The 61,096-nt window shown below is 50.3% G+C and overlaps 3 protein-coding genes across 3 annotated transcripts; 1 reads left to right on the forward strand and 2 right to left on the reverse strand.

Annotated features, from left to right (window-relative positions):
* Positions 1–7,814: 7,814 nt before the first annotated feature.
* On the reverse strand, positions 7,815–22,519 carry LOC127396173 (butyrophilin subfamily 2 member A1-like). The gene is made up of 16 exons (XM_051643779.1): positions 22,489–22,519; positions 21,675–22,016; positions 20,988–21,251; positions 19,371–19,631; positions 18,453–18,506; positions 18,284–18,304; positions 17,922–17,942; positions 16,602–16,622; positions 16,089–16,133; positions 14,416–14,433; positions 13,172–13,192; positions 12,684–12,728; positions 11,344–11,361; positions 9,961–9,981; positions 9,318–9,344; positions 7,815–8,341 (listed from the first exon to the last, which is right to left on the reverse strand). Exons 1-16 carry the CDS (start codon positions 22,517–22,519, stop codon positions 7,815–7,817), a joined length of 1,737 nt encoding a protein of 578 aa, XP_051499739.1.
* Positions 22,520–26,576: 4,057 nt separating this feature from the next.
* LOC127396174 (butyrophilin subfamily 2 member A1-like) lies at positions 26,577–39,063 on the reverse strand. The gene is made up of 12 exons (XM_051643780.1): positions 39,048–39,063; positions 37,135–37,485; positions 35,452–35,736; positions 34,437–34,535; positions 34,075–34,101; positions 32,946–32,972; positions 31,157–31,183; positions 29,388–29,414; positions 29,157–29,183; positions 28,718–28,738; positions 28,340–28,366; positions 26,577–27,115 (listed from the first exon to the last, which is right to left on the reverse strand). The coding sequence occupies exons 1-12, from the start codon at positions 39,061–39,063 to the stop codon at positions 26,577–26,579; spliced, it is 1,473 nt and encodes a 490-aa protein (XP_051499740.1).
* Positions 39,064–44,340: 5,277 nt separating this feature from the next.
* On the forward strand, positions 44,341–54,807 carry LOC127396175 (butyrophilin-like protein 8). The gene is made up of 8 exons (XM_051643781.1): positions 44,341–44,413; positions 45,092–45,448; positions 46,577–46,861; positions 48,535–48,633; positions 49,021–49,047; positions 52,594–52,614; positions 52,783–52,809; positions 54,110–54,807. The coding sequence occupies exons 1-8, from the start codon at positions 44,341–44,343 to the stop codon at positions 54,805–54,807; spliced, it is 1,587 nt and encodes a 528-aa protein (XP_051499741.1).
* The last annotated feature ends 6,289 nt before the right edge of the window (positions 54,808–61,096 follow it).

A 61,096-nucleotide genomic window follows, 5' to 3' on the forward strand; every position in this document is an offset into this window, starting at 1 on the left:
GGGATTTTCCTCCCGTTTCTGGCAGGAAAAGAGGAGCTGGAGACCAGGATGGGTAAGGACCTTGGGTCCTCCGAGGGGTTCCAAGGGTGGGTCCTCCAAGGGTGGGTCCTCCAAGGGGTTCCAAGGGTGGGTCCTCCAAGGGGTTCCAAGGGTGGGTTCTCCAAGGGTGGGTCCTCCAAGGGGTGGGTCCTCCAAGGGGTTCCAGGGGTTGGTCCTCCAAGGGGTTCCAGGGGTGGGTCCTCCAAGGGGTTCCAGGGGTGGGTCCTCCAGGGGTGGGTCCTCCAAGGGGTTCCAGGGGTTGGTCCTCCAAGGGGTTCCAAGGGTGGGTCCTCCAAGGGGTTCCAGGGGTGGGTGTTCCAGGGGTGGGTCCTCCAAGGGGTTCTCCAAGGGTGGGTCCTCCAAGGGTGGGTCCTCCAAGGGGTTCCAAGGGTGGGTCCTCCAAGAGTGGGTCCTCCAAGGGGTTCCAGGGGTTGGTCCTCCAAGCGGTTCCAAGGGTGGGTCCTCCAAGGGGTTCCAGGGGTGGGTCCTCCAGGGGTTGGTCCTCCAAGGGGTTCCAGGGGCTGGTCCTCCAAGGGGTTCCAAGGGTGGGTCCTCCAAGGGGTTCCAGTGGTGGGTCCTCCAAGGGTGGGTCCTCCAAGGGTTGGTCCTCCAAGGGGTTTCAAGGGTGGGTCCTCCAAGGGGTTCCAGGGGTTGGTCCTCCAAGCGGTTCCAAGGGTGGGTCCTCCAAGGGGTTCCAGTGGTGGGTCCTCCAAGGGTGGGTCCTCCAAGGGTTGGTCCTCCAAGGGGTTTCAAGGGTGGGTCCTCCAAGGGGTTCCAGGGGCTGGTCCTCCAAGGGGTTCCAGGGGTTGGTCCTCCAAGCGGTTCCAAGGGTGGGTCCTCCAAGGGTGGGTCCTCCAAGGGGTTCCAGGGGTTGGTCCTCCAAGGGTGGGTCCTCCAAGGGTTGGTCCTCCAAGGGGTTTCAAGGGTGGGTCCTCCAAGGGGTTCCAGGGGTGGGTGTTCCAGGGGTGGGTGTTCCAAGGGGTTCCAAGGGTGGGTCCTCCAAGGGTTGGTCCTCCAAGGGGTTCCAGGGGTGGGTCCTCCAAGGGGTTCCAGGGGTGGGTCCTCAGGAACCTCAGGAGATGCCAACGTCTTCTCACCCGTTTCTCTCCTTTGCAGCCAAAGTCAAGGAGGAGCTGGGTGAGTGGAAACCTGAGGAGGAAGAGAAAATATAAGTATAATCTAGAAAATGAGTATAATAATCTGTCATGAATAATAAAGATAATACATATAATAAATAATAAATATAATAAATAATAAATATAAGTATATAGAATAAATATAATTGAAATAATAACTATAATAAGTAAGATATAATAACATAGATAATTGATATAATAAAAACAATAACTATAATAACAAATAATAAATAATATACTAAATAATAAATAATAAATTTATAAATATAACTATAATAGAAGTAAAAATAATGAAAATAATAAATATAATAAATCTAAAAATAAATAATAGATGCACTAATATAATTGTAATAAGTAATAAAAGTAATACAAAACAATGACTATAATAAAATTATTAATAAATAACTATAATTATATATACTGAATATAATGATAAATAATAAACATAATAATATATAATAAGCAAGATGATAAATAGTAAATACAATAATATGTAATATAAATATTGCACTTCCCACCCTCTCACTCCCCGGGTTGGACTCGAAATTCTTTCATCTCTTGATTTTAATTAATCATTAGGGGTTTTTTTCTTTTCTCAAAGACTTCTGGAGAGCTCGGAGCAAAGCAGGTAAATCCTGTCAGGGATGTAGTTTGGTTTATTTTATTTCACTTTATTTTATTTTGCTTTATTCTATTTTATGTTGGTTTATTTTATTTTTACTTTAATTTGTTTTATTTTATTTTATTATTTTGCATAGTTTTATTTATAATTTTATTTTATATTATTTTGCTTTATTTTATTTTAATTTTCTATTTAACTTTGCTTTGCTTGATTTTATTTTAATTTTTAATTTAATTTTATTTTATTCTATTATTTAATCTTATTTAATTTAATTTAATTTATTTTTATTATTTCATTTTCCTTCTCTTTCTTTTGTTTTATTTATTTTATATTTTTTCATTTTCCATTATTTTATATTATTTTGCTTTCGTTTGCTTTATTTTATTTTCCTTCACTTTATATTGTTTGCTTTATTTTTCTTTCTTTTATTTTATTTCATTTTGCTTTGTTTTATTTTATATTTTCCCTTATTATCTTTTGTTTTCTTTTCTATTATTTTGCTTTATTTGTCTTTATTTCGCTATTTAATTTGTCTTTATTTTGCTATTTATTTTTTTTAATTATTATTTATTTTATTTTTTCTATTATTATTGTTACTGTTGTCATTGTTATTATTATTATTAATATTATAATTATTACTATGATGATGGTGATGGTGATGATGATGATGATATAAATATATGATATTAAATATATATTATATATTTTATATTATACATATTATATTATATATTCTATAATATATATTATATATTATATTATATATATTGTATATAATAATAACTGTATATTATACATTATATATTCTATAATAATGTATATATATAATTATGTATAATATATCATTTAATATATAAATAATAATTATATAATATATAATATATAATATATAGTTATTATTATATACACTATATATAACATATTATATAATATATTATATAATATATGATATATAATTTTTATATATAAAATATATTATTTATATTATATAATATTAGATGTTATGTATTTTATTATATATTATTATGTATATTAAATATATATATTCATTATGTATTATATATTATATATTATATATTATATAATTATACTATATGTATAATTACATAATATTATACATTTAATTATATAATTATATATTTTATATATATATTTATAATTTATAATAATATATATTTCTATATATAATATATATGCTTATATTTATAATAATATATATTTATATATATTATGATATATAATATATTATATAATATATATTATATATAATATATAATTGTTATATATATAATATATTTTTATATATAATATATCTTAATAACAATGAATAATTATATATAAATTATATATAATTTATATATAATATAATATATATTATATATATAAAATATATATAATATATATTATATATTATATATTATATAATGTATATTTTATATTTAATTATTATATGTATTAATAACAACATTTTTATTATTATTATTGTTGTTATTGTTGTTGTTGTTGTTATTATTATTATTATTATTATTATTATTATTATTATTACTATTATTATTATTATTATTATTATTATTATTATTATTATTATTATTATTATTATTATTATTATTATTATTATTATTATTATTTCCACTTCATTTCACATCATTTCCCTTTCCCCTCCTGTTCCCAAGTTCCCGTCCTCCTGGACAAGTGCTGCAAAGATCCCGACCTGACCCCCCAGAACCAGATCCAGATCCAGATCCAGAACCAGAACCTGAACCAGATCCAGAACCTGAACCAGATCCAGAACCAGATCCAGAACCTGAACCAGACCCAGACCCAGATCCCGGTCGAGGCTCCCGAGGGCTCCGTGTCCTCAGGGGTCGTGGTGGCCGCGACAGGATTTTCCAAGGACAAACACTATTGGGAAGTGGAAGTCGGGGATAAATCCCAGTGGGAACTGGGAGTGGTGGGAGAGGAGACCAAGACCACCTGGATGAGCAACACCAACATTTCTCCAGAGGGAAATTCCTTCAGCCTGAAGTTTTCCCAAGGGGAATTCACCATCACTGGTGGGAAGGGGGTAGAAATTCCGGGTCTTTGCAAGGTGGTGGGAGTTCTCCTGGATCAGGAGCTTCCACGTCAGACTCTATCATTTTTTGATGTTGAAAGGAAGTGTCTTCTCCAATCCCTCTCTTTTGAGCTTCCAGGGAATCTCTTTCCATTCTTCAACCCAGGCTCTGATGGGAAATCTTTGGGAATTCGCCCGTTACTTCAACCCAGACTCTGATGGAAAATCTTTGGGAATGGAGCCTTCAACCCAGGCTCTGATGGAAAATGTTTGGGAATTGGACCTTCAACCCAAGGTCTGATGGAAAATGTTTGGGAATTGGACCTTCAACCCAGGCTCTGATGGAAAATCTTTGGGAATTCACCCTTTTCTTACTTAAAAAACATTTCCCTCCCTGGGAGGTTCTTCCACAGGGTCCAGGAGGAGCTGAAGTAATTAATAATCCTCTGGGATTAGTAATCCAGAGGATTATTCTGTTATTATGAATAAATTAATAATCCTGGTGGATAAGAAAGGGAAAAAAAAGGGGGGGGAGGTGGGGGGGGAATATTAAAATCAGCTTTTAAAACCACAAAGAGGGAAGAAAGATCCTCTGAGCTGCTACTTGGGGGTCTGCCTTGAGCTGATGCCAGGGGGGTACCGGCTGTCAGGTGCTTTTGTCACTTCCCTCCCCAATTTGGAGGGGTTTTTGAATAAAAACCGAGGGTCACACGTGGCGTTTGCCTCTCCCAGAGGAGCAGCCACTCTGGGGCTGTATTTTAGGGTGCTAGTTAGAACGGACCCCCCCACCACCCCCAGAAATTGCTGCTGAGCCCCATGTTTAGTTTACGAGTTAACCTGTCTATGAAGGGTTAACACGAACTGTGGGATGAGCTTTAGGGAAAACGTCCAAATGGCAAATGGCCACCAGGGGTGTATCAGGGAATAACGTGTCCTTTAGGGAGGGGATGCAAAAAGTGCTGTGTCCTTAAGGTGTTGTGTCCGAGAGAGGGTTGTGGAGCAGAGGAGAGGGAGGGGGGAGTTGAGCCTGGCAGGACAGGTAGAAAGTGTGTGTGTGTCTGTGTGTCTGTTTGTGTCTGTGTGTGTTTGTGTCTGTGTGTGTCTGTGTGTGTTTGTGTCTGTGTGTGTGTGTGTCTGTGTGTGTTTGTGTGTCTCTGTGTCTGTGTGTGTTTGTGTGTGTGTCTGTGTGTGTTTGTGTCTGTGTGTGTCTGTGTGTGTTTGTGTCTGTGTGTGTTTGTGTCTGTGTGTGTGTGTGTCTGTGTCTGTGTGTGTTTGTGTGTCTCTGTGTCTGTGTGTGTTTGTGTGTGTGTCTGTGTGTGTTTGTGTCTCTGTGTGTGTGTGTGTCTGTCTGTGTGTCTTTGTGTGTCTCTGTGTCTGTGTGTGTTCGTGTCTGTGTGTGTGTGTGTTTGTGTCTGTGTCTGTGTTTGTGTGTGTTTGTGTGTGTGTTTGTGTCTGTCTGTGTTTGTGTGTGTTTGTGTGTGTGTTTGTGTCTGTGTGTCTGTGTGTCTGTCTGTGTGTGTTTGTGTCTGTGTGTGTTTGTGTGTGTTTGTGTCTGTCTGTCTGTGTCTGTGTCTGTCTGTGTGTGTTTGTGTCTGTGTGTTTGTGTGTGTTTGTGTCTGTGTGTCTGTCTGTGTGTCTGTGTGTGTCTGTGTGTGTTTGTGTCTGTGTGTCTGTGTGTGTTTGTGTCTGTGTGCCTGTCTGTGTCTGTCTGTGTGTGTTTGTGTCTGTGTGTCTGTGTGTGTTTGTGTCTGTGTGCCTGTCTGTGTCTGTCTGTCTGTGTTTGTGTCTGTGTGTGTTTGTGTCTGTGTGTGTCTGTGTCTGTGTGTGTGTCTGTCTGTGTGTGTTTGTGTCTGTGTTTGTGTCTGTGTCTGTCTGTGTCTGTTCCCCCTTCCGTAGCGTGTGGTTCCTGGGATGCGGCTCCTTTTCCAGCGGGCAGGTCACTAGGGGGGCAGCTCCCCAGGAGCAGGGGTGACCCCCAGCAGCAGGCAGATCTCAAAATCTGTGGGTTTGGGGGGGCAGCCCCTCATGGCTCAGCAGCAGCAGCAGCAAAATGGGGGTGAGGGGCTCTGGCCCTGACCCCAATGGCTGCAGGAAGGGCCCGTTGCTCCAGGGGTCAGAATCCCAGCATGTAGGGGTCAGAATCCTGGTGCTCCAGGGGTCAGAATCAGGGCAAATAGGAGTCAGAATCCTGGTGCTCCAGGGTTCATATTCCTGGTTCTCTAGGGGTCTTTTGGAGCTCTTCTGATAAGAGGGGTCGTGCAATAAGGGTGAAATCCACAGATCACACCTTGGGAGTGATAAAATGCAGGAGAAATCCCTTGGTTAAGTTGCTCCATCCCCTCAGCATCTTGGTGGCCTTTGCTGTCCCCTCTCCAGCAGCTCCTTGTCCTCCCTGCCCTGGGGAGCCCAGAACTGCTCCCAGTTCTCCAGACGTGTCCCCACCAGAGGGGCAGGAGAACCTCCCTGACCTCCTGCCCACACTCTTCCTGCTGCCATTGGCCTTCTTGGCCACCAGGCCCCCCTGCTGGCTCATGCTCACCCTGTTGGCCACCAGGACCTTGAGGTCCTTGTCCCCAGAGCTGCTCCCCAGCAGGTCCCCCCACCCTGTGCTGCTCCCTGGGCTCGTTCCTCCCCAGATGCAGAACTTCACCAGCTGCTCAGGTTGAACCCCAGGAGGTTCCTCCCTGTCTAACTCCCCAGCCTGGGCAGCTCATGGTGGCTTCAGCCACCTGACTTTGGGCAAGAAGATGCTCCTTGATGGACACAACCCCTCCAACCTCCTCCTTTGGGCTGGGGAAGGAGGAGGAGTCAGGACAGGAGGTGGAACAAGCCCTGTTGCCCACCAGGACCTTGACATCCTTGTCCCTAGAGCTGCTCTCCACCCTGTGCTGCTCCAGGGGCTTGTTCCTCCCCTGATGCAGAACTTCACCAGCTGCTCAGGTTGAACCCCATGAGGTTCCTCCCTGCCCAACTCTCCAGCCTGTCCAGGTCACGCTGGGTGGCAGCACAGCCTTCTGGGTGTTCAGCCAGTCCTCCCAAACTTGTGGAGAGGACACTCTGTCCCCTCATCTGGGTCGTTGATTAAGATGTTGAACATGGCTGGATGCAGCACCAGCCCCTGGAGACTCTACTAGACCCAACTGGACCCTGCTCCACTCCCCACAACTCTCTGACCTCTGCTGCATGACCATGGAGATATGTTGGATGTCCTGAAGAACCTCTAAGACTTACTTTTGGGCAACAAAATTACACTTTACCTGGCAAAAAGTTTGAGGTTCAGATCTTGTGGAGCAGACACCTCCACAAGAGGGATCTGATGCACCAGAAGAGTTCATGTCCAGGTTGGATGGGGCTTGGAGCCACCTGGGCTGGTGGGAGGTGTCCCTGCCCGTGGCAGGGGGTGGGACTGGATGGTCTTTAAATCATGGAAATGTTTGGTTTGGAAGGGACCTTAAAGCCCACCTGGATGATTCACTAAATGATCTTCAAGGTGGCTGCTCCATCCCTGGAAATGTCCAAGGGCAGGTTGGATGGGGCTTGAAGCCACCTGGTCTGGTGGGAGATGTCCCTGCCCGTGGCAGGATCTAGATGATCTTGAAGGTCTCTTCCAACTGAAACCATTCCAAGATTCCAGGAGGACGTTCCTCCACCACCAGGGTTCAAAGCATGACAGCCATGAAGCAGTCCATGAAGTTGCTTAACGTTGACCCTCAGAGTCTTCTTCAAGCCCAGGTGGCACTTTCTCCACTCAATCAGTCAATCATAGACATGTTCCTCTGGTTTAAATTACTCTTTTTATTTTTAAAACGCCCTTTTCCCCCCCTTTTCCACCAAAATTTTGAGAATTCCATTCCATAAGTCTCAGCTGGACAAGGTGCTGAGCCACCTCACATCAACCACCTAGAAAGGTTGGACCAGAAGATCCCTGAGGTCCCTTCCAATCTGGCATCCCACGATCCTACAATTACTCCTCTTTAACGGAACAAATCCGCAGGGTCGATTCTTTGTGTGAATTCTTGAAGAAAGGGTAAATTTCCCCAAAGAAGTCACAGTCTTTAAAGGTGAACATGATGGACGTGTCGGTCACGTTGTAAAAAGTCAGGATTTTCTCCTCCAAATTCAGGAAAACTCCAATTTTCTTGGGATTTTTCTGCACCACCAACCGTGTCCATGGCTCGGTTCTTGCCCAATAATCGTTAAAACTTAATCCCAGGACCCAAAATCCTTCTTTAGGTGACAGGGACATGATTCCTTTCCTTGGAGCAGATCTTCTGGCTACTCCCAAATCCCAGTTGTTGCTTTTTTCAACCTCCACCTCCCAATAGTGTTTCCCAGAGGAAAAACCTTGAGAGCCCAGGACACAGACGGTGGAGTCGAAACTCTCCTCATTTGGGGTCGTTTTTTGGGCTTGTGTTTGATGGGTGAAACTCTTCTTGTCCCCAGAAATAGACAAGTTTGGGTGGGCTGAGTCCTCATCCACCTGGATTTCATCTACCAAAAAATAAAATAAAATTGATATTTTGGGGCAAAGTGGGCAATTTGGGGGGTCCAAGTGGGAAAATTAAGGGTCAAAATGGACGATCTTGGGGTAAAATTGGCAATTTAGGGGGTCAAAGTGGGCAAATTTAGGGTCAAAATTAGCTGTTTCAGGGTCACAATGGACTATCTGGGTGTCCAGAAGGGCCAATTTGGGACTCAAATGGACTATTTTGGCATAAAATGTGTGATTTGGGAGCATCTAGATTGAGATTTAAGGACAACGTCGGCTATTTTGGGGTCAAAATGGATTATCTGCGTGTCCAAAAGGGAAAATTTGGGGTAAAATGGGCAATTTGGGGGGGCAAAACTAGAAATTTAGATTAAAATGGGCTATTTTAGAGTTCAAATGGAAGATTTGGGGGTTCAAATGGGCAATCTTGGGGTAAAATGGGCAACTTGGTGGGTCAAAGTGGGCAAATTTAGGGTCAAAATGGACTATTTCAGGGTCAAAATGGATGATCTTGGGGTCCAAAAGGCCCAATTTAGGGTAAAATGGACAATCTTGGGGTAAAGTGGGCAATATGGGGGGGCAAAACTGGAAATTTAGATTAAAATGGGCTATTTTAGGGTTCAAATGGAAGATTTGTGGGCTCAAAAGGCTGAATTTGGGACTCAAATGGATGATCTGGAGGTAAAATGGGAAATTTGGGGGCATCTAAATGGAAATTCAGGGTCAAAACGGGCTGTTTGAGAGTGAAAATGGATGATCTGGGTGTTCAAGAGGGCCAATTTGGGGTAAAATGGGCAATCTTGGGGTAAAATGGGGAGTTTTGGGGGTAAAATCTCCCTAGAACTGGAACAAAAGGCACTTCCAGGCTCAAAATCCAGCCCCTGCTCAGCTACTGGGGTAGTGAAAGATTTGAAGCCGTTAAATAAATCCATTAAATAAATATCTTAAATATTTACATCCAATACATCAATTATTTACCTGCGTTGTTACGAGCCTTCCTGAATTCTGAAAGGAAATCAAGGTGAAAAAGATTAAAGATGGTAAGAAAAAGACAAACTCTAAATATTAACTTTAAAAAAATTCCAACTCCAAGTTGGGAAATCTCAGATTGAGTTAAAAATTTAACAATTCAGGTCAATTAATCCTCAAATTTTGCTCTTGTTTTCTCAAGGCCTCTAGTGACCTGCAAGTTCTGAAGAAGGATCTGAAGCTGGGATGAGTTTTAGGACCAACTTCCTCCCTCAGGTCCCAATTTCCAGAAGGATCAGAAGCTGGGATGAGTTTTTGGGACCTCATGCCTCCCTCAGGTCCCAAGTTCCTGCCTTGATGGCATTTTAGGCAGGTGTCCCACCAGCCACACTCCACAACTGGAGTCAATCATGGAATGGATTGTGTTGGAAGGGACCTTCAAGACCATCTAGATCCAACCCCTGCATGGGCAGGGACACCTCCCACCAGCCCAGGTTGCTCCAAGCCCCATCCAACCTGCCCTTGGACACTGCCAGGGATGGGGCAGCCACAGCTGCTCTGGCCAGTGTCTCTCTTGGGCCATCACTTCTCCCCTTGGCTCAGCAGCAAGGACACAGAACCTTCACACCCAACCCCAAGCACCAGCACTTACCAATCTGCTTCTCAAGATGGGCTGAAAGACAAGGACACCAGAAATGGTGACTCCACAGCAGCTTTGGGAAGAGCCCCCCCAGAAAGGAAGACTCCAAAGCCACCCCACCAATGGCCACGGGGCAGTAAAAGCCAAGGCAATGAGCTGCCATGTGGAGCTTTGGGCACTGGCAGGAGGTCTCCATGGGACACTTGGGGGAGCAGGTGGCATTGGTGGGGTGTCCCTCCTCCCCCAGCCCAAGGTTCCTGGCCCAGGGGGGCATCAGAAGGACTCACCATTCCTTGCATGAAGTTCCTCTGGGCAGTCATCATGGTCCCAGGAGAAGAAGACATCAAGTCAGGGCAAGACCCACAAGGTCTACTCTGGGACTGGCCACCCCAGGGAAGGATGGCAAAGTCCTCTGGAGTGCTGGATGGTCCACCCTCATGGAGCTTCTCACCACCCTCCTTGGAGCTTCTCACCACCCTTCCTGGAGCTTCTCACCACCATCCTTGGAGCTTCTCACCACCCTTCCTGGAGCTTCTCACCACCCTCCTTGGAGCTTCTCATCATGTGGCTCTGACTGGGGTTCTTGCCACCAACCACAACCACCCACACCCGTGCCAGGACCTAGGGCTGGTCAGGGACCCAGGTTCTCCAAACCAGCAGCCACACTGTGGCCTTCCCCCAGCATCTTCCCTCAAATTCTCCTTCCTTCAACATCTCCTTCCTTCAACATCTCCTGCCCTCAACATCTGCCCTCACCATTTCCTGCCCTCACCATCTCCTTCCTTCACCATCTCCTGCCCCTCACCATCTCCTGCCCCTCACCATCTCCTGCCCTCACCACCCCCTTCCCTCACCATCTCCTTCCCTCACCATCTCCTTGCTTCATCATCTCCTGCCCCTCAACATCTCCTCCCCTCACCACCTCCTTCCCTCACCATCTCCTCCCCTCACCATCACCTTCCCTCACCACCTCCTTCCTTCAACATCTCCTTCCCTCACCATCTCCTTCCCTCACCATCTCCTTCCTTCACCATCTCCTTCCTTCACCATCTCCTTCCCTCACTATCTCCTTCCCTCATGCTCTTGCCTCCATCTCAGCCCCCACCAGCCTGGCCACCACCAGCCACCACCATGGCCACCCCAAATGTCACCAGTGACAAGGGCTGTGGCTGCCACTGGAGATCCTTTCCCCAGGAACCTTGGATGGAAGAAAGCAGGGGGAGATGGCCTCCAACCCAGTTGTCCCTCAGCCCTCCTGACACCTATCACACTCCCCCTGCATCTCTCCAGGCTGTCCCAGGGGTTGGAGGGAACTTCTCCTGTCCTGTCCCACCCTGGCACTGTCCCCCATGATCTTCTTCCACGCAGGGTCCCCAAGGACACAGCAACACTCACCCATCTCCTTCTGCTTTCCTGGAAGAAAAGAGGGGGAAGAATGAGCCAGAAGTTCTCACCCAAGACCCCAGGCAGAGAGGAGACAAAATCACCCCCTGAAGACCATGGGAGGGACAGGAGCAGCCAGGCCCTCATGTCACCATTGCCACCAGGGTCTGCAAGGAAGCCTTGCCCCAGAAGTCCTCAAACCAACTCCCAGGTTGTCCCTTTAGACCCTCAAATTGCCCGTTTTATCCCCAGATTGGCCATTTCAGTCCCAAATCCACCCTCTGGAACCCCCAGGCTGGCCATCTTGACCCTAAATTTCCAGTTCGACCCCCAGAATTGCCCATTTTACCCCCAAATCAGCCATTTGAGTCCCAAATGGGCCCTTTTGAACTCCCTAATCATCCATTTTGACCCCCAAAAAGCCCATTTAGACCCTCCATTTACATCTTCCCCTCCAAATTGCCCATTTTAGCCCCAAATTGCCCATTTTCCACCTAAATCGATCCTATTGACCCTCCAGACGGTCCATTTAGACCCTAAATAGCTCATTGTGACCCTCAAAATTGCCTCTTTTACCCCAAACTGGCCACTTGAGTCCCAAATTGGATCTTTTGACCCACACATTGTCTATTTGGACCTTGAAATAGCCCATTTTGACCCTCAAACTCAGACCCTCCGAATGTCCATTTAGACCCTAAATTTCCATTGCGACCTTCCAAACTGCCCATTTTACCCCCAAACTCTCCATTTCAGCCCCAAATCGGCCCTTTTGAACCCCCAGACTGGCCATCTTGACTCTGAAATAGCCCATTTTCACCCCCAGAATTGCCCATTTTACCCCCAAATCAGCCATTTGAGTCCCAAATTGGCCCTTTCCACTTCCAGATTGTCCACTTTGATCCTGAAGTAGCCTGTTTTGACTCTAAAATGACATTTTACCCCTCCAAATTCCCCTTTTGGCCACCCAATTGGCCATTTTACCACCAAATTGCCCATTTTGCCCCCACGCTGACCCTGTTGAACCCACAGACTGTCCATTTGGACACTGAAATCGCCCGTTTTGACCCTCAAATCGCCATTTTTGACCCCTCCCACCTTGCCCTTTTCACCCCTGACTTGCCCCGTCTCAGCCCCACAGTGGCCCTTTGGAGGGAGGGGGGACAGGGACACAGCACATCCCTCCTCCAGACCACGGGACCAGCTGCTGGAGACCCTCCAGAACCTGACCCAGCACCAGCCCCACCGTGTCCTTCTGGGCACAGCATGGGGGGCTTCGCAAGGCAGAGTTGACCTGACACCCCCACATCCCACCCAGCCAGGACCTCCCCAGGCTCTGCAGACCTTCTACTCACCTTCCTCTGCATCCTGGGATGTCCTGAGTTGGGTCTGGAGCTCCTCTGGAAAGGAGAGGCAGAGAGAAAGAGGACAGTCCTCATGGAATGGTTTGGGTTGGATTGAAGTAAAAGACCATCCAGTTCCAACCCCCCTGCATGGGCAGGGACACCTCCCACCAGCCCAGGCTGCTCCAAGCCCCATCCAACCTGCCCTTCAACACTGCCAGGGATGGGGCAGCCACAGCTTCTCTGGCCAGTATCTCTCTTGGGCCACCACTTCTCCCCTTGGCTCAGCAGCAAGGACACAGAACCTTGAGCACAGAGCCCAGTTATCAAGAGGGCTCCTCAGACACAAGAACATCCCACCAGCCCCTGGTGAACACCCCCTGGGCTAGAAGACCAGCCAAGCACCCCAGGACAGGACCACCCTGGACCTATCAGTTCTCCACGGATGAGGTTCCACCATGGGCAGGCAAGGACACCCAACCCCAAGCACCAGCACTTACCAATCTGCTTCTCAAGATGGGCTGAAAGACAAGGACACCAGAAATGGTGACTCCACAGCAGCTTTGGGAAGAGCCCCCCCAGAAAGGAAGACTCCAAAGCCACCCCACCAATGGCCACGGGGCAGTAAAAGCCAAGGCAATGAGCTGCCATGTGGAGCTTTGGGCACTGGCAGGAGGTCTCCCTGGGACACTTGGGGGAGCAGGTGGCATTGGTGGGGTGTCCCTCCTCCCCCAGCCCAAGGTTCCTGGCCCAGGGGGGCATCACAAGGACTCACCATTCCTTGCATGAAGTTCCTCTGGGCAGTCATCATGGTCCCAGGAGAAGAAGACATCAAGTCAGGGCAAGACCCACAAGGTCTACTCTGGGACTGGCCACCCCAGGGAAGGATGGCAAAGTCCTCTGGGCTGCTGGATGGTCCACCCTCATGGAGCTTCTCACCACCCTCCTTGGAGCTTCTCACCACCCTTCCTGGAGCTTCTCACCACCCTCCTTGGAGCTTCTCACCACCCTCCTTGGAGCTTCTCACCACCCTTCCTGGAGCTTCTCACCACCCTCATGGAGCTTCTCACCACCCTTCCTGGAGCTTCTCACCACCCTCATGGAGCTTCTCACCACCCTCCTTGGAGCTTCTCATCATGTGGCTCTGACTGGGGTTCTTGCCACCAACCACAACCACCCACACCCGTGCCAGGTCCCAGGGCTGGTCAGGGACCCAGGTTCTTCAAACCAGCAGCCACACTGTGGCCTTCCCTCAGCATCTTCCCTGACCATCTCCTTCCTTCAACACCTCTTTCCTTCAACATCTCCTGCCCTCAACATCTGCCCTCACCAATTCCTGCCCTCACCATCTCCTGCCCTCAACATCTCCTGCCCTCAACATCTCCTGCCCCTCAACATCTCCTGCCCCTCACCATCTCCTGCCCTCACACTCTTGCCTCCATCTCAGCCCCCACCAGCCTGGCCACCACCAGCCACCACCATGGCCACCCCAAATGTCACCAGTGACAAGGGCTGTGGCTGCCACTGGAGATCCTTTCCCCAGGAACCTTGGATGGAAGAAAGCAGGGGGAGATGGCCTCCAACCCAGTTGTCCCTCAGCCCTCCTGACACCTATCACACTCCCCCTGCATCTCTCCAGGCTGTCCCAGGGGTTGGAGGGAACTTCTCCTGTCCTGTCCCACCCTGGCACTGTCCCCCATGATCTTCTTCCACGCAGGGTCCCCAAGGACACAGCAACACTCACCCATCTCCTTCTGCTTTCCTGGAAGAAAAGAGGGGGAAGAATGAGCCAGAAGTTCTCACCCAAGACCCCAGGAAGAGAGGAGACAAAATCACCCCCTGAAGACCATGGGAGGGACAGGAGCAGCCAAGCCCTCATGTCGCCATTGCCACCAGGGTCTGCAAGGAAGCCTTGCCCCAGAAGTCCTCAAACCAACTCCCAGGTTGTCCCTTTAGACCCTCAAATTGCCCGTTTTATCCCCAGATGGGCCATTTCAGTCCCAAATCCACCCTTTGGAACCCCCAGGCTGGCCATCTTGACCCTAAATTTCCAGTTCGACCCCCAGAATTGCCCATTCTACCCCCAAATCAGCCATTTGAGTCCCAAATGGGCCCTTTTGAACTCCCTAATCATCCATTTTGACCCCCAAAAAGCCCATTTAGACCCTCCATTTACATCTTCCCCTCCAAATTGCCCATTTTAGCCCCAAATTGCCCATTTTCCACTTAAATCGATCCTATTGCCCCTCCAGACGGTCCATTTAGACCCTAAATAGCCCATTGTGACCCTCAAAATTGCCTCTTTTACCCCAAACTGGCCACTTGAGTCCCAAATTGGATCTTTTGACCCACACATTGTCTATTTGGACCTTGAAATAGCCCATTTTGACCCTCAAACTCAGACCCTCCGAATGTCCATTTAGACCCTAAAATTTCCATTGTGACCCTCCAAACTGCCCATTTTACCCCCAAACTCTCCGTTTCAGCCCCAAATCGGCCCTTTTGAACCCCCAGACTGGCCATCTTGACTCTGAAATAGCCCATTTTCACCCCCAGAATTGCCCATTCTACCCCCAAATCAGCCATTTGAGTCCCAAATTGGCCCTTTTGAACTCCCTAATCATCCATTTTGACCCCCAAAAATCCCATCTGGACCCTCCATTTACATCTTCCCCTCCAAATTGCCCATTTTAGCCCCAAATTGCCCATTTTCCCCCCAAATCAACCCTTTTGACCCTCCAGACGGTCCATTTAGACCCTAAAGAGCCTATTGTGATCCCCAGAACTGCCCATTTTACCCCCAAACTCTCCGTTTCAGCCCCAAATCAGCCCTTTTGAACCCCCAGACTGGCCATCTTGACTCTGAAATAGCCCATTTTCACCCCCAGAATTGCCCATTTTACCCCCAAATCAGCCATTTGAGTCCCAAATTGGCCCTTTCCACTTCCAGATTGTCCACTTTGATCCTGAAGTAGCCTGTTTTGACTCTAAAATGACATTTTACCCCTCCAAATTCCCCTTTTGGCCACCCAATTGGCCATTTTACCACCAAATTGCCCATTTTGCCCCCACGCTGACCCTGTTGAACCCACAGACTGTCCATTTGGACACTGAAATCGCCCGTTTTGACCCTCAATTTGCCAGTTTTGACCCCTCCCACCTTGCCCATTTCACCCCTGACTTGCCCCGTCTCAGCCCCACAGTGGCCCTTTGGAGGGAGGGGGGACAGGGACACAGCACATCCCTCCTCCAGACCACGGGACCAGCTGCTGGAGACCCTCCAGAACCTGACCCAGCACCAGCCCCACCGTGTCCTTCTGGGCACAGCATGGGGGGCTTCGCAAGGCAGAGTTGACCTGACACCCCCACATCCCACCCAGCCAGGACCTCCCCAGGCTCTGCAGACCTTCTACTCACCTTCCTCTGCATCCTGGGATGTCCTGAGTTGGGTCTGGAGCTCCTCTGGAAAGGAGAGGCAGAGAGAAAGAGGACAATCCTCATGGAATGGTTTGGGTTGGATTGAAGTTAAAGACCATCCAGTTCCAACCCCCCTGCATGGGCAGGGACACCTCCCAGCAGCCCAGGTTGCTCCAAGCCCCATCCAACCTGCCCTTGGACACTTCCAGGGATGGGGCAGCCACAGCTGCTCTGGCCAGTGTCTCTCTTGGGCCACCACTTCTCCCCTTGGCTCAGCAGCAAGGACACAGAACCTTGAGCACAGAGCCCAGTTATCAAGAGGGCTCCTCAGACACAAGAACATCCCACCAGCCCCTGGTGAACACCCCCTGGGCTAGAAGACCAGCCAAGCACCCCAGAACAGGACCACCATGGACCTATCAGTTCTCCACGGATGAGGTTCCACCATGGGCAGGCAAGGACACCCAACCCCAAGCACCAGCACTTACCAATACCCCAAGCACCAGCACTTACCAATCTGCTTCTCAAGATGGGCTGAAAGACAAGGACACCAGAAATGGTGACTCCACAGCAGCTTTGGGAAGAGCCCCCCCAGAAAGGAAGACTCCAAAGCCACCCCACCAATGGCCACGGGGCAGTAAAAGCCAAGGCAACGAGCTGCCATGTGGAGCTTTGGGCACTGGCAGGAGGTCTCCCTGGGACACTTGGGGGAGCAGGTGGCATTGGTGGGGTGTCCCTCCTCCCCCAGCCCAAGGTTCCTGGCCCAGGGGGGCATCAGAAGGACTCACCATTCCTTGCATGAAGTTCCTCTGGGCAGTCATCATGGTCCCAGGAGAAGAAGACATCAAGTCAGGGCAAGAGCCACAAGGTCTACTCTGGGACTGGCCACCCCAGGGAAGGATGGCAAAGTCCTCTGGGGTGCTGGATGGTCCACCCTCATGGAGCTTCTCACCACCCTCCTTGGAGCTTCTCACCACCCTTCCTGGAGCTTCTCACCACCCTCATGGAGCTTCTCACCACCCTCCTTGGAGCTTCTCATCATGTGGCTCTGACTGGGGTTCTTGCCACCAACCACAACCACCCACACCCGTGCCAGGTCCCAGGGCTGGTCAGGGCCCCAGGTCCTCCAAACCAGCATCCACACTGTGGCCTTCCCCCAGCATCTTCCCTGACCATCTCCTTCCTTCAACATCTCCTTCCTTCAACATCTCCTGCCCTCAACATCTGCCCTCACCATTTCCTGCCCTCACCATCTCCTTCCTTCACCATCTCCTGCCCTCACCACCCCCTTCCCTCACCACCTCCTTCCTTCAACATCTCCTTCCCTCACCATCTCCTTGCTTCATCATCTCCTGCCCTCAACATCTCCTGCCCCTCAACATCTCCTGCCCCTCACCATCTCCTCCCCTCAACATCTCCTTCTTTACCATCTCCTTCCCTCACCACCTCCTGCCATCACCACCTCCTGCCATCACCATCTCCTTCCCTCACCACCTCCTTCCCTCACCATCTCCTTCCTTCTACATCTCCTTCCCTCACTTTCTTGCCTCCATCTCCCACCAGCCCAGGTTGCCCCAAGCCCCATCCAACCTGCCCTTGGACACTTCCAGGGTTGGGGCAGCCACCTTCAAGATCATCTAGTGGATCATCCAGGTGGGCTTTAAAATCCCTTCCAAACCATTCCGTGATCTAAAGACCAGCCAGTCCCACCCCCTGGGCTAGAAGACCAGACAAGCACCCCAGAACAGGACCACCCTGGACCTATCAGTTCTCCATGGATGAGGTTCCACCATGGGCAGGCAAGGACACCCAACCCCAAGCACCAGCACTTACCAATCTGCTTCTCAAGATGGGCTGAAAGACAAGGACACCAGAAATGGTGACTCCACAGCAGCTTTGGGAAGAGCTCCTGTCTCAAAAAGGAGGACTCTAAAGCCACCCCACCAATGGCCATAGGGCACTGAATCCCAAGCCAATGAGCCCCTGATACCATGTGGAATCTTTAGGCACTGGCAGGAGATCTCTGTGGGGCACTTGGGCAACAGGAACATCCCACCAGCCCCTAATGAGTGCACCCTGGGCCAGAAGAACAACCACAGAACCCAGAACAGGGCCATTCTGGCACAGACAAGTCTCCACTGATGGTCTTGCACCATGGACAGGTTATGACACTAACCTCAACCACCCACACTTACCTTTCTGCCTCTGGAGATGGGCTGAAAGACAAAGACAACATACATGGTAACTCCACAGCAGCTTTGGGAAGATCCCCCCAAAAAGGAAGAACTAAAATCCAGCACACAGAGTGTCCCAGGGATGGTTCTTCACTGCCAAGGAGTCCTGGGCATCGGGGCAAGAACTCACCTTGTAAGATAATGAGTGGAAGCAAGTAGATTATCCAGAAAGGGTTGATGTTTTCTGAAAAAGGCAGAAAACCCAATTAAAAATTACCAAAATTGTCCTAGAGTTGATCACACGTGTAGACAGAGTGGCCACGGGGTCACACAGTCTGTTGACATGGTCAGCAGAAGAGCACTCTCAGTCCTGGGTGGATGGTAGGACTTGGTGACCCCAACGTTGGGCTCAGCCTTATGGTTGGTAGAGGAAGATGAAACATCCGAGAGGAAAGAGAGGAAGAAAAACAGCCTGTAGGGGTCTGAGAGATGTGGAGATGGTGCTGAGGGACATGGTTTAAGCACTGGACTTAGTAGAATTGGGTTAAAAGTTCGTAGAGTTGGGTTATGGGTTGGTAGAGTTGGGTCATTGGTTGGTGGAGTTGGGTTGTGGTTGGTAGAGCTGGGTTGTGGTTGGTGGAGTTGGGTTGTGGTTGGTAGAGCTGGGTTGTGGTTGGTGGAGTTGGGTCATTGGTTGGTGGAGTTGAGTTATGGGTTGGTGGAGTTAGGCTGTGGTTGGTAGAGTTGGATTGTGGTTGGTAGTGTTGGGTTATGGTTGGTGGAGTTGGGTTATGGTTGGTGGAGTTGGGTTATGGTTGGTGGAGTTGGGTTATGGGTTGGTAGAATTGGGTTATGGGTTGGTGGAGTTGTGTTGTGGTTGGTAGAGCTGAGGTTGTGGTTGGTGGAGTTGGATTAATGGTTTGTAGAGATGGGTTGTGGTTGGTGGAGTTGGGTTGTGGTTGGTAGAGTTGGGTTGTGGTTGGTAGAGTTGGGTTGTGGTTGGTAGAGTTGGGTTGTGGTTGGACTCTTAAAGGCCTTTTCCAACAAGAACCATTCTGGGATCCTGTGAATGCCAAAGCACATGAAATAAGTCTCAACTGCCATGTACCTGCCTGGTGAGCAATCTGTGGACTGCTGTCCTTCTCAGTGGCCACAAAAGAAGGTGGTAGTTGTCCACAGGGCATCTCAATGGAGCTTTCTATTTCAAAAATATTGTCCATCTCCTGGAGGATGCTGGTCTGAGCCAGTGCAGATAGATCTTCTCCTTGGGGATTAAGCCACATCACTTTGGGGTCTATGTAGGAACCTCTTGTTCTGCCCTTGTAGGTGCAAGTGCTCGACTGTGGCAGAAGAAGTTCATTCATGGAACCTGGAACAGAAGGAACAGAAGACCATCACACCTGGTGGACACAGGAACACCAAGGAGATCCCTGGAAAGGATCTCCCAGAAGTTCTTCACTAGGAGGGTGGTGAAACCCTGGCCCAGGTTGCCCAGAGAGGTGGGGGAGGCCCCATCTCTGGAGACATTCAAGGTCAGGTTGGACAGGGCTCTGAGCAACCTGGTCTAGTTGAAGATCTCCCTGCTGGATGACCTTGAAAGGTCCCCTCCAACCCAACCCAGTCCATGATTCCATGATCTCTAATTGAAACCCTCAAGCATTTAGAGAGTCCTGAGAACTTCCAGTGTGAAACTGGTTTGAGCCAGGACGGAACCACTTTTCCTTCTAGTAATTTTACTTTCGAGTTAAATCTCTTCTAAGTAGCTTCACAATCTGGAATGAACATGTTTTCCATGAACATGTCTTCTTCTAGGACTGATAATTCTCCAAGTTTGTAGTTTCTGGTGGAGAATGGTGTGGAGAACCAAGGCCACTGGTTGGGTCTCCTCAACTTCTTCTACTCCAGAAACAAAAAGGGTCACAGCTATAACCCTGATGTGAGGAGAAGTGGAGCAGAGAGGTGACCAAAATTAACCAAATTAATTATTCCATCCCATCATACTTGGGAAAAACTAATATGCTTTTAGAAAGAACTAGAGACTTGTAGTGAAACAGGAGGCCAGAAGGAAAACTTCTCTTTAAACCACCTGCCTGATCATGAGACCAGACAAGATCGTTATTATAGAATCATCATCAAACAGTTTGGGTTGGAAGGACCTTAAAGACCATCTACATCCAACCCCCTGCATGGGCAGGGACACCTCCCAGCAGCCCAGGCTGCTCCAAGCCCCATCCAACCTGCCCTTCAACACTGCCAGGGATGGGGCAGCCACAACCCCCCTGGGAAACCTGCTCCAGTGTCTTAGATGGTGGCCAAGAAGCTCTTCCCATCCAGAAGTGATGCAGCCCATGGCTCCAGGTGAGAAGGTAAAACCAGGAGAGAGGACAATAAAGAGAGGCCAACAAGGAGAGGACAATACTCACATTCAGACTGTTAAAAACAGGAGAAAGCCAAGAGCTCCTCAAGCTATGGCTGAACTTTGCCCAAAGAAGCAGAGCAGGGAGAAGAGGGTTCTCAGCACCATCCTGAGTGCTTAACACCTGGTTACATGGTGTTCTCCTGGAGATGCCACCAGGCCAACCCAAACCTCTATTACCCAACAACAAAGTTTTCTCCTGGAGGGGAAGATTCTGCAGGGCTTCAGAGAAGGTGTCAGGATCTATCCAAGAATGGAAAGGTCTGAATCCCTCAACCCATCAGAAGCAGATGTAGAAACGTGACCTACCTGAGAGGCTGATCTTGGATTCGATGAGTCTGACCACACACACCACATCTATAGCATCACAGGGCACTTCAATGGTGCTTTGCACCACAAAATGGTCCTTCTCACTCCAGGTGACGTTGGTCTTGGCCTCCACGTTTAGTGTGTCTCCTCCATAGTTGGTCCAGGTGATGTCAGGCTTTGGGTACCATCGTTTTGACCTACACGTGTAGCGACACCAACTGTCCTCTTGTAGATCCCTGGCCAGAGTGGGCTGGTGACCAATGGCTGCAACCATTGGGTGAATGAGGATGAAACAGAGTTAATAGAGTCGCTGCAAAAACAACTACAAAACCAGCAAAATAATCCAGAAACCCCTCAACGTGTTCCTCTACAAATCCGTAGCTCATAAAACCAACCGTGGTTGGTCAGATCAAAGGGGTCATTTGCCTGGACTCCAAGGGTGGTGAGCACTGGAGCAACTCACCACAGAGGCTTGGAGAACCCCAGTACCTTCCAGGAAAGCTGGGAAGGGACTTTGGATGAGGGCAGGGAGTGATGGGGTGAGGGGGGATGGATTTAAACTGGAAGAGGAACATTTAGGTCAGACACGAGGAGGAAATTCTTCACTCGGAGGGTGGTGGAACTGGTTGCCCGGGGAAGCTGTGAAAGCCCCATCCCTGGAAACATTCAAGGGCAGAGATCTCCTACCTGTGACATCCAGGTGAGCAGCAGCCTCCTGTGTGACAGCACTGCCATTCACTGCACACACATATGTCCCCTCGTCACCCACTGTCACCCTCCAGATGATCAGCAGGAATGTTCTCCTCTGCCAGCGTCCCGCGATCCTCCTCTGCTCTCCCTCCTGGCCCTGCTCCACCACCCCCTCCAGGCTGGGGGAGGAGCACAGTGGGGCATCCCTCCCCTTCTCCATCTTGTACCAGAGAACCTTGGTGGTGGAGGGGACATCCTCAGCCAGCTGGCAGGACAGGGTCACCTGTTCTCCCACGCGGGCAGAGGACGGTTCGATGACAACGGTGACAGGCCCTTCACCTGCAGGGGAGAGGTGGGAACAAATCCATTGGTTTTTATCCATGAGTGTAGGATTTCCATAGGTCAATCCAAACCAGGAAGCTCAGCTCTATGGTAGAACCTCACAGTCCCTTAGAACAGGGAGGACAAGGTCTTGGGTCAACACTACCAAGGTCTTGGGTCAACACGACCAACCCCTCCAGGTACAAACACGTTTTACAGTCCCTAAATTCCTTGGGTTTATATCATGGAATAGTTTGGGTTGGAAGGGACCTTCAAACTCATCTAGTTCCAACCTCCCTGCATGGGCAGGGACACCTCCCACCAGCCCAGGCTGCTCCAAGCCCCATCCAACCTGCCCTTCAACACTGCCAGGGATGGGGCAGCCACAGCTTCCCTGGGCAACCTGGGCCAGGGTCTCACCACCCTCAGGGTGAAGAATTTCCTCCTGATATCCAACTTAAATCTCCTTCTTCCCATTCTGATCCATTACCTGTCAGTTGTTTCATGTACTTGTGGACCATACTCAACTTATCCAGAAGGACAACAGGAACTCTGGGGTGAGGACTGTGAACCCAAGCTAGGAGCAAGTCCCCTTGCATCTAGGAGCTAGATGATCTTCAAGGTGGCTGCCCCATCCCTGGAAGTGTCCAGGAGCAGGTTGGATGGGGCGTGGAGCTTGGGATGATAGGAGGTGTCCCTGCCCACGCAGATTTGGGACTAGGGGACCTTAAATGTCCCTTCCAACCCAAACCATTCCATGATTCCAGTGCATTTGTTTCTTGAGGGACATGAACTGAGGTCCAGGTGTGACATCCCAGGACATCCCAGTTATCCCAGCATAACTCCAGCCAAGCTGGATCCCAGGAGAGAGTTTCTTACCTGGAAGTAACCTCCACATTATAACACATAATGCATGACCAATCAGCAGGCATATCAGGGTCCTTTTTGAGCACTTATTCCAGAAGTTCTCCACAACCATCCTGTGGGTGAAGACAAATTGTTTCTGTTCCCCCTGGCAATGGGTGATGGGCTGTGAAAATGAGACAGAAATCCCAAAAGGAATCACAGAATTTTTTTGGTTGCAAGAGGCCTTAAAAATCATCGAGTTTCAACCCTCCCTGCACGGGCAGGGACACCTCCCACTGGAACAGGCTGCTCAGAGCCCCAACCAACCTGCCCTTCAGCGCCTCCAGGGATGGAGCCCCCACAACATCCCTGGGCAGCCTGTTCCAGTGTCTCCCCACCCCCACACTGAATAATTTCCACCTGATCTCCAACCTAAATCTCTCTTCTTTCAGCTCAAAACCATTACCCCTTGTCCTCTCACTACAAGTCCCTGGAAAAAGACCCTCCCCAACTTTCCTGGAGCCCCTTCAGGTACTGGAAGGCCACTATGAGGTCCCCCCCAGAGCCTTCTCTCTTTCAGACTGAACAACCCCAACTCCCTCAGCCTGTCCTCATCAAAGAGCTGCTCCAGCCCCTGGATCATTTTCGTGGCCCTTCTCTGGACATGTCCCAACAGCTCCACATCTTTCCTGTGCTGGGGGCACCAGGGCTGGACCACGTTCTAGGTGAGGTCAGACCTGTTGGCCACACTTCTTTTGATCCAGCCCAGGATGGAGTTGGCCATCTGGGCTGCAACTGCACGTTGGTGGCTCATGTCCATCTCTTGATCCACTAGGACCCCCAGGTCCTTTTCCACAGGGCTGCTCTCCAGCCTGACCTCCCCCAGCCTGTGTTCATACCTGGGGTTACCTGGGCCCAGGTGCAGGACCCTGCACTTGCCCTCGTTCAACCTCATGAGGTTCACCCAGGCCCACTTCTCCAGCTTGCCCAGGTCCCTCTGGATGACATCCCATCCCTCTGGCCTGTCAACCACACCACCCAGCTTGGTGTCATCAGCAAATTGCTGAGGGTGCTCTCAATGCCACCGTTAATGTCCTTAATGAAGATATTAAACAACACTGGGCCATAATGACCCCTGAGGGGCACCACTTGTCACTGTTTTCCATCTGGACTTAGAGCCATTGACCACTACCCTCTGGACACCACCACCTAGCCAGTTTTTTATCCATCTTGTCCTCCTGAGACAGAAGGGAATGAATCTTGTTAAAGGCAGAAACTCAGTGGTAGAACTTCTGCCTCCTGTGGCCAGACCCTGTGGGACCACATCATGCTGGTGGGGACCAGCTGGCACAGGAGGGTCTGGGACACTGGGTTGGATGAGGATGTGAGGGAGACTCCCAGAAAATTCTGTTTTCAACCAAAGCTCAACAAGGCCAAGGGCAAGGTTCTGCACCTGGGTGAGGGCAATCCCAAGCACAACTACAGGTTGGCTGGGGGATGGAGGGAGAACAGCCCTGAGGAGGGTCTGGGGGTGGTGGTGGATGAAAAGCTCAACAACACATGGTTGAGACCAGAAACCATCCACGACCTGGGTTGTCACCAGCAGTGTGGCTTGATGGGCCAGGGAGGACATTGTGCCCCTCTGCCCTGCTGAGACCCCCCTGCCGGGCTGGGTCCAGCTCTGGGGTCCACAACACAAGAAGGACACGGAGCTGTTGGAAAGAGTCCAGAGGAGGCCACAGAGATGATCCAAGGGCTGGAGCAGCTCTGGAGCCAGGCTGGGAGAGTTGGGGTGTCCAGCCTGGAGAGGAGAAGGCTCCAGGGAGACCTGAGAGCAGCTTCCAGTGCCTGAAGGGGCTCCAGGAAAGCTGGGGAGGGACTTGGGACAAGGGCAGGAGTGACAGGACAAGGGGTGATGGCTTCAACCTGGACGAGGGAGATTTAGGTGGGAAATGAAGAGGAAATTCCTCAGTTTGTGGTGAGAAACTGGAACACGTTCCAGGGAAGCTGTGGCTGCCCCATCCCTGGCAGTGTTGAAGGGCAGGTTGGATGGGGCTTGGAGCAGCCTGGGCTGGTGGGAGGTGTCCCTGCCCATGGCAGGGGGGTTGGGTCTAGACGGTCCTAAAGGTCTGTCCAACCCAAACCCTTCCATGACCCAGGCAAGTTCTCCTACCTTATCAGCTGCAGCTCCTTCCTCTGCCCTGGCTGGAGAGCGACGTTCCCCTTCTCAGCTCCAGGAAACACCAAGTCTGGAGCCTTGGCTGGAACCACCGAGGGCTCAGCAGGGAGGACCAGGGGCAAAACCCCCTCAGGCTGCTGCTCCTCCCCTGCAGGAGGGCGAGAGAGGCACGGAGGGGTGGAAGGAGAAAGGGTCAGCAGGGATGAGGGGGGAGAGCCCTGCAGACAGGAGACATCTCCTTGGAGCACGGGTGGAAACAGGCTCTTTGCTCCACGGTCATAAAGGTTAATTTTTGAACCCAGCCCTGATTTCATTGGTCCTGAGGCCAAGGGGGCAAAGATGAGAGGATTCAAGTGAAGACAGAATCAACGGCTGAGGTTGGAAACGACCTTGAAGATCATCGAGGCCCTGCCAGGAAGGAGAGGTGGGATTTCCCTTTGCAGTGAAGCCACGATTTGCTGACTGGGATTGGTCTGGGAATCCAGGCAGGTTTCTGGGGAGTGGTGGAGCTCCTGGTGCTGAGCTGCTCCTTCTGGCCAGAGGAGATCCGAGGGGATCAGGAGGAGGAGCAGCAACATCCATCTTCCATCTGCTCCCCTTCAGAGCCATCCTTGAGCCTCAGCTCCATAAAGAATTCCCTGGAGCCACCACACAGCAAAGTTGGGCCAGTCGGAGGAGCTGGTGGCATCCCTGGGAAAAGCCAGTTGGGAAAGGGCAGGGAAGGGCAGAGAGAGGGAACAAAAGCCTGAAACCACAGAAGGTCCGAGCAGGAGCAGGTGCTCCATGAGCAGGCACCTCCTGCAGGGATTGCAGCCCAGGGAGGAGCCACGTTGGAGCTTGGGAAAAGCCTCCAAAGGCAGGAGTGGCCAAGAGAAACCCCCGTGTCCTCACCCCAACCCCCTGCCCCACGTGGGGCCCCCAGGAGAGGCTGAGAGTCCCCTCTGGGCACAGGAGGGGGGTGTGGAGCTGTCGGGAGTGGAGCTGAGCCTGGGAAAGGCTCCAAGTTCAAAGAAAAGTGGCCAAAACAACCGTTTTCCTTCCAAACACCTTTATTGCATTTCTTGGTACAAGGAAAGCTGGGCTTGCCTGGCCGGGCTTCAGGAATGTCCACCTCACAGAAAGACATTCTTCCTCCTCTTTCAGCCCCAGGTTTCTCTCTCTCTTTCATTTCTCCTTCCTGCTGCCTGAGATGGAACTTCTCCCCTTTGTTTGTCTCTCCACTCCACTTGCCTTCCCCTCATCCCCGAGATCTCCCAGTTCTACCCACACAAGCTTTCCTGGGACAGGGGTTCAGACTGGCTGTTCTCTGCTCTCTTGCTTGAGAACAAATCACAGCAAAAGGTTCTTTTGCTTCCAAGTCCGTTTTCTCTTGTTCTCTTTTGGGATTTTCTCTCATTCCTTCTCCTGGCTTGTCCTGGTGGGTTCCTCAATCCTCTCTTTCTTTCCTAGTTCCTGGGTGTCCTCAGCCTGACATGCCAGGCTCTCCTCCTCCCAACCATCACCTCTTGGCAGACACCTTGGACTCTGCAAGCCCTTGGAGGCACAATTCCCTTTTACAGTCTCTCCAAAGGGACACGGATGGAGACTGGGTGGATGAGAGGAGCAAGGGCCCCTTCCCCTTTGGACAGAAATGGGTAGAACCATCCTGCAGGTTCCTTTCCCAGCCCCAGGGACATCCTCACTATCATGGTCTTCTTCTCTGTTCCATAGAAGCTCACCTGCCCTTCCTCCAGGTCCAGCAACACCCCAATCCCTGGGTCACTCCAGAGCTGCTCCCCAGCCCTGCCATCCCCTTCCCTGGAGAAGACCCGTCCCTGGGATTTGTGCAGAGCCCAGTAGTCCTGCCCGGGAAGGAGCCCTTCCCCCTCCTGTCTCCCCTTCTCCCTCACCACCCCCAGCACCCAGTCCTGCTGCTCTCCCACCTCCACCTCCCAGTAGTGTTTCCCAGCCCCAAACCCCTCCTCCCCCAGCAGGACAGGGGCTGTGCAGGGAGGGTTGGGGCCAGCAGGGTCCAACGTCTTGCTCTCCACTCCTGCAACCCCCGGCAGCTGGAGCTCCAGGACCTGGCCCTCAGGATTCACCCTGATGGGAACTAGAGGGAAAAGGAGAATCCCCAGGTGAGCAGGGGGCTCAGGGACCTCTGTCCACACCTGGGCTGGAGTGGCTGAGGGTCTGGGGGGTCCTGGCACGATCCAACAAGAATTTAAACATCCCCAGAGCAGGACAAGCCACCACCAATGGACCCAGAGGCACCTTGGAGCTGTCACAGCCCTGTCCCCTCTGGGGACACGAGCCCACCAGACAATAAATCTCTCTCTCTGTTTTCACAGAGCCACAGAACATCAGGGGTTGGAAGGGACATCCAAAGACCATCGAGTGCAACCTGCCCTGCCAGAGCAGGACCAAAAAGCCACACACAACTAGGGCAGGTCACTCAGAAAGGCATCCAGACAGGTCTGGAAAGTCTCCAGAGAAGGAGACTCCACAGCCTCTCTGGGCAGCCTGTCCCAGGGCTCCCAGGAAAGAAGCTCTTCCTCATGTTGAGGTGGAACTTCCTGAGCTCAAGTTTAAATCCATTTCACCTCATCCTATCCCACAGCACAAGTGACAAGAGCTTGTCCCTGCCTTCTTGCTGCCCTCATGGATTGATAGACATGAGTTAGATCCCCCCTCAGTCTTCTCTCTAGACTGAACAGCCCCATGTGGGCACCTGTGCCCTCCAGAACTGTCTCCACACCCCAGCCCAGACTCTTTCTCTCCATCTTCCCATTCAGGTCCTGGAGCCAGTCCTGAGGAGGCTTCAGAGAGAACCCAGGGGCTCGAGGAGCTCTGCTCTGGAGCCAGGCTGGGAGAGTTGGGGTGTTGAGCCTGGAGAAGAGAAGGCTCCAGGGAGACCTGAGAGCACCTTCCAGTGCCTGGAGGGGCTCCAGGAAAGCTGGGGAGGGGCTTGGGACAAGGGCAGGGAGGGATGGGAGGAGGGGTGATGGTTTTAAACTGAAAGAGGGGAGATTTAGGTTGGACGTCAGGAAGAAATTCTTCTCCATGAGGGTAGGAAGGCACTGGAACAGGTTGTCCAGAAAAGCTGTGGCTGCCCCATCCCTGGCAGTGTTGAAGGGCAGGTTGGATGGGGCTTGGAGCAGCCTGGGCTGGTGGGAGGTGTCCCTGCCCATGCAGGGGGTTGGATCTAGATGATCTTGAAGGTCCCTCCCAAGCCATTTCATGACTCCATCACTTCCTGCTGCCCAAGACAGTTCCATCCCTGTGACCCCAGCCCCCTCGGGCTGTTCCTGGCATCCCCTTCCTCCTGCCAGCTCACCTGCGTGGCTCCAGGCTTCCCAGAAATCTACAGGAAAGAAATGGAGAGGACTGGGTTATGCTTTACAAGTTCAAAACTTCCCAGACTGTATCTCCTCTTAACCCACCAGCACCAACGTTCTGCAGAATCGTTTGCATTTTCATGGAATGGGTTGAATTGGGTGAGACCTTCAAAAATCATCCAACCCCCCTGCCATGGGCAGGGACACCTCCCACCAGCCCAGGCTGCTCCAAGCCCCATCCAACCTGCCCTTCAACACTGCCAGGGATGGGGCAGCCACAGCTTCCCTGGGCAGCCTGGGCCAGGCTCTCCCCACCCTCACAGAGAAGAGTTTCCTCCTCATGTCCAATCTCCTCAATTCCAGTTTAAACTACTTACCCAGCTCTGTTTTCAGTGGACCTGAAAGGGAAAGACATTCCAGTCACTGACACTTGTTTGTTTTCCTTTTCTTTTCCAGCTTTTCAAACTAGGACAAGCCCAAAGCAAGGAACAAGGTTCTTCAAACCATGGGATGGTTTGAGCTGGAAGGACCTTCAAGATCATCTAGATCCAACCCCCTGCGTGGGCAGGGACACCTCCCACCAGCCCAGGTTGCTCCAAGCCCCGTCCAACCTGCCCTTGGACATTTCCAAGGATGAAACTTGCAGAATTCCAGCTATATTCTTCTCCATAGCTTGAAATTCCACCACACCGTGTGGCTTCAAGTCCCGGGATGACCTTGAGAGACTCACCTGAAGACTTTAGTGTCTCTAAACTTGACAAGAATGTGAGATTTGCTGAAAATTAGGGGTTTGTTGGGTTGGGTTTTTTTTCTTACCAAAGCGTTTTTTGAGCCTGGACTTGGCTGAAAAGGAAAAGCAGAAATGGGGGAGGGGGGGAAATGAAACCATAAAAAACATGTATGCAAATTCCATTGGAATTTTATCTCTAATTGTTGCTTTTTTAAATAGGAGGCAGGTAATTCAACTAATTAAACAGAGCAATTTCTCTTCCCAGGGGTTAAATCCAACCCAACCTCCAGGAATATTTATAGTAAGAGGAGCTTTACCTGCTCGATTTTTTGTTTTTTCTCTCTCTGAAAAAAAAAGAATGAAAGAAAGTAAATGAAAGGGAAGGATTATCAGCCAGGAATCAGAAGCTGAATGTTCTCGGGTGGGGTTTAATGCTGCATGTCATGAAGCTGCCAAGTTGGGACATTTCTGTGGGAAAGAAATATATCTGGGAAGGGGAAATGGAAATGGGGGGTGGGGAAAGGTGGGGGGGGGAAGGAAAGGGGAAGGGAAATGGGGGGGGGAAGGGAAATGGGGGGGGGAAGGGAATGAAAGGGGGGGAAAGGAAATGAAAGGGGGGGGAAAGGAAATGAAAGGGGGGGGAAAGGAAATGAAAGGGGGGGAAAGGGAATGAAAGGGGGGGAAAGGGAATGAAAGGGGGGGAAGGAAATGAAAGGGGGGGAAAGAGAATGAAAGGGGGGGAAAGAGAATGAAAGGGGGGGGGAAAGGGAATGAAAGGGGGGAAAGGGAATGAAAAGGGGGGAAAGGGAATGAAAGGGGGGGGAAGGGAATGAAAGGGGGGGAAAGGGAATGAAAGGGGGGGGAAAGGGAATGAAAGGGGGGGGAAGGAAATGAAAGGGGGGGAAGGGAATGAAAGGGGGGGGAAAGGGAAACGATGGGGGGGAAGGGGAAACAGGGGTGGGGGAAGCCAGGGAAAAGGAAGCCAGGGAAAAGGAAGCCAGGGCGTGGGGGGGAAGGAACCCATGACAAGGCAGAGGGAGCCCCAAACCAAGATGGAGGAGCCCCAAGACATGACAGAGGAACCCCACGACAAGACAAAGGAGCTCAAGACAAGGCAGAGGAAACCTACCACAGGGCAGAGGAGTCCAAGACAAAAAAGCCCCAACCCCAAGACAGAGGAACCAACCCCAAGACAGAGGAACCAACCCCAAGACAGAGGAACCAACCCCAAGACGGAGGAACCAACCCCACAACACAACAGAGGATCCCCATGACAAGGCAGAGGAGCCCCAACCCAAGACAAAAGAGCCCCAACCCAAGACGGAAGAGCCCCAACCCAAGACAAAAGAGCCCTAACCCAAGATGGAAGAGCCCCAACCCAAGACGGAAGAGCCCCAACCCAAGACAAAAGAGCCCCAACCCAAGACGGAAGAGCCCCAACCCAAGACAAAAGAGCCCTAACCCAAGATGGAAGAGCCCCAACCCAAGACAAAAGAGCCCCAACCCAAGACAAAAGAGCCCCAACCCAAGATGGAAGAGCCCCAACCCAAGACGGAAGAGCCCCAACCCAAGACGGAAGAGCCCCAACCCAAGACAAAAGAGCCCCAACCCAAGATGGAAGAGCCCCAACCCAAGACAAAAGAGCCCCAACCCAAGACGGAAGAGCCCCAACCCAAGACAAAAGAGCCCCAACCCAAGACAAAAGAGCCCCAACCCAAGTCGGAAGAGCCCCAACCCAAGACAAAAGAGCCCCAACCCAAGATGGAAGAGCCCCAACCCAAGATGGAAGAGCCCCACGACAGAGGAACCAGCCCCACGACACGACAGAGAACCCCAAGGCAAGGCAGGGGAGCCCCAGCCCAAGACAGAGGAACCCAAGAAAGAAAGAAAGATCTCAGCCTCTGCCTGGAGTTTTTTCCCCACAAAAATTCTTGGCTTCAGCTGGGCCCCACATCCCATTTCGATGCTCCACCACATGGACCAGGGTCAGCAAAGTCAGTGGTCAGACCAGAACAGACCAAACAACACAGAAAACCCCCCAAACTTCAAAGACAACAAACCCCAATGAGCAAAAAAACCATCTCACCTAAAATGGACTCCAGTTGTTTTTTTTCTAGAAAAGACAATAGAGGGAGATCAGTGCAAGGTCTCTGAGAGACACAAAGACCAAGACAGAACCTGCACGACCACCTGGCAGGTGCTTCCTTGGATTAATGACACTGTTAGATGTCCCTGCAGACATTCAGCAAGATTTAGACAGGCTGGAGAGCTGGGCAAAGAGGAACATAATGAGGTTCCTTCAAGAACCTCAAGAGCAAGTGCAGAATCCTGCACCCAGGAAGGAACAACCACATGCACCAGGACAGGTTAGGAGGTGATCCTGCTGGAGAGCAGCTCCATGGAAAAGGACCTCAAAGCCCTGGCAGACAACAAGTGATCCATGGGACAACAATGTGGCCTTGTGGCCAAGAAAGCCAGTGGTATCTTGGGGTGCATCGAGTGTGTCCAACAGGTCAAGGGAGGTTCTCCTCCCTCTCTACTCAGCCCTGGTGAGACCTCACTTGGAGTGTTGTGTCCAGTTCTGGGCTCCCCAGTTTAAGAGGGACAGGGATTGACTGGAGAGAGTCCAACAGAGGATATGAGGATGATGAAGGGACTGGAACACCTGCCTGAGAGACCTGGGGCTGTTCAGTCTAGAGAGGAGAAGACTGAGGGGGGATCTAATTAATGTCTATAAATACATGAGGGCATCAAGAGGGGACAACCTCTTGTCACTTGTGCTCTGTGGTAGGACAAGGGGAAATGGATTCACACTCAAGCACAGGAAGTTCCATCTCAACACGAGGAAGAACTTCTCTACTGAGAGGGTGACAGAGCCCTGGGACAGGCTGCCCAGAGAGGTTGTGGAGTCTCCTTCTCTGGAGACTTTCAAGACCTGTCTGGATGCCTTTCTGAGTGACCTGCTCTAGCTTGTTTTGTGGGGTTTTCTTGGTCCTGCTCTGGCAGGAGGGGTTGGACTCAAAGATCTTCAGAGGTCCCTTCCAATCCCTCATATTCTGTGATTCTGTGAATTTAATCCATGAACATCTCACACTGTTTCAACTTGATTGTATTTAGAGAAATCATTAAGTTCTCCTTTCAAAAGTCATTAAAGCAGGGTGGGAACAGGACTTTGGATTGCTGGTGCTGGAGGTCCTGTTTGGACAATGCCTTAAGTGGCCCCGTTGTCACAGAACTGTGTGGCCTCTGAGATGACCTCACAGAAAACCTCTGAGATGACCAAGTCCAACCATCCACCCAAGGGAAAGAAAAACAGAACAAAAACCCACAAGTACACAAAAACCAACCAAGACCACCACAGAACCCCCCCAAGAAAGCCTCCATTACCACTGGAGCATGTCCTGAAGAGCCACATCTACACATTTCTTGGACCTCTCTGGGGTTGGTGACTCCACCACCTCCCTGGGAAGTCCCTTCCAGGATCTGACCACTCTTTGGGTGAAGAAATTCTGGCTAATATCCAGTCAGAACCTCCCCTGGGAAACTTGAGCCCATTTCCTCTAGTCAGAGAATCACAGACTTGTTCTGGTTGAAAAAGGCCTTTAAGATCATTGAGTCCAACCATGACCCAACTCCACCAACTACAACCCAACTCCACCAAGTCCAGTACTCAACCCACATCCCTCAGTCCCACATCTCTTAGACACCTCCAGGGATGGAGATTCCACCACTTCCCTGGTGGGCAGCCTGTCCCTGTGCTCAATGACCCTTCCAGTGAAGAAATTGTTCCCAATGTCTAATTTCAACACATGAATGTTGCTTTCCTGAGATCTCTGAACATCTCAACATGGTTTCAGACACAAAGAACCTTTTACCTTCTTCCATTTCCTCCTTTGCTTTTGCTGAAAAATAAAGAAAATTGATCATTATGTTAATTATTCTGGCAAATTCCTTTGTCACACAAGTTTATTTGGTCTAGAAAGAGAAACCAAAGTGGTTAAAACTTCAGTTTCATCTGATCTATTAGTAAGAATTCTTGTTTTTCACAGCAGGACACGTAAAATTCCTACTGGAGTTCATAAAAAATGAGGTAGGATTCTGAGGACCTTGCTAGGGGAGTCTTGTCCCAACCACAGCCTGACTGAAGTCCAGAGATCAGGAATAAGTACAGTCATGGGATGGTTTGGATTGGAGGGACCTTCAAGATCATCTAGATCCAACCCCCTGCATGGGCAGGGACACCTCCCACCAGCCCAGGCTGCTCCAAGCCCCATCCAACCTGCCCTTCAACACTGCCAGGGATGGGGCAGCCACAGCTTCCCTGGGCAACCTGGGCCAGGCTCTCACCACCCTCATGGTGAAGAATTTCCTCCTGACTTTCAACCCAGATGTCCCCTCTTACAGTCTGAAGCCATCACCCCTTGTCCTCTCCCTCCCTGCCCTTGTCCCAGGTCCCTCCCCAGTTTCCTGGAGCCCCTCCAGTGAACCCCACCAGTGGAGGTGGGCTAGATGCTCTTTGAGGGTCCCTTCCAACCCAAACCATTCCATGATCCTATGTCAACTGGTCCATTTTCTTCCCAAGTCCAGGCTTTTGGACATGACTTCATTCTAGAATAAGAGGTTGCCCAGGGAAGCTGTGGCTGCCCCATCCCTGGCAGTGCTGAAGGGCAGGTTGGATGGGGCTTGGAGCAGCCTGGGCTGCTGGGAGGTGTCCCTGCCCATGTTGGAACTGGATGTTCTTTAGACCATGGAATGGTTTGGGTTGGAAGGGACCTTAGAGAGATCCACTCGATGATCTTCAAGGTGTTTGCCCCATCCCTATAAGTGTCCAAGGGCAGGTTGGATGGGGCTTGGAGCAACCTGGGCTGGTGGGAGGTGTCCCTGCCCATGGCAGAATCTAGATGATCTTGAAGGCTCCTCCAACCCAAACCATTCCACGATTCCAAGAAACGTTCTGACTTTCGAGTTGTTTTCTTCTTCATATTCACCCTCCTCATTACTCACCTGAGAGAACCATTTTCTTGTGGTTTCCTGGATAAAGAAAAGAGAAAATTAAATACTTTGTTGCACGTTTTTTGTCGATTATGGCTGGAAAAATACCAGTTCATTTGTCATTAACCCTCTAATTCCATTGGTCACAAAGGTCCTCTCCTCAGACCTGAAGCCCTCTGAGATGAGAATGGGCAACTCCCATCCCTTCCCCTTCAGGTCCTCTTATTTCCCCACCCCATTTTTTTTTTCCCCATTTCCTTAATTTGGGGATTAAATCAAATCATTGGTGATTTCTCTTGGGAGCTTTTGCTCTCGTGGTGGAATTTGGGATGAGCTGTCGGGATATTTCAATTGACAGACAAGGTAAAACTTACTTTTCAGCTTGGAAAATATGGTGGAAACCAGGACCAGGCAAAGACACAAAATCACCAGGAAGACAATCAGCCGTTTTGAAATGGAGGGAAAGAAAATATCTGTAAATACATGATAGAAATAATCTAATAATTGTTAAAACACGAAGGAAATGAGGACTTCAAGGTGCAGGAGATGGTGAATGTGTGTGAAAAAGATCTCTAGAACTTCTCAGTAGGACTAGTCCAGGGAGACTCCTTCTCCAGGTAGAAGATTGAGTATTATGGAAGAAGACTGGACCAGCTCTGCTCTGGAGCCAGGCTGGGAGAGTTGGGGTGTTGAGCCTGGAGAAGAGAAGGCTCCAGGGAGACCTAAGAGCACCTTCCAGTGCCTGAAGGGGCTCCAGGAAAGCTGGGGAGGGGCTTGGGACAAGGGCAGGGAGGGATGGGACAAGGGGTGATGGCTCAAAACTTGAAGAGACATTCAGGTTGGAGATGAGGAAATTCTTCCCTGTGAGGGTGGTGAGACCCTGGCCCAGGTTCTCCAGGGAAACTGGTGCTGCTCAGTCCCTGGAAGTGCTCAGGACCAGGTTGGATGGGGCTTGGAGCAGCCTGGGATGATGGGAGGTGTCCCTGCCCATGCAGGGGGTGTTGGAACTAGATGATCTTTAAGGTCGCTCCAACCCAAACCATTCCATGATTCTATGATTCCCTGAAACCCCTGGGATGTTCATAGACTCCACCATCCCAGAACCAGATGGTTGGGTTGGAAGGGACCTTAAAGCCCACCCAGATGATCTACTAGATGATCTTGAAGGTGGCTGCCCCATCCCTGGAAGTGTCCAAGGCCAGGATGAATGGGGCTTGGGGTCACCTGATCTGATGAAGGTGTCCCTCTCTATGCAGGGGGGTTGGATCTAGATGATCTTTAAGGTTTCTCCAACCTAAACCACTCCATGATCCTATGAAAATGGGACCTGTGTGACCGGACACTCTGTCTTTTCCATCTCACAAGCAGGTGCCTGCAGAGCTCACCCACCTGAGATCAGGACTCGAGACTCACTCATGGTGTTGAGCAGATTGTTGACCACCCTGCAGGAAACTTCCATGTCAGAGCCTCGCTCCAGGTTCATGGAGGTGACAACACTGTAGAGACCTGTGGACATCATGGTCATCTTGGTGGTCGATAGCTCCTTCCGGACCCGTCCTTGGCCATCCAACCAAACCACCTCAGGTTTAGGAAACCATCCAGCTGCGTGGCAGGTGAGGCCAATGCCCTCCTTGGTGTGGCTCTTCAGGAAGATGGAAGGGCCACCACCTTTAGCTAAGAAGGAACATTCTCCATTTCAACCATGGCAGAAGATAAAGGCTTTTCTGAATTTAAACTGTGACAAAGACTGGGGCCCTGAAGTTGTGGTTGGAACTAGATGATCTTTAAAGCCCTTCCAACCCAAACCACTCCATGGTTTGGGTTGATTGCCTGAAACTTCTGGGATGTTCACAGACTCCACCATCCCAGAACCAGATGGTTTGGGTTGGAAGGGACCTTAAAGACCACCTGGATGATCCACTAGATGATCTTCAAGGTGGCTGCTCCATCCCTGGAAGTGTTCACATCCAGGTTGGATGGGGCTTGGAGCAACCTGGGCTGGTGGGAGGTGTCCCTGCCCATGCAGGGGGTTGGATCTAGATGATCTTGAAGATCCCTCCAACCCAAACCATTCCACAATTCCATGGTTGTGCTCTCAGGTCACATGCAGTTCTGAGGACAGGAAAGACCTGGATGTGTTGGAGCAGGGTTCCAGAGGAGGCCACAGAGATGTTCAGAGAGGTGGAGCACCTCTACTATGAGGATAGGCTGAGGGAATTGGGATGGTTCAGCCTAGAGAAGGCCCCAGGAGACCTCATTGCAGCCTTTCAATACCTAAAGAGGGTCTAAAAGAAATCTGAGGACAAACTTTTTAGTAGGACCTGGTAGGGTCAGGACAAGGGATGATGGTCTTCATCACAAAGAGAGGAGATTTAGACTAGATATAAATAAGTAATTCTTTAGATCATGGAATGGTTTGGGTTGGAAGGGACCTTAGAGAGCACCTGGATGATCCACTAGATGGTCTTCAAGGTGGCTGCTCCATCCCTGGAAGTGTTCACATCCAGGTTGGATGGGGCTTGGAGCAACCTGGGCTGGTGGGAGGTGTTCCCTGCCCATGCAAGGGGTTGGATCCAGATGATCTTGAAGGTCCTTCCGACCCAAACCATTCCATGATCCTACAATTATGATTCCCACTAGACACAAGGAAGGAATGTTTTACAATGAGGGTGGTGAAACATTGGAGCAGGTTGCCCAAAGAGGTGGTAGAAACCCCATCCCTGAATCCTTTCATGGTCACGTTGGATGGAGCTCTGAAGATCTGAGCAACCTGATCTGGTTGGAGATGTCTCTGGTCACTGCAAAGCAGGGAGGAGAGAGGAGGTTGGACTAGATGACCTTGAAAGGTCCCTTCCAACCCAAACTCTTCTATGATAGAGCTTCATGAGTCCAGGTACCTCAAGAGCGGGATCTCAACTGACCTCAGATACCAACCCTAACCATTAATTGAGATAAAATCAAATCAAAACGTTTCAAATCATCATAAAATTACAATTCCCTCAGTCAGCAGAGGTTGCCCATGGTCCTGTTGAGCTCCATCTTGGAATGAAATGAGATGGAATTCCCACTGACCTGCCACTTGCAGCTCAATCGACCCACGATGGTGCCTGTCATTGAAAGAGACCACACAGGTGTAGGAACCTTTGTCAGAGCTTCTGAGGTTCTTCAAGTGGAGAGACATGTTCCCAGCTTGGAATTCACTGTGGAAAAACTCTGTCCTGCTGTCATATCTCTCATCTTGATCCTCCTTTTTGGTCTTCCCATCGTATCTGCTCACGGTGACTTTCTGTGATGGTTCATGAAACACCCACTGGACAGAGAATGTCTCTGGGATGTCTTCTCCTACCACGTGGCAGGGCAGGACAACCCCTTCTCCAATGACACCAATAATGGAGCTGTTATGAGGGCAGCTACGAAGTTGACCTGCGTGAAGGAGAAAATGGCAGTTGTGGATGTTTATGAACGTCAGATATTTAGGGAAATACAATGAGGAGAACCCATCTGGACAGGCTGGAGAGTTGGGCAGGGAGGAACCTCAAGAGGTTCACCAAGGACAAGTGTGAAGTTCTGCATTTGGGGAGGAACAAGCCCCTGGGGCAGCACAGGGTGGGGAGCAGCTCTAGGGACAAGGACCTCAAGGTCCTGGTGGGCAACAGGGCTTGTTCCACCTCCTGTCCTGACTCCTCCTCCTTCCCCAGCCCAAAGGAGGAGGTTGGAGGGGTTGTGTCCATCCAGGAACATGTTCTTGCAAAAAGTCAGGTGGTTGAAGCCACCATGAGCTGCCCAGGCTGGGGAGTTGGACAGGGAGGAACCTCATGAGGTTCAACCTGAGCAGCTGGTGAAGTTCTGCATCTGGGGAGGAACAAGCCCAGGGAGCAGCACAGGGTGGGGGGACCTGCTGGGGAGCAGCTCTGGGGACAAGGACCTCAAGGTCCTGGTGGCCAACAGGGTGAGCATGAGCCAGCAGGGGGGCCTGGTGGCCAAGAAGGCCAATGGCAGCAAGAAGAGTGTGGGCAGGAGGTCAGGGAGGTTCTCCTGCCCCTCTGGTGGGGACACGTCTGGAGAACTGGGAGCAGTTCTGGGCTCCCCAGGGCAGGGAGGACAAGGAGCTGCTGGAGAGGGGACAGCAAAGGCCACCAAGATGCTGAGGGGATGGAGCATCTGGCCCGTGAGCAAAGGCTGAGGGAGCTGGGGCTGCTGAGCTGGAGAGGAGGAGCCTGAGGGGGGGTCTCCTCAAGGCTGGTCAGGATCTCCAGGGGGGTCAGGAGGGGGGACCAGGCTCTTCTCAGGGCCAGGACAAGGGGCAATGGGACAAACTGGAGCTCAGGAGGTTCTACCTGAACGTGAGGAGGAACTTGTTGACCTTGAGGGTTCCAGAGCCCTGGGACAGGCTGCCCAGGGAGGTGGTGGAGCCTCCATCTCTGGAGACATCCCAGCCCATCTGGGTGTGTTCCTGTGGGACCTGCTGGGGGTGACCCTGCCCTCCAGGGGGGCTGGACTGGATGGTCTCCAGAGGTCCCTTCCAACCCCACCACTCTGTGACTTGTGACTCTATGCACATGGTGCCAGGGAGGACATTTCAGGAGGGTGTTTTACTTATTAATTGAATGTGATATTTTTTAAAAAGGAAAGATTATTAATTTTGATTTTTTACTTTTCTTTGAACCTCATCAGAAATTGGGAATTTCATTTAAACCTAATTAAAATTAAACCATAATTACCTGTGATCAGGATCCATCTGCAGGGAAAGGTCAGGATGTGAAGAGCTGTCAGCCACCAAAAAGAGGAACCCATCAAGATCCAGGCTTCCTGATCATCCACGGAACCAAAAAGCAAAATCTCCAGGTGAAATTCCCATCAGTCTCTTCCCACCTTCAATACAAACCAAGAACAGTCATTTCAGAGATGAAATAATTGGGAAAAATAAGAATGAACTTGAAGATCATGGGTGTGATGGTGTCCAAGAGCAAAGGAACTGGACAAACTCTTCTCTTCCCTCATCTCCGTATCAAACTGAATCACATAAATGCTCCAAAAGGAACAGAGAATCATGGGATGGGTTGGGTTGGAAGGGACCTTAGAGATCATCCAGTCCCATCCCTGCATGGGCAGGGACACCTCCCACCAGCCCAGGTTGCTCCAAGCCCCATCCAACCTGCCCTTCAACACTGCCAGGGATGGGGCAGCCACAGCCTCCCTGGGCAACCTGGGCCAGGGTCTCCCCACCCTCATGGTGAAGATGCCAGGTTGAAGCCATCACCCCTTGTCCATCCCTCCCTGCCCTTGTCCCAAGCCCCTCCCCAGCTTTCCTGGAGCCCCTTCAGGCACTGGAAGGTGCTCTCAGGTCTCCCTGGAGCCTTCTCTTCTCCAGGCTCAACACCCCAACTCTCCCAGCCTGGCTCCAGAGCAGAGCTGCTCCAAGCCCATCTCCATGGTCTCCTCTGGACTCTCTCCATGTCCTTCTTATGCTGGGGGCTCCAGAACTGGACCCAGTTCTCCAGAGGGGTCTCACCAGAGCAGAGAGGACAATCCCCTCCCTGGCCCTGCTGCCCACGCTGCTGGTGACACAACCCGGGACACAATTGCCTCTCTGGGCTCCAGCTCATGGTGTTGTTGGCCCATGTTGATCTTCTCCTCCACCATCACCCCCAAGTCCTTTTCCTCGGGGCTGTTCTTCATCCATCCTCCACCCAACCTGTATTTATGATTGGGATTGTCCTCACCCAGGTGCAGAACCTTGGCTTTGTTGAACTTCATGCGCCTTCAAAATAACCTTTTCTCTTCAAATCTCCATATTTGTCTTCCAAAAACTCTTCATTACATTAAATTGCATTTTTTCCCATCTTTCTACTAACAAACTACAATTTTTTTCTCATTTTTCATTCTTACATGAACCAAAACCCACCCAAATATGAGGCCATTCCCAGGAGAAACGTTACTAAGTGGATCTCCCCGTTGACCAAACCCAGCATTTTAAAGGGCAACTTGTGATTGAATCGATTTGACTCCAACTTTTTCCCACCATTTTTGGCTTTCAACTCCATTTTGAACTAATCACAGCGAAGGGACGTAGCTCAAACTGAGCTGGAAGAGCAGAACACAACCTAAATATAGGTATAAAACATTATTTTATCCACTTTTGGGGGGGTTTTCCTCACATTTTTGAGCACTGATAAAATCAAGTGCTGCCAGAAGGGAGATTTCCCACCTGAAAATGCCAACAATTCACCTCCAGCTTCATTCCTGTTGCTGGAACCGAGTAAAAAACACCCCAATTAATTCAAGTATCCTAACGAATGCCATGGATTTTCCTCAAGGATTTAGCAAACCCACCATTTTCTTACCTGGATTGGAAGAACCTTCAGAGCTCTTCGTGGGATGAGACTGTGGGGAACCTTTGTCCTCAGACCTTTATTACTACTGCAGCTTCTGGTTGCATTTCCCAGGTCCAATAAGGCTGGAGAGGATTGGGCAGCACAACTGGGGAAGAGGTAACAGCCAAGATGCCTATTTCAACAACAAACTGGTTGGGGGGGGTTTTCTGGGTTATTTTGGGGGGTTTTGGTGGGGTTGTCCTGGTTTGCCAGGACCGTGACAGATTTTATTGGTGCCCAACATGGGGCTCGAATCATTTCTTGGGTTTATCCTTGGATATTTCCATATTTTTCTGTGTAAAAAATCTAAAAGCTGTTGGTGAAACTCTACCCTTCAAAAGGTTGATTTATCCTCCCAATAAATGTGTCATTTTTAAAAATTTAATTCATCTGTCACGTGTTTAATTTAATTTAATTCCCCTTTAAAAAGGGAATAAGGGAGAGAGACTTTAGAGTTGGGGGAAAAACCCACCTAGAACAGGTTTAATGAAGTGTAATCATCATGATGATGTTGGATTATACATTTATAAATAGTGTCATGTTATGATAGGTTATTAATGATAGACAAATACAGAACCCACCCTCTTCAGTTGGTCATTCCTTCCTGACCAGGAAAGTCCCAAACTGGACTTGGCAGCAGATGAAGGTGCCTGAGTCCAGGGTCTAGAGCAGCCTTGGAGCTGGTCCTACTGGGGAAGGCAGGAGAAGACAACCTGCCTCCATGGACCATGTTCTCCTCCAAGGAGAAGAGAGGACCCAGGAAGAGAGGCCAAACAAACAGACCTCCCCACCAACCAGCAGAGGGATTATCTGAGGAGCCGTTTTACACTGAGCACCAGGGGAAGGAGCACTGGGACGGGTCCATTTGGGTCACCTGGCCCATCCTCTCCCCCCCACAGCTGCTCCCACTCCTTAGACTTGCTCCATCCACAGCCACGTGGCCTCCTCTGGACTTGCCAACAGCTCCACCTCCTCCTTCTGTTGGGGGCTCCAGAACTGGCCCCAGTTCTCGAGTTCTGAATTCCACATTTTCTAAATTAATATCATTTCCTTCCTGATTTCTGCCTTGTTTATTTGCATTTCTAACTTTGAGTGGGTGGTGGCCTCACCCCCCCCCCCCACGTTTTGGTTTCTCCACCTCCTCTTCATGTTTAATTAATTCTCTCAGGTGGTTTTTAATCCCTTCCTCGTTTCTTTTTTAATTATCAGCCACACCACAGAGGGGAGGAAGGATCTGCAGGCTCTCCCTGCCCTTTGGATCTGGGTGTGTAGGAAACCAAAGACCCTTGGACCTCTCCTGCTCCAGGGCGTTGGGATCTGCAGGTATTGGCTGGAATGTTCTACCCAAGGGCAAAGACAAAAACCTCCTGGTGATGAAAGTCCAAGTTTCAATACTCGTGGTTTTTCATGAGGAAATTACTGCAGTTTATCCCTTCGGGGGCTGTGGGGAAAGAAAATGTGGAGATTTGAGTAAAACAAGCCAAAAATTCCTCCATTTCCACAATCCAGTTGAGGATGGAGGCTTTGGATCTTGCCTTTCAGGTAAGGAATTAAGAATTGGCTGAGAAAGAATTGGTCCAGTGATTAATGATGAAGGTTTTTGAAGGGTTTGAATTAATATTGAGCTGGTGGAGTTATACATTATATGTGATATATTATATTATACATTACACATTATATATTACATATTACATATTATTTTCTGTTGTATTATACAGTGTTTTCTATTATATTTTATTCTCTATTATATTTTATTCTCTATTATATTTTATTCTCTATTATATTTTATATTGTATGTTATATTTTATATTGTATCTTATAGCTCCTATCATCTCATGGAATCATGGAATGGTTTGGGTTGGGAGGGACCTTCAAGATCATCTAGATCCAACCCCCTGCATGGGCAGGGACACCTCCCACCAGCCCAGGTTGCTCCAAGCCCCATCCAACCTGCCCTTCAACACTGCCAGGGATGGGGCAGCCACAGCTTCCCTGGGCAACCTGGGCCAGTGCCTTCCTACCCTTATGGAGAACAATTTCTTCCTGATGTCCAACCTAAATCTTGTCTCTTTCAGTTTAGAACCATTCCCCCATATCCCATCCCTGCCCTTGTCCCAGGTCCCTCCCCAGCTTTCCTGGAGCCCCTTCAGGCACTGGAAGCTGCTCTCAGGTCTCCCTGGAGCCTTCTCTTCTCCAGGCTGAACACCCCAACTCTCCCAGCCTGGCTCCAGAGCTGCTCCAGCCCTCCCATCATCTCCATGGTCTCCTCTGGACTCTTTCCATGTCCTTCTTCTGTTGGAGACCCCAGAACTGGACCCAGTTCCCCAGGTGGGGTCTGACCAGAGCAGAGCAAAGGGGGACAATCCCCTCCCTGGCCCTGCTGGCCACACTTCTTTTGATGCAGCCCAGGACACAATTGCCCCTCTGGGCTCCAGCACACGCTGGTGGCTCATGTTGGGCTTCTCATCTCCTCCCATCCCCAAGTCCTTCTCCTCAGGCCTGATTTCCAGCCAGTGTAAAATTGAAATACATTGAAATCGAGGCAGATACATCTAAATCTACAGGTTTTCATCTTTTTCATTCTTCAGTCACTCAGGATCTTGGGAGATCTGGTTTTGCTTTTGGGTGGCTGGTTAATTATTAACAGAAGTAGCAAGAAATGAGTGTAGAGGAGGACCTGCCTTCCTTCTTGACTCCTTCCTGCTTCTCATCTACAGGGAGTTGGAGCAGGAAGACAAGGAGGGTGGATTAGAAGTGGAAAAGGGGAGATTTAGGTTGGACGTGAGGAAGAAACTCTTCATTCTGAGGGGGGTGAGACCCTGGCCCAGGTTGCCCAGGGAAGCTGTGGCTGCCCCATCCCTGGCAGTGTTGAAGGGCAGGTTGGATGGGGCTTGGAGCAGCCTGGGCTGGTGGGAGGTGTCCCTGCCCATGCAGGGGGTTGGGACTGGATGATCTTTAAGGTCTGTTCCAACCCAAACCATTCCATGGTTCTATGGTTTGCTAGGAAAGCAAAGGTGAACATGGCTCAGCTTCCACAAAGAAGTGGGCACCAAGCATGTTCTGCAGAACTTCCACAGAAGCAGAAATGCTTCTGGGCTCCAAGAAACCAGTCCCTTCCCATGTTGAATTTGGTCATGGAGTCACCAAGTCATCAGGGTTGAAAGGAACCAGGAGAGCATCTAGTCCAACCTCCTGCTAGAGCAGGATCATGTGCAGTAGGTCCCAGAGGAAGACATGCAGATGGGTTTGGGATGTCTCCAGAGGAGGAGGCTCCACCACCTCTCTGGGAAGCCTGTCCCAGGGCTCAGAGTCACAGTGTGGTGGGGTTGGAAGGGACCTCTAAAGACCATCTAGACCCTGCTAGAGCAGGATCACCTACAGGAGATCCTGCCATGGCAGGGGGTGGAACTGGTTGGTTCTTTAGATCATGGAACAGTTTGGGTTGGAAGGAACCTTAAAGCCCAACTAAATGATCCACTAGATGACCTTCAAGGTGGCTGCCCCATCCCTGGAGGTGTTCAAAGCCAGGATGGATGGAGCTTGGAGCTATGTGGTCTGGTGGGAGGTGCCCTTGCCCACGGCAGAGGGTGGGACTGGATTGTGGAATGGCTTGGATTGGAAGAGAACTTAAAGCCCACTTGGATGATCCATTAGATGATCTTGAAGGTGGCTGCCCCATCCCTGGCAGTGTTGAAGGGCAGGTTGGATGGGGCTTGGAGCCACCTGGGCTGGTGGGAGGTGTCCCTGCCCATGCAGGGGGTAGGACTTCATAGCCAGTAACACATCCAAGTGTTTGGCCCTGGTTGGATTCACTCTTCTCGTTTTCTGTTCCTTGCTCAAAGAGATGACAGAAACCTGGTAGGACTTGCCCCCAAAACTCCTGCTTCTTGATGTCTGCAAGGGGATGGACTCCAGATGGCAACAGGCAACGACTCTTCGTATCATTATTTTCCTGCAGATGGTTCAGTTGGTCACAGGTAAATCCAGATTCTGTTTTAACCAGCATTTTATTTAAAAATATGTGGAATTTCCAGATGGGGTGCAAAGATCTAGAAGAAAAAAACTCCCCCTCCATCATTTTCTGAACCTAGAACCAAAGAGCAGTGAGGGTGGTGAGACCCTGGGATAGGTTCTCCAAGGAAGCTGTGGCTGCCCCATCCCTGGCAGTGTCCAAGGGCAGGTTGGATGGGGCTTGGAGCAGCCTGGGCTGGTGGGAGGTGGCCCTGCCCATGCAGGGCAGGGGATCCTTAAGGTCCCTCCAACCCAAACCTGTTGGGGTGTTCAGCCTGGAGAAGAGAAACTCCAGGGTGACCTGAGAGCAGCTTCCAGTGCCTGAAGGGGCTCCAGAAAAGCTGGGGAGGGATTTGAGACAAGGACATGGAGTGATGGACAAGGGGTGATGGTTCAAAACCTGAAGAGGGAGATTGAGGTTGGACATGAGGAGGGAATTCTTTGCTGTGAGGGTGGTGAGACCCTGGCCCAGGTTGCCCAGAGAGGTGATAGATGCCCCATCCTCAAAACCATTCAGGAGCAGGTTGGATGGAGCTCTGAGCAACCTAGTCTAGCTGCAGATGTCCCTGCTGATTGGACCAAGAATGGTCCCTTCCAACCCAAACCACTCCATGACAAGGCAGATTTACATCTTTCTCTTTCAGGCCAGTATAAAATTATTCCTCCTGACAAACCTGTCCTGGGGATCCTGGGCAGAGGGGTCATCCTGCCATGTCTGCTGGAAGCCAAGGTCATCCCAGCCAGAGTCACCATTCAGTGGACATTTACTGGAAGCTCCAAAAACACTGACGTGATCACTTTTAATGGGAGAAACTTCCAGAAACTAATTGTGGAGGATGAGGCCTACCAGGGCAGGACAGATATTTTCCAGTCGGAATTTCAGAGAGGAAACTTGTCCCTTCACCTGAAAAATGTCACCTTCTCGGACCAAGGGAAGTACACTTGTGGTGTCTTCTTTGACAACTGGTATGATGAGGTGGTGGTTGACCTGCTTGTGGCAGGTGAGTGGAACAGCAGGTGTTTGCTGCCTCTTCTCACCTCTTCTCACTTCTTCTCTTTGCTTCTTCTTCTCACTCCTTCTTAACTTGAACCTTGGAGGTTCCATCTAAAGATGAGGAGGAACTTCTTGACACTGAGGGTTCCAGAGCCCTGGGACAGGCTGCCCAGGGAGGTGGTGGAGTCTCCATCTCTGGAGACATCCCAGCCCATCTGGGTGTGTTCCTGTGGGACCTGCTGGGGGTGACCCTGCTCTCCAGGGGGGTTGGACTGGATGATCTCCAGAGGTCCCTTCCAACCCCACCACTCAGTGACCCTGTAACTCCCTTGGAAGAAATGGGCTCAAGTTGAACCAGGGGAGGTTTAAATTAGGTATTAGGAGCAATTTCTTCACTGGAAGGGTCATTAACCACTGGCAAGGGCTGCCCAGGGAGGTGGTGGAATCTCCATCCCTGGAGGGGTCTCAAATATGTGTAGAAGTGGTGCTGAGGGACACAATTTAAGCTCTGGACTTGGTGGTGTTGGGTTGGAGGTTGGTGGAGTTGGGTTGGAGGTTGGTGGCGTTGGGTTGGAGGTTGGTGGAGTTGGGTTGGAAGTTGGTAGAGTTGGGTTGGAGGTTGGACTCAATGATTTTAAAGGTCTTTTCTGCCCATTCTGGGCTTCTCCTGTGTAACATCAGAAAGGTCTCTGGGGCAACAATGGGCTGGATTCATCTCAACCTGCTCTTAGTCACGTGAAGGACCAGCCTTTGGCTGGTGGCTTGGGCTACCTCAGCAGACCCTGACCAGTCCCAGGTGTCCTCCTGCCATGTCTTAGAGAGAGGGCAGGCAACACCTTGGATGTGGAACATCTAGGGGTGGGACAGAGTCGCATCCTCCAGCGAGTCAGTGAAGTAGAAGTGTCCAGCTGTCACCTGGTGGTGGCCAGTTGTCCCAGACCCACCTTCAACCATCCCATTTGAATGTGAGGCAGGAAGAGCAATTTACCAGTGACTTGAGAACTGGAATGTCACACCTGATGAAGTCACCAGACGTGTGTGTGCATAGAACTGGGGAACCTTCTCACCATGTTTGGGGAGAGGACATCTTGTCTCCTGGCGGTTGGAGCTGTGCTTTTGTTTTGCTGTTCTCCAGCTCAAGGTGAGGAGTCTTTGGTCTTCCTGGATGGTCCCGTGGGTCAGGGCCTCGGCCTCACCTGCAAGTCCCAGGGATGGTTTCCAGAGCCCAAAGTGGTTTGGCTGGACAGCAGAGGACAGCCATGGGAGGAGGAGGTGACCACCCACAGCATAAAGACTTCTTCAGGGCTGTTTGATGTCATAAGTTCCACCAGTCTCCAACCAGGCTCTGACCAGGAAGTGTCCTGCAGAGTGGTCAACAACCTCCTCAACGCAACGTGTGAATCCCGAGTCTGGATTTCAGGTGAGTGCCCTCCAGGCTAAGGCACTGCCTGTACCTGCTGGTGGGTCTGTGGTGTCTCCATTGGCCCTGGAGTGATCCTGGAGTGACCCAGGCCAAGGACAAACGACCAGTGTTGGGAGGGAGAAGGTGATAAGAGTCCATCGTGATGTCTCCGATCACTTGTTGCATTCAAGATACAACTTAGTTAGAAATAGAATCATGGAGTGGTTTGGGTTGGAAGGGACCTTCCAGATCATCTAGATCCAACCCCGTACATGGGCAAGGACACCTCCCACCAGCCCAGGTTGCTCCTCATCCAACCTGCCCTTGAACACTTCCAAGGATGGGCAGTCACCTTGAAGATCATCTGGCAGATCATCCAGATGGTCTTTCAGGTCCCTTCCAACCCAAAGAGCTAAAGCTCATCCAGTCCCACCCTCTGCCATGGGCAGGGACACCTCCCACCAGCCCAGGTTGCTCCAAACCCCACATGAGATCCTTGAGCACTTCCAGGGATGGAGCAGCCACCTTGAAGATCATTTAATGGATCATTTGGGTGATCTTTAAGGTCCCTTCCAACCCAAACCATCCCATGATCTAAAGATCATCCAGTCCCACCCCCTGCATGGAAAACCATGGGATGGTTTAGGTTGGAGGGACCTGAAAGAGCATCCAGATCCAACCCCCTGCACGGGCAGGGACACCTCCCACCAGCCCAGGCTGCTCCAAGCCCCATCCAACCTGCCCTTCAACACTGCCAGGGATGGGGCAGCCACAGCTTCCCTGGGCAACCTGTTCCAGGCTCTCACCACCCTCAGTCTTAAGACCAGAGGAGCTCACAAGATCCTCCACTTTCCTCAACTTTAGAGACATCCAGGCCTAAGAACTCAGAACTAAGGGGAAGCCCCAAATCCTTTCTTTCCATCTGAAGTTCTCCCAAGGACAGTTCCATTCTGGTGAAAACTTCCTCTGGTGGTTCCACAGTGCAAACACTGGCCTCAGAGATGGGCTGCTCAGCACATCTCCTGCATCCCAAGGCACTAGCAACAGGAGCAGAGGAGATGGGCTCAAGGGGCACCAGGGGAGGTTCATGCTGGAGATGATGGAAGAACGTCTTAACTGAGGAAAGGGTGATTGACCACTGGGCCAGGCTGCCCAGGGAGGTGGTGGAATCTCCACCCCTGGAGGTGTTGAAGAGAGATGTGGTGCTGAGTGGACGTGGGTTAAGCACTTGGAGCTGGGACCATTAGTTTCTGGTTGGTAGAGTTGGGTTGTGGTTGGTCGTGCTGGGTTATGGTTGGTAGAGTTGGGTAATTGCTGATAAATTTGGGGTGATTGTTGGTAGAGTTGGGTTGTGGTTGGACTGGAGTATCTCCAAGGTCTTTTCCAGCCAGAAGAATTCTGTGATGAAGAGGTGGCTTCTCCAAACCAGCCTCCACCCGGAGCAGTCTGAGTTCCTCACGTGGAGGAGCACAGTTGGCTTGGCTGCTCTGCTGGCCTGGAGGAGCTGGCAGCACAGAAGGTGGATGTTTTGGCCTTCAGGGTAGACCTACACCCTTCAGGGCTGGCAGAAGAGACCATCAAGGCCACATTCCAGCCCATAAAGTGGTCTCAGAGGCCACTGGTGCCTCTCTCAGCTCTTTCCCAACCCCCTCGTGATGATCACTTAGATTTTCACCCTTTCTCTTTTCCAGATGTCTTCTTCCCTTCCACCTCACCTTGGAGAACGGCCTCCCTGGTCCTTCTTTTCCTGAATTTAACTGGTTTGGCTGCTCTTGGTTATAAACTGACCAGTAAGGATTTCCACTGCTTGGGGAGGTTTTTATGTAACGTGCCCAAGAGTTGGTGAAAATGGAAATTAATATTTTAACAGCAGGTGCAGAAACAAAACTGTGGGAATGAGAAAAAGGGAGAGAAAATTAATACAACTTTAGCTTCTAGAATAGTTGTTTTTTAATTAAAATATCGTAATTAAAAATGTAAGAATTGGAATTGATGCCTTTAGTATTCCCAATGGAATCTGTAAACCTGCTTTAAAAAATCTTTAAAAAAAAAAAAAAATCCAATTTGAAAGTGAGAAAATTGGAGATGAGGCTTCAAAAATTCTCCACAGACACTTTTGTCCCAAAATCATGTTGAAATTTTTCAAGTTGCTTTGTTGGTTGTTTTTTGTTTTCCAGGCAGTTTTGTGCAGTGGCAGAAAGAAGGTGAGTGAAGAAGCAGCAAAGTAGAAATCCTTCTAATACTTATATTAATTAGACTGAATTCAATCTTTCTGCTGGTTAATTCTACCCATGTATATATTTATTGCATGAAGTTTTTAGAATTTATTTTATATCACCCCCAACTTCAACCCCCAGCTCCCAACTCTCCCCTGCCCCCTCTCCCCATAATATTATATTAAATTATATTGCATCTGATTTATTATTTTCAAGTAGATATTTGTTAAATAGATATTTATTCTATTTACTTTTCCATTCATTCTGTTAAATTAAATATCTTTATGTTTGTTAAATAGATATTTCTTCTATTTTGTTTTCCATTTCTTCTATTACATTAAATATCTTTGTTTTATCTAATTTATTATATTCAAGTATCTATCTGTTAAATATATATTTATTCTATTTAATCTTCCATTTCTCATATTATATTAAATATATTTAAACATAAAGGAGAGATGTTGATGCTCAGCTCTGAGCTGCTCCAGTAGCTCTTTTTTTTGGGTTTATTTCCCAGTTTTTCTGGTTTAGAAACAACCCTCTGTTAAATTAACTTCATTTCTCTACAGAACTACTGGGTTCAAGTTTTGCTTTTATTTACCTTTTTTGATTGGTTTAATTCACTTTTTATTGCTTAGAGAAACTGAATAATTAATATTTTAATTCTTTTTTTCCACAGTAAAGTTGAAGAAGAGCAAGTTAGAAGGTAAATGCTCCTTGAAAACTGTGAGAATACCTTGAAAACACAAAATCAAAGACATCCTGGGGCACTTTGGGTTGTTGGAGGTGGGTGTCAAACACATCAGTCCTTGCTGGCATGAAGGATTCAATGATAATTGGTCACATTGTCCTGTAGAACTGGGTTGAGGTTGGGGTTGAGGTTGGGTTGGGGTTGAGTTGAGGCTGAGGTTGAGGGTTGGGTTGAGATTGAGGGTTGGGTTGAGATTGAGGGTTGGGTTGAAATTGAGGGTTGGGTTGAGATTGAGGGTTGGGTTGGGATTGAGATTGAGATTGAGGTTGGGTTGGGATTGAGATTGAGGTTGGGTTGGGATTGAGATTGAGATTGAGGTTGGGTTGGGATTGAGATTGAGATTGAGATTGAGGTTGAGGTTGGGTTGGGATAGAGGTTGGGGTTGAGGTTGAGGTTGGGTTGGGATTGAGATTGAGGTTGAGGTTGGGTTGGGATTGAGATTGAGGTTGAGGTTGGGTTGGGATTGAGATTGAGGTTGAGGTTGGGTTGGGATTGAGATTGAGATTGAGGTTGGGTTGGGATTGAGATTGAGATTGAGGTTGGGTTGGGATTGAGATTGAGATTGAGGTTGGGTTGGGATTGAGATTGAGATTGAGATTGAGATTGAGGTTGAGATTGAGATTGAGATTGAGGTTGAGATTGAGATTGAGATTGAGGTTGAGATTGAGGTTGAGATTGAGATTGAGATTGAGGTTGAGATTGAGATTGAGATTGAGATTGAGGTTGGGTTGAGATTGAGATTGAGGTTGGGTTGAGATTGAGATTGAGGTTGGGTTGAGATTGAGATTGAGATTGAGGTTGGGTTGATGAAATTGCTCTGAAAATGTCTCGTTTCTACTCCATTTTTTTCATGGCTGGATCCCAGTAACCCCAGTAATCCCAGAAACCCTTTACCCTGATTTTTGCCTCCTCTCTTTCCACCTCCTCATCATCCCTGAGCTTTTGAGAGGAAAATAACATTCAATAACCAGCCTTGACCCAATTACTGCTCAGTTGCTCCCCGTGGCTTTGGCTCTGCTCCTCTCATCCAGACGTTCCAGGAGAAACAAGCACCAATTCCTGCTGCAACTTCTGCACCTTCTGGGTCCCCAGCAGTTATTTCATGGCCAATCATGAGAAGCAGAAACCAGACCAAGTCTGGAGGAACTCAGCAACTCTGAGTTTTGGCCTTTTGACTTCAATAAATTCAATGGATTGAATCAAAGTAATTAATCGATTCAACTTATTCAACTTTCTAAAAGAAGAGAAGCCTGAGGAGCTTCCTGAGGGTCTTTGTAGTCAGGTGGTGTTGGGATGAAGAGCTGGGAGTTGGGATCAGCTCCTGCCTTGAATGTAAGGGACCTACAGAGCAACTAGAGGAGACACATTGGGCTTGTAGACACCTCCCAGAGGTCAAGGGAAGGTCACCTCATCTCTCTAGCCAGGGGTCCCCCAAATTTGTGCTCCTTTATCTCTTTCTTCACTTAAACTTCCTCCTTCTCTGCATAACTCAACCTTCAGAGAGATGAAGTTGGTCATGGTTGGCCCTTTGTTGACACATTCTTGTAGAAGAGGTGAAAGTATTCAAGCAAACATTGAATTTAAACTTCTGAAAGCCTGATACTGAAATCCTCACTTGATAATCATGTTTAATTTCTTCCAGAAAAGGAAGTTTTGAAGTCACAACTGGGTAAGAATAAAGTTCTCCTGCTCCTTTGAGTAGTTCTAGGGTGTTTGTTCCATTTACGTCCCCAAAACAGTCACAAAAAGCAGATTATTGGAAGTATTTCTGGATGAGTCTGTTCCCTTTAACTCACGTTTATATGACCTGATTTTATGTTTGAGTAGAAATAATAAATTGCTCCATTTTCTGGTCACTTTGTTGAGTGACATTGAGGACAATGGAAGAATTTAAAAGCTCATCTCCTCATTTGATCTTCTCAATTAACCCACCTGCCCCTTCACTAATGGTTCTTTCTTCCTTCCTCTTTGTATTTGTTTGGTTTGTTCATCAACTTAGGAACCCAGAAGAGCGTTAACGAAGGAGGTAAATCTCTTTCTCCAGTTAATTCCATGTTAATTAGAAACAAGGAAGAGCGTTAACGAAGCAGGTAGATCTATTTCTACAATTAATTCCATCTTAATCAACTCTGGCAAGTAGGTCGATATGAGAGAATAAGGATAAACTGCTGCATAAAAGAGCATCAAGAAATAATTTCAATATTTGCCCACTGATAAATTGTTTCTTTCCAATGTCACCTCTTGCTCATTATCTCCTTCAATTTTAATTTCACTTCTTCTTTTACAGCAAAGCGTGAAGCCATAAACTCCTTGGGTAAGAAAATATCTTGTATAATTCTTATAATTTATAAACCTTTTACGAGACTATGAATATTCCTCCTGACCGGAAGTTTTTCTTACCTAAAAGTGCCACCAAAGCTACAGAGTCCTGTGTAAAAGGAGGTGTTTTTTCCTTAAAAATCACTCCCAGGAACCGTGAGGATGAGACACGGTCCAACTGGCTGAATCGTGTCCTCTACATTTTTAATTAGACAGAAAAGGTTGCATTACATCTAAGCAAACTGATTGAACAGAAAAGCTCCTTCCCTGGAGCCCCAGGTTGTGTCCCTCAACTTGCAGTGAAGCCTCACAAATTTAATTCAGGTGGATTAAAAAAAAAGTGCTTGTGGACTTTTGAGGTCTTTGATTGTCTGGGGTTGGGAAAAGCCTCACAAAAGCAGTGTTAAGAACTTGAACTTTTAGTAGCCTTAATTTCTCATAACTTTATAACCTTTCCCTTTCAGGAACACTCGAGGCTGAGCTGGGTAAGTTGTTGGGACGTTTGATTCTCTTGCTCCAAGTCAGCCTTGGGGCAGAATCCCAGTAATTAACGACAATAATTGCACGTCAATAGACAAGACCACTGTAGATTGACAAGAGTCTAATGGTCCAAAAGCTCCATCAAACACCAACTCTCCAATTCCTTTCTCTAGGTTTCTGGGAAGCCTGGAGCCACGCAGGTGAGCTGGCAGGAGGAAGGGGTGACAATGCAGTGGCCATCTGCCCAAGCCACCTGGAGATGACAGTGCCAGTCACCCTGGAGGGACAATGCCAGGGATGCCAGGAACAGCCCGAGGGGGCTGGGGTCACAGGGATGGAACTGTCTTGGGCAGCAGGAAGTGATGGAGTCATGAAATGGCTTGGGAGGGACCTTAAAGACCATCTAGATACAACCCTCTGCCACAGGCAGGGACACCTCCCACCAGCCCAGGCTGCTCCAAGCCCCATCCAACCTGCCCTTCAACACTGCCAGGCATGGGGCAGCCACAGCTTCCCTGGACAACCTGGTCCAATGCCTTCCTACCCTCATGGAGAAGAATTTCTTCCTGATGTCCAACCTAAATCTCCCCTCTTTCAGTTTAAAACCATCACCCCTCCTCCCATCCCTCCCTGCCCTTGTCCCAAGTCCCTCCCCAACTTTCCTGGAGCCCCTCCAGGCACTGGAAGGTGCTCTCAGGTCTCCCTGGAGCCTTCTCTTCTCCAGACTCAACACCCCAACTCTCCCAGCCTGGCTCCAGAGCAGAGCTGCTCCAGCCCCTGGGTTCTCTCTGAAGCCTCCTCAGGACTGGCTCCAGGAGCTGAATGGGAAGATGGAGAGAAAGAGTCTGGGCTGGGGTGTGGAGACAGTTCTGGAGGGCACAGGTGCCCACATGGGGCTGTTCAGTCTAGAGAGAAGACTGAGGGGGGATCTAACTCATGTCTATCAATCCATGAGGGCAGCAAGAAGGCAGGGACAAGCTCTTGTCACTTGTGCTGTGGGATAGGATGAGGTGAAATGGATTTAAACTTGAGCTCAGGAAGTTCCACCTCAACATGAGGAAGAGCTTCTTTCCTGGGAGCCCTGGGACAGGCTGCCCAGAGAGGCTGTGGAGTCTCCTTCTCTGGAGACTTTCCAGACCTGTCTGGATGCCTTTCTGAGTGACCTGCCCTAGTTGTGTGTGGCTTTTTGGTCCTGCTCTGGCAGGGCAGGTTGCACTCGATGGTCTTTGGATGTCCCTTCCAACCCCTGATGTTCTGTGGCTCTGTGAAAACAGAGAGAGAGATTTATTGTCTGGTGGGCTCGTGTCCCCAGAGGGGACAGGGCTGTGACAGCTCCAAGGTGCCTCTGGGTCCATTGGTGGTGGCTTGTCCTGCTCTGGGGATGTTTAAATTCTTGTTGGATCGTGCCAGGACCCCCCAGACCCTCGGCCACTCCAGCCCAGGTGTGGACAGAGGTCCCTGAGCCCCCTGCTCACCTGGGGATTCTCCTTTTCCCTCTAGTTCCCATCAGGGTGAATCCTGAGGGCCAGGTCCTGGAGCTCCAGCTGCCGGGGGTTGCAGGAGTGGAGAGCAAGACGTTGGACCCTGCTGGCCCCAACCCTCCCTGCACAGCCCCTGTCCTGCTGGGGGAGGAGGGGTTTGGGGCTGGGAAACACTACTGGGAGGTGGAGGTGGGAGAGCAGCAGGACTGGGTGCTGGGGGTGGTGAGGGAGAAGGGGAGACAGGAGGGGGAAGGGCTCCTTCCCGGGCAGGACTACTGGGCTCTGCACAAATCCCAGGGACGGGTCTTCTCCAGTGCAGGGGATGGCAGGGCTGGGGAGCAGCTCTGGAGTGACCCAGTGATTGGGGTGTTGCTGGACCTGGAGGAAGGGCAGGTGAGCTTCTATGGAACAGAGAAGAAGAACATGATAGTGAGGATGTCCCTGGGGCTGGGAAAGGAACCTGCAGGAAGGTTCTACCCGTTTCTGTCCAAAGGGGAAGGGGCCCTTGCTCCTCTCATCCACCCAGTCTCCATCCCTGTCCCTTTGGAGACTGTAAAAGGGAATTGTGCCTCCAAGGGCTTGCAGAGTCCAAGGTGTCTGCCAAGAGGTGATGGTTGGGAGGAGGAGAGCCTGGCATGTCAGGCTGAGGACACCCAGGAACTAGGAAAGAAAGAGAGGATTGAGGAACCCACCAGGACAAGCCAGGAGAAGGAATGAGAGAAAATCCCAAAAGAGAACAAGAGAAAACGGACTTGGAAGCAAAAGAACCTTTTGCTGTGATTTGTTCTCAAGCAAGAGAGCAGAGAACAGCCAGTCTGAACCCCTGTCCCAGGAAAGCTTGTGTGGGTAGAACTGGGAGATCTCGGGGATGAGGGGAAGACAAGTGGAGTGGAGAGACAAAAAAAGAGGAGAAGTTCCATCTCAGGCAGCAGGAAGGAGAAATGAAAGAGAGAGAGAAACCTGGGGCTGAAAGAGGAGGAAGAATGTCTTTCTGTGAGGTGGACATTCCTGAAGCCAGGCCAGGCAAGCCCAACTTTCCTTGTACCAAGAAATGCAATAAAGGTGTTTGGAAGGAAAATGGTTGTTTTGGCCACTTTTCTTTGAACTTGGAGCCTTTCCCAGGCTCAGCTCCACTCCCGACAGCTCCACACCCCCCTCCTGTGCCCAGAGGGGACACTCAGCCTGTCCTGGGGGCCCCACGTGGGGCAGGGGGTTGGGGTGAGGACACGGGGGTTTCTCTTGGCCACTCCTGCCTTTGGAGGCTTTTCCCAAGCTCCAACGTGGCTCCTCCCTGGGCTGCAATCCCTGCAGGAGGTGCCTGCTCATGGAGCACCTGCTCCTGCTCGGACCTTCTGTGGTTTCAGGCTTTTGTTCCCTCTCTCTGCCCTTTCCTGCCCTTTCCCAACTGGCTTTTCCCAGGGATGCCACCAGCTCCTCCGACTGGCCCAGCTTTGCTGTGTGGTGGCTCCAGGGAATTCTTTATGGAGCTGAGGCTCAAGGATGGCTCTGAAGGGGAGCAGATGGAAGATGGATGTTGCTGCTCCTCCTCCTGATCCCCTCGGATCTCCTCTGGCCAGAAGGAGCAGCTCAGCACCAGGAGCTCCACCACTCCCCAGAAACCTGCCTGGATTCCCAGACCAATCCCAGTCAGCAAATCGTGGCTTCACTGCAAAGGGAAATCCCACCTCTCCTTCCTGGCAGGGCCTCGATGATCTTCAAGGTCGTTTCCAACCTCAGCCCTTGATTCTGTCTTCACTTGAACCCTCTCATCTTTGCCCCCTTGGCCTCAGGACCAATGAAATCAGGGCTGGGTTCAAAAATTAACCTTTATGACCGTGGAGCAAAGAGCCTGTTTCCACCTGTGCTCCAAGGAGATGTCTCCTGTCTGCAGGGCTCTCCCCCCTCATCCCTGCTGACCCTTTCTCCTTCCACCCCTCCCTGCCTCTCTCGCCCTCCTGCAGGGGAGGAGCAGCAGCCTGAGGGGGTTTTGCCCCTGGTCCTCCCTGCTGAGCCCTCGGTGGTTCCAGCCAAGGCTCCAGACTTGGTGTTTCCTGGAGCTGAGAAGGGGAACGTCGCTCTCCAGCCAGGGCAGAGGAAGGAGCTGCAGCTGATAAGGTAGGAGAACTTGCCTGGGTCATGGAAGGGTTTGGGTTGGACAGACCTTTAGGACTGTCTAGATCCAAACCCCTGCATGGGCAGGGACACCTCCCACCAGCCCAGGCTGCTCCAAGCCCCATCCAACCTGCCCTTCAACACCTCCAGGGATGGGGCAGCCACAGCTTCCCTGGAACGTGTTCCAGTTTCTCACCACAAACTGAGGAATTTCCTCTTCATTTCCCACCTAAATCTCCCTCGTCCAGGTTGAAGCCATCACCCCTTGTCCTGTCACTCCTGCCCTTGTCCGAAGTCCCTCCCCAGCTTTCTTGGAGCCCCTTCAGCCACTGGAAGCTGCTCTAAGGTCTCCCTGGAGCCTTCTCTTCTCCAGGCTGAACACCCCAACTCTCCCAGCCTGGCTCCAGAGCTGCTCCAGCCCTCCCATCATCTCCGTGGCCTCCTCTAGACTCTTTCCAACAGCTCCATGTCCTCCTTGTGTTGGGGACACCAGGAGCAGACTCAGTTCTCCCTGTGGGGATTCACCAGAGTAGAGGGGAACAATCCCCTCCCTTGACCTTTGCAGTCAATAAGGGTGTGATGCTGAGGGTGGACACATCACCCAGCCCCTTCATGTCAGTTCTTGTCCCAACCCTCCCTGCAGCTTGGATGTTTCCACTCCAGCAGGAGGTCACCACCAATCACGACCCACCAGGCATTCATGCTCCAGTTGAGCCAGGGGAGGTTTAAATTAGGTACTAGGAACAGTTTCTTCACTGGAAGGGTCCTTAACCACTGGGCCAGGCTGCCCAGGGAGGTGGTGGAATCTCCATCCCTGGAGGTGTCTAAGAGATGTGTAGATGTGGTGCTGAGGGACATGGTTTAAGCACTGGACGTGGTAGAGTTGGGTTATGGTTGGTACAGTTGGGTTGTGGTTGGTACAGTTGGGTTATGGTTGGTACAGTTGGGTTGTGGTTGGTAGAGTTGGGTTATGGTTGGTAGAGTTGGGTTATGGTTGGTAGAGTTGGGTTGTGGTTGGTAGAGTTGGGTTGTGGTTGGTAGAGTTGGGTTATGGTTGGTAGAGCTGGGTTGTGGTTGGTAGAGTTGGGTTATGGTTGGTAGAGTTGGGCTATCATCGAATCCTAGAATGGGGAAGATTGGAAGGGACCTTAAAAATCATCAGGTTCCAACCTCCCTGCCAGGAGCAGGGACACCTCCCACCTGACCAGGCTGCACCAGCCTCATCCAACCTGGGCTTCAACACCTCCAGGGAGGGGCATCAACAACCTCTCTAGGCAACCTGTTCCAGTACCTGGAATGATGGGTTATGGTTGGTAGAGGTGAGTTCTGGTTGGTAGAGTTGGGTTATGGTTGGTAGAGTTGGTTGAATGGGACGTAGAGTTGAGTGATGGTTGGACTCGATCATCTTCAAGGTCTCTTCCAACCAGAACCACTCTGTGATGCTGTGTGATTCTCTAAGCTCCTTCAGGAAGAGGATGGGGTGGAGGTAAATCTGCTCAGGGCTGGGTCCAGCTGCCTGAAATGGTGGCCTCAAGGTCCTAGACCAGCCGTGGTGGGGCAAAGGAGGGAAGGGTTGAGAGAGGAGCTGCCCGGTTGGACTCGCGGGGTTGCAGCAGCTCTCCAGGTTCCTCTGGTGGATGCAGCAATTAAGGGTTGAGAGGATGGTGGTCAACACCAAGAACTTCACCTTCACAAGTTCTCCAGGGGGGCCTCACCAGAGCAGAGGAGAGGGGGACAATCCCCTCCCAGGGCCTGCTGGCCACATGGGTGGTGACACAGCTCAGGACAGAGATGGTTTCTGGGCTTTAGTGCTCATTGTTGTCCCATGTTCAGCTTCTCATCCACCTTCCTCTGCCTCCTCCACTGCAGCACATCAGAGCTGATGACTCTCTGGCCCTGCAGAAGAAAATTGTGGACATCTTACCCTCTCATCCTTTTCCTATTTCCTTTAGTCCTTCTCCTGTCAGGTAAGGAAACCTCTTTCGAGTGGGTCCCCTGGCATCTTCTGGGCTAAAGAGACACAATTTCTTTCTGCCACCCAAAGAAGTAGCAAATGGTCCAACAGAGCCATCCCAGCATGGCTTGACCACTTGCACAACCAACCTGGTGGGAATCCACAAAGCCCTGTAGGACCAGGCAAGCAACAGGACCTGGAGACACTCATGTCATGGGTGCTTGGGGGTCGGTGCAGGCTCCCTTGCCTCTCCTCCCTGCTGGGAACGTCCTGCTGGGGAACAAGAGGGACATCTTTGAGCTCTTGGGGAGGCAGGAGAAATGCTGCTCCCATCCTAGGCAAGAGGAGGAAGACTCGGGGTGCTCCACCCCTTGGTGCTCCAACCAAGCAAGGCTCTGCCTGCTTCCTTCCTGCTCCTCAGCTTTCCCTGGGGATCAGCAGGAAGGCTGGTGTGCAAGGTCCTGGCTCTGCTCCAGGTGCCCAGCTCCACTTCCAGGGCCTCAGAGAAGGTTCTTTATTCCCATCTTGAAGTAAAGAAGGAAAAAATGTTCTTACAAAACATGGTTTTCTTCCAGGGCAACCAGGAGTGCTGAACAAGATGGAAAAACAAGGTAAGAGACAACAGCTCATCCCCTGGTTACCCCTTCCACATCCCCCAAGGTGGACCTTCCCATTCAGAAGAGTTGTGGGCATGGGACAGAGACAAGGGGAGGGCTGGTAGGATGAGGGATGCTTCTCCAAGGTGGTTTCCCGTCCTTTTAGAATGTCCTTTGCATGTGGTGGGCCCCCATCCTGGTGTCTTATCAACTCCACATGAGTTCAGGTTGGGCTGGAAGCCTGAAATCCTCTTGGACAATCCCAGGATTGATGTCAGGCCAAAACGACCAAGTGGCACATCTGTGACTTCTGTTTCTCCTCACAGAATCACAGTCTAGGTGGGGTTGGGATGTCTCCAGAGAAGGAGGCTCCACCACCTCCCTGGGCAGCCTGTCCCAGGGCTCTGGAACCCTCAAAGTCAACAAGTTCCTCCTCAGCTTCAAGTAGAACCTCCTGAGCTCCAGTTTGTCCCATTGCCCCTTGTCCTGGCCCTGAGAAGAGCCTGGTCCCCCCTCCTGACCCCCCTGGAGATCCTGCCCAGCCTTGAGGAGACCCCCCCTCAGGCTCCTCCTCTCCAGCTCAGCAGCCCCAGCTCCCTCAGCCTTTGCTCACGGGCCAGATGCTCCATCCCCTCAGCATCTTGGTGGCCTTTGCTGTCCCCTCTCCAGCAGCTCCTTGTCCTCCCTGCCCTGGGGAGCCCAGAACTGCTCCCAGTTCTCCAGACGTGTCCCCACCACAGGGGCAGGAGAACCTCCCTGACCTCCTGCCCACACTCAGTGCCCACCAGGAGCCCTTTGGCCTTCTTGGCCACCAGGGCACGTTGTTGGTTCATGGTCTCAACTTCCTCTTCTTTTCTAGGTTCAGAAGTTATCTGCCACTGTTCTCAAGGTAAAACCATGTTGAATGTTTGTTGGTCGTGGCTGGTTCTCTGTCCAGGTCCTCCTTGGCTTGGGAGAGAGAGAGAGGGTGAGCTCTTGCTTGCTCCAGCCATCGTGGAGGTCCCTCCAGAACCTTGGGCAGAACATTGTCTGTACGGGGACTTGGCTTTGTCTTCTCCTTGGTCCCACTCTCTGCTGCCTCCCTTGAGGTGAGGGACAGCTGGAGAAGCAGGGTCTGCAGGATGGGAGAAGGTTGAGGGGAGACCTTATCAATGGCCACAAGTATCTAAGGGTGGGTGCAAGGAGGATGGAGCCAGACTCTTTGCAGTAGTTCCCAGGGCCGGGACGAGGGGACATGGGCACAAGCTGGAACAGGAGAAGTTCCATGGAAAGATGAGGGAAAACTTCACAGGGAGAGTTGACAGAGCCCTGGGACAGGCTGCCCAGGGAGGGTGTGGAGTCTCCTTCTCTGGAGATACTCAAGACCCACCTGGAGGCGGATCTGTGTGATGTGCTCCAGGTGATCCTGCTCTAGCAGGGGGGTTGGACTAGATGATCTCAAGAGGTCCCATCCAACTCTGATTCCAAGTCCATGATTAATTACCACGTTCCCCCCCCAAAAAAAAAGATGTTCTGAGCCACCTAAAAGACTTGATGATCCACGTGCTTCTCCTTCCATGAGCAGTTCTTTTTTTAAAAAAAAAAACCAAAATGCAGGTTGGTCAACACCATCCATTGTAATAATAGTCCTGGAAGCCACCATCATCTTCTTGATCCTCGGCCTATGCTACTGTCTCCAGAACTGGAAAAATAAAGGTAAGATGTCAGAGAAACCCTCTGGTGATTGGTCAGAACTTCACATTCTACAATAATTTGGTGATTAAACCTGGATAGAATCACAAAATCATGTCAGAGAATCATGGGATGGGTTTGGGTTGGATGGACCTTCAAGATCATCCAGATCCAACCCCCCTGCATGGGCAGGGACACCTCCCACCAGCCCAGGCTGCTCCAAGCCCCATCCAACCTGCCCTTCAACACTGCCAGGGATGGGGCAGCCACCTTGGAGATCACCTAGTGGATCATCCAGGTGGGCTTTAAGGTCCCTTCCAATCCAACCCAAACCATTCCATGATCTAAAGTTCATCCAGTCCCACCATGGGCAGGGACACCTCCCACCAGCCCAGGCTGCTCCAAGCCCCATCCAACCTGCCCTTGGACACTTCCAGGGATGGGGCAGCCACAGCTTCTCTGGCCAGTGTCTCTCTTGGGCCACCACTTCTCCCCTTGACTCAGCAGCAAGGACACAGAACCTTGAGCACAGAGCCCAGTTATCAAGAGGGCTCCTCAGACACAAGAACATCCCACCAGCCCCTGGTGAACACCCCCTGGGCCAGAAGATCAGCCAAGGACCCAGGTTGCTCCAAGCCTTATCCAGGCAGGGGTGGAGAAGACTCTGTGAGGT

The sequence above is a fragment of the Apus apus genome, unplaced genomic scaffold (assembly GCF_020740795.1).
Source record: "Apus apus isolate bApuApu2 unplaced genomic scaffold, bApuApu2.pri.cur manual_scaffold_30_ctg1, whole genome shotgun sequence".
In the NCBI taxonomy this organism is placed as follows: Eukaryota; Metazoa; Chordata; class Aves; order Apodiformes; family Apodidae; genus Apus; species Apus apus.

Bases quoted from the DNA above. Each gene is read 5' to 3' on its own strand.
- LOC127396175 (XM_051643781.1), top strand. From the start codon at position 44,341: ATGGACTCCAGATGGCAACAGGCAACGACTCTTCGTATCATTATTTTC. The intron at 52,615-52,782 runs GTAAGTTGTTGG...TCCTTTCTCTAG, and splicing joins AACACTCGAGGCTGAGCTGG to GTTTCTGGGAAGCCTGGAGC. The intron at 52,810-54,109 runs GTGAGCTGGCAG...TTTTCCCTCTAG, and splicing joins GGAAGCCTGGAGCCACGCAG to TTCCCATCAGGGTGAATCCT.
- LOC127396174 (XM_051643780.1), bottom strand. The intron at 35,737-37,134 runs GTCAGTGGGAAT...GTTCCTTCTTAG, and splicing joins GATTGAGCTGCAAGTGGCAG to CTAAAGGTGGTGGCCCTTCC. The intron at 34,102-34,436 runs GTAAGTTTTACC...TTCTTTATCCAG, and splicing joins CATATTTTCCAAGCTGAAAA to GAAACCACAAGAAAATGGTT.
- LOC127396173 (XM_051643779.1), bottom strand. From the start codon at position 22,519: ATGGTCCACAAGTACATGAAACAACTGACAG. The intron at 16,623-17,921 runs GTAAGTGCTGGT...CTTGTCTTTCAG, and splicing joins CCATCTTGAGAAGCAGATTG to CCCATCTTGAGAAGCAGATT. The intron at 8,342-9,317 runs GTAAATAATTGA...ATTTTTTGGTAG, and splicing joins GAAGGCTCGTAACAACGCAG to ATGAAATCCAGGTGGATGAG.